Here is a 67,198-nt window from a genome sequence, read left to right on the forward strand (position 1 = left end):
GGCTGTGATTTCCCTTTACTGTGCATGTCTGCCTTGGGAATTCATATTTGTTGCGTGAGACAGATCTTGTCTGTTGGGAAATTCCTCATCCTGGTCAGGCCGCTGGAGCTGTGCAGTGTCCCCAGGTGGCCTCAGGTGTGGCTGTGGTGTCTGTACAGCTGCTGAAACAGAGCTAGTGCTGGTGTGGTCATAGGGAACAGCAGAGGGAGCAGGAGCTTTCCTACAAATCCTCTCTAAAGTTTTTTCCCAAAACTTCTGCAGAAGCTCTTCTGTTAATTTGGCCCTGGAGTGCTCATCTGCCTCCCTGCCTCTGGAAGTGTCTTGTAGACATAGGTGTTCCTCTTGGCTAGCTCTTCAGAGGGACTAAAGAGGGGATGTTTCCCAAATTGAAAACTGTCTAAGCCTGTGTGACACGTGTGTCTCCATCCATCATGATGACATGATTATTTTGTTGGCTCTTGCCAAACTTTGGCATTTCCTGCCAACATCTAACTAGTGATCACACACGGTATTCTGGACCCAGAGCAGTGACGGCTGCAGAAAGGGAATGTCCCGTGGGTGGAAGAGCTGCTGGAGAACTGCCATGAGCATCCTTAGAAGTACAGCATGGCCAAGCCTGCCATGACCCCACACTGCAGCAGTTACAGGAACAACTTGTTGCTCAGAAATGAGGCATTCTCAAACACATGGGGCTTTTCCAAGGAATAGGAAAGGGCAGGGAGCAGAGCCCATTTTCAGGAGGGCTGACCACTTCTCCAAGATACCAGGAAAATTAATCTCTCTGAAAGCTATGTTGCTCCTTCTATCCTGTTTGACAGCTTTTCTCAAGCAGGATGGTTCTTGATAGTGATCAGATTCTGGAACACATAAAGCTGCTGTCGGCAGAGTGGGGTTGCACCAGAAGAGGTGGCTCTGGTTGCTCTCCCAGCTGCCAGGACTCAAGAGGTGTCCATACAGGCACTGCCATCTCCATCTCCACAAAGTGTTTGTGAGATCTGATGTGGCCAATGGAAGGCAAAACCCCTCCATGCAGGACCTGAAGGAGTATCAGGAAACTATGCTGGGGGGAGATTTAGGTTGGATAATAGGAAAAGATTCTTCCCCCCAGAAGTGGTGGGGCATTGAATGGGTTCCTGAGGGAATGGTCACAGCCCCAAGTCTGCCAGAGCTCCAGCAGCATTTGGACAATTCTCTCAGGCACAGGGTGGGATTGTTGGGGTGTTTGTGCAAGGCCAGGAGTTGGGCTGGATGACCCCTGTGGGTTCCTTTCAGCTTGTGGTATTGTGTGATTCTATGATTCTGTGATACATGGGAGGGCAGACACCCATCGGTGACAGTGATAAGCCTGGAAAGCAGTGTGGAGGTGTGGCTGCTACCAGCAACAAGGGCAGTCATCACCTATCACTGGCAGCTCCCAGCTCCTTCAAATTCCCTGTGTGTGACTCACACTCCAACAGCAATCCCACAGCATTTCCAGGCAGTTCAGTTCAGTAGCCAGGACACTCGGGGGGTTCCACCTCTTCCTTCTGAGGCTTTTGTGGGGATCTCAAGTGAGCTGTGAGACCCTGCATAAAGGAATCACAGATCACAGCAAATGTCCTGGTTGGAAATGAGAAGAAAAAGTACATGTAGGGATTGCATGTTTTCCTGCATCTTCTGCAAAGCTATTAAACAGGTTCTTAAAGGCTCATTATATAAAACACTGACTTGAAGCTGGAAAGGAAATGTGAGGCTGCTGCGCAGTGCAGACCTGACTGAAGATACTTCAGATATGAGCCCAAGTCTGCAAAGAGCTTTTTGGACACCCCAGGAATTAGGGGGTGAGGTGGGGCCTCATGGCCACAGGGAGATCTGACCCCTGCTCTGGAACACTGAAAGTCCTGTTAGTGACACTGCAGGGTCGTGAGCAGGATGTGGACGTGCCATGGATTGTAGGTGTTCCTGTGCAGCCTGGAGAGGCCACGTGGTCCCAGGCCTCAGGGGTTCTGTTCTCTCCATGCACTTCACAAGCCTAAATGCATTATTTAACTGCTCTCTTTTTAAAAGACTGGGACAGAGGTTTGCCTGAGATTATTATTGCTCCTACTTGCAGAATTAAACTGTGGATTAAAATAGATTTTATTTAATTAACTTGAATGAAATAAATGTTTGTGTCTGATTCAGTCTCAGGAGAGGTGTCAGATCAGTCAGCGCCAGTAAAGCTGACTGACCTGTGCTTTTTCCAGCAGGATGAGCACAAAAATCTCTCTGTGGCATCTAGAGAAGATTCCTTAATCTCCTTAGCCTGTCTCGGGGACAGGCTTGGCTGCCAACAGTGCAGCAATGCAGGGCTGTGGCTGGGATTGCAGAGCTGGTTGGAATCATGCTTGGGTGTTTCCATGTTGCAGTGGAAGTGAGAGCAGCCTGGGATTCGGTGAACAAAAGTACCACAAAGTCCTGGATATTGCTGTTCCTTGAGTCCTGCTGCTGTCCTCACTGACACACAGCCCAAGTGCCCAGATCCTGAGTTTGCTCATACCAGCTGGCCTGTGGACAGCTGCAGGCAGAAAACCCAAGAATTCCAAGGATTGCTCCGTCTGCCTCCAAGTGCTTGCGTATCCAGCTCTGAAATCCTCATGCATCACCTGTGTCCTGGCTGGCTGTGGGTGGGATGGCAACTAAGTGCTGAGAGAGAGAGACAGAGGGAAGTGCAGCGGGGTGATCTGCCTAACGTGCTTATCCCACATTTTTTTCTGCTAAGTGTGTGCCCATTGATCCCAATAAATGCATCCCTCAGCCCTTCCCTTATCTGGAAGTGTGGCAATCAGGAGGGAAGGGAGCCCAGTGCCACCAGTCTCCTCTCACCACAAAAGGCCATCATCACAAACAAGGGTTCACTTCCAGTGTGTTCCACAGAATCATGAAATCATTAAGGCTGGAAAAGCCCTCTGACTTCCAGTCCAACCATTAACCTGGCACCACCACGTCCACCACTGGCTCATATCGGGAACAGGGTGTCCAGCAGGCCCAGGGTTGTGCCTGTCCCCTGTGCTGGCACTGCTGAGGCTTCTCGAGTGCTGTGTCCAGTTCTGGGTCCCCCAGATCAGGAATGACATTGAGGGGTTGGAGTGTGTCCAGGGAAGGGAACAGAACTGAGGATGTGTCTGGAGCCCCAGGAGCAGCTGAGGGAGCTGGGAAAGGGGCTCAGCCTGGAGAAAAGGAGGCTCAGGGGGGACCTTCTGGCTCTGCACAGCTCCCTGACAGGAGGGGACAGCTGGGGGTGGTTGGGCTCTGCTCCCAGGGAACAGGGACAAGACAAGGGGGAATGGCCTCAAGCTGTGCCAGGGGAGGCTCAGGTTGGACATCAGGAGGAATTTCTTTACTGTAAGGGTGGGCAGGCCTTGGCAGGGGCTGCCCAGGGAGGTTTGGAGCCCCCATCCCTGGAGGTATCCAAGGAATGCCTGGACATACCACTCAGAGCTGTGGGCTGGTGACAAGGTGGGGATCAGTTGGACTCGATGATCTTGGAGGTGTTTTCCAACTAAAATGATTCTGTGATTTTGTAAATTATATCCCTAAGTGTCCCATCCACACACCTGAACCCCCCCCTTTTTGCAGCAGCACCCAAACACCCATGCAACCAAACATGGAACAGCCAACCCCCATCCTGCAGTCGTTTCTGTTGCCAAATAAGGTGGAAACACACAGAAAAACACTGGGAAACACTGCATTAATCCCTTTTTTTTTTTTGGACTAACTACGCTGTTTCTCCAGACCTTTTTATTCCAGCTCTCCCATTTAACCACCTGCTGCTGTTACACCCCTGAAGATACAAACTGGAGGTTTTTCTGCACCACATCATATGGTGTGGTGCACACCCAAGAACATACACAAACCCAGCAGTCCAGGAGAGGACTTTGACTGTAAAAACGAGTCCTGAACCACTTGAGTCCCAAGGCTGGTTCAAAGGTGAGTGTTAGTTTTCTTATTTGCCCCATGGGATAAGAGGAGGAACTATAGTGCTTTATTAGTCATTCTTGAGATAGTCATTAACTCTTATTTGTACAAAACATATTTTTCAAGGGCTGAACTATCACCTGTTGGAATGGTTAGGATCTGACTGAGGAGAGAGGGGGGCCAAGGAGGCAGATGGGGAGCTGTCAGGGATGGGTGAGAGGGCATAAATTATATATTTATTATAGAAAATATAGATATATTTTATTTATGCACACTTCATGCATATATATACAGGGGTATATGGGGATATATGTGTAAAGTCAGATATAAAATTATACACTCATGTATTATTCAAATAGAAGGAGTAGGTTTAGATATTAGGAAAGAAAAAAGGCTCCCTGTGAGGGTGGTGAGGCCTCAGAGAAGCAACGCTGGACATCTTCAAGGCCGGGTTGGACAGGGCTTGGAGCAACCTGGGATAGTGGAAGATGTCCCTGCCCATGGCAGGGGTTTGGAATGAGATGGGTTTTTCCCATCCAGCCCAAAACCATTCCACGATTCCATGGTGATCCTTTCACATAAATATACACCCACAAAGGCGTAGCTCTGTGTACAAAACGTTCTCTAATAAGATATAATTGAAGGACTAATAGGATTTACCCGTAAATACGAATAACCACCTTACCCCGCGCCCCTTGCGGCAGCGGCGCTCGGGCGGGCGGGGCGCGGCGGGGCCCGGGGGCTGCGGCGAGGCCCGGGGCGGGTCGGGGAGCGGAGGGGAGGAGGCGAATCCATGTCCGGAGCTGCGGAGCCGCCCCGGCCGGGCGGGGCCTGAGCCCGCCGGTCCCTCCCCTGCAGCCGCGGCGCGGCCCGGCCCGGCCCGGCATGAGGCTGAGCCGGGCGGCCGTGCTGGCACAGGCCAAGGCGGCCGCGCTCGACGGCGTCCGCCGCCTCAACTGCTGGTGGGCCTGGGGACAGGGACTGAGGGGGGGACAGGCAGGGGTGAGGAAGGAGGACAGGCTCGGATGAGGCTGGGAGGACAGTGATGGAGGAAGGACGGGGATGGAGAGGGGATAGGCAGGCCTGGGGGCACAGGCAGGGATCAGGAGAGGGGACGGGCGGGGATGGGTGAGGGGTGACAGGCCAGGATGGGGAGGGGCAGGCAGGGATGGAGATGGGGACATAGGCAGAGGTGGGGAGGGGGTTCAGAAAGGGCTGGGGAGGGGAGTCAAGGATTCAGGAAGAGGGCAGGAAGGGAGGGAGGGAGCTGGGTGTCAGGGATGGGGAGGGACAGGGCTGGGTAAGGGCAGGCAGAGCCGGGAACAGGCAGCGCTGGTGGAGGGGGTCAGGTAGGGCTGGGTGAGGAAGAACAGGCAGGGCTGGGCAAGAGGAGGCACAACAGGGCCCATGACAGACTGTGCTGGAGCAGTTTGGTGGGGCCGGGCTGGGTGGGGGGTGCAGGGGGACACTCAGCCCTGCTGTGCTCTCCCTGACCCCCCTCTCCTCTCGCAGGGGCAGCCACCTGACGGATGTAAGTACTGGAGGAGCCAGAGGAGCCTGGGCCCACAGCCGGAGAGGGAACACCGTGGAGGCGATGGGGCTGCCAGGGCACTGGGGAGGGCCTGGCTTCGGGCTGGCCTGGTGTCTGTGAGCTGCAGGGCTTTTCAGGGTTGATTAGCATCTCACACCATGAAAAAAAAAAAAGTGATTGCTGCTGTTTCCACATTGGAAAATTTCTCTCCAAGGCCCAGCAGAGAGTGGTGTCTCAGAGAGTGGGACCCTGAGTCCTACGTCTCTGGTGATTTTAGATGAGGTTCTGTCACTAGGGGAGGGCTGGCAGAGGTTGGAGAGAGCCTTTCCTGCCTGTAGAGGCTGCAGAGTTGCTGGAGCAGAAGAAAAATGTGACACTGGCTGGTATCTGCACTTCCTCTCCTGAGCAGAGGCTGGAGGAGCTGCTGACGCTGCACTCACTGTGTCAGAAAATTTCTGGTGTTGTTAAGCTCGGGTTAGACTGAAGCAAACCCAAATTCGTGATGGTGCTTTTTGTGATTTCAGTTTGGTTTATTTATATTTTCCCCCATGAGTGCAAACTCATGTTTGCATGAATGTTGATTCTGTCTCTTCCTGCCCAGATATCCATATGCCGGGATTTGCCCAACATCGAGGTGATCACGTTCAGGTGAATGCCAGTTTTGCAGCTTTGGAGAGGGCAGGGAAATCACCTTTTCCTGGGGAAGGTTTCTTCTCACATTACTAGGGTTGTGTGTGTGAGCTGCCTGGCTCTTCATGCCCCACTTCTCAAGCATTAGAGATACCGAAATGATTATTCCTCAGCAGCTCCTCTGCACTACTCCCTGTACTCCTTGAGAAAATATTCTCTCTTTTGACAAGTGATAAAACCCCTTAGGATTGTTGATCCTAATTCTATTCCATAGTTTCGACAGGGATCTTCTTGGCCCCTGTATGTGGTCTGTTTCCAAAATGCTTGTTGGAATATTTTGTGGATCTCTCAGAGCTTTCCCTTTCCATAATACACTCAACTTTCACCTATCCTGGGGATCCCATGGAACCAGTGCTCTGCGAATTCAAGCTTTTTATTTTGGGAATCTTACATAGGTTCTCCTTGGGTGGGTCGGAGGAGCTGCTACAGAAAAGGGGGCAGGTTTTGGGGGGAGAAGAGGCTCTTTGTTATCCTCAGCAGGGTGGAACAACAGCTCTTTCAATTGTTCCCTCTGCTGACAAAAGATAAAATGCCACAAACCATGGGCTGAGCATCCCTTGCTGTGCGGTGCTGGGGTGAGGCTGTTGTAGGAAAGGGGACTGGGAAGTGCTGTGCTCCCTCCTGGATGGGGCAGCGAGGGCGGGATGGGCTCTGACCGTGTCTCCACAGCGTGAACGGCATCTCAGACCTCGAGCCGCTGCACCAGTGCCAGAACCTGAGCGAGCTCTACCTGAGGAAGAACAACATCACGAGCCTGGATGAGCTGTTCTACCTGAAGACGCTGCCGCGGCTGCGGGTGCTGTGGCTGGCGGAGAACCCCTGCTGCGGGCCCGACCCCCACCGCTACCGCATGACCGTGCTGCGCAACCTGCCCAGCCTGCAGAAGCTCGACAACCAGGGTGGGCTTTGGTCACCTGCAAACAGCCCCAGGCCAGGGCCACCTGGGAAATGGGGATGTGTTGGCTCCTCTTGAAGGCAGCCTTTGAGTTTTCCTAGAGTCAGGAGGTGTTAGGGGTTGACTTGAATCCAGTGCTTCTAAGCTGTTTTCTCTCTTTGTCTTCCCTTTCCATTTCTCTTCCCCTTTCCCATCTGCCTCCTCTTCCTCCTTCTCCTTTTTCTTTCTCCATCCCTATTCCCATCCACATCTGCATCACCTATCCCTTTCCCTTTCGCCCTTTCCCTTTCCCCTTCCTTTCTCTATCCCTTCCCTACGGTAGCACTACTGAGTGCCTATTATAGCTCAGACACTACCGCTAATTAGTGGTTTTTAGAGCTCTCTCTTTGCTGTGGCCAGACAAAGTTTCTATAACTGGATCTGCTGCTGTAGAAAAGCTTCCCTGTTTTTTTTTTTTCCATCCACTAGCAGCAGTTTGGTGGCTTTTGGAGCCTTCTCCATAGACAAGAAATAGCAAAACATGTTTGCATCCCTCCCTGATACCCTTCTCACTTTGGGAGGCTGTTGATTGCTTCCAGCATTCTCCTGCCCAGGTTTCACTGCAGGAGGAGGGTGAAAGCAAAATGCCAGACAGTTTTTGGACCAAACCCCTTGGCAACAGCTCTGCAGCAGCAGAACTTGCCCCGCTAGAGATGCCATCCCCCTGGGCTGCTGCAGCTCATAGCAACAGGCATTTGTTGTGGCCTTTGCAGCTGTGACAGAGGAAGAGCTGTCGCAGGCCCTGGTGGATGGTGTGGAGATCACGGCCCCGCCAGCGCGGAGGAGTGTGGAGAACGGCTGGTCCGAGTCCACCGCATCCAGCGCCACCGGATCCACGACGGAGCCCGAGAGTGAGCTGCTCACCTGCAGCCTGGAGGAGACAAAGTGAGGGCTGGGGAGCTGCCAGCATTTCTGGGCTGAACTCATGTGTGGCAGGAGAGGATCCTGACATTCCAGGGGCCAGGCCCACAGCCAGTGCAGGTTCCCCTTGTTCTGGTTACTGCAGTGGAGCTGTGCAGGATCAGTGGCGCTGCTGGGGCTGGTTCCGTGTCTGCCAAACAGGCTCTGCTGTGGGGGGTGACTCAAGCTCATCAGCTGCATGGATGGATCCTCTCTGATCTGGGAGCTCTAGTCCATTCCCTGGGGTGCTCCAGCTGGATACCCCTTGCATAGCCATGCATATGTGATGAGGAAGGATTGGCCTGGCAGAGGAAGGTTCTCCCACCAGGTCATAATAACATAATAATATTTGCTTTTCCTCCCTTTGTTTTAGCAAAACTCAGGAGGAGCTTGATATGAAGCTTGTTCCCAGGGATAGATATTCCTCCTTTTCCCCTCAAGAGACAGATTGCAGCCACAAGAGAGTGAGTATCATTTAAAGACCAAATTGCTTTTCCTTTTGTGTGGGGCTGAGCCCCAGCATTGAAAGATGTGGAGAACCTTGGATGTCCCCAGAGGAGGGGAACAGAGCTGAAGCCAGGACTGAAACAAATGTCTAGGAGCAGCTGAGGGTTCTGGGTTTGTTTGGTTTGGGGAGAAGGAGGCCAAGGGGTGACCTCATGCCCCTCTGCAGCTTCCTGAGGAGGGGATGTGGGGAGGGGGATTCTGAGTTCTTCTACCTGGGATCCAGCAATAGGAGTGGGAATGGTTCAAAGTTGTGCCAGGGGAGGCTCAGACTGGACATTAGGAAGTGTTTCTTTAGCAAGAGCAGGGTCAAACCTTGGGAAGGGGCTGCTGAACAGGAAGCTTAGGTGATTCTGCAGCCCCCTCCATCATGTAGCCTTGGATGAACCTGGATTTTGGAGGTTGAGCTGGGAATTGCAGAGTGCTGGATTTGGTGTTGTTGCATCAATCAGCGGAGCAAGATCTAACCCGCACTGCCTCACTCAGCCATAGCTGTCTAGAGCAGCACCACAGGCTCTGACCATTAAAAAGAGGGGAAGTGGCCCCCCATTGCAGCTGGAAAGGTTCAGGTTGGATGTTGGGCAAAAGATTCTCCCTAGAAGGACAGTTATTTAGGCTGTGGAATCTCTCCCTGGAGTTCTTCAGGACATGATTTGACAGAGCCATGGCCTGGTGTTGGCAGTGGTCCTGTGGTGGTGGCAGGGCTGGGGACCTTCAAGGGTCCTTTGCAGAGAGCACCAGCTCTCATTCCTTAGAGCAGAGGCCTCCTGTCCTTTCCCATCCTACACATGCTGGAGAGCGAGGGCAGCTGCTCCTGAATGTGCTTTTCCTTACAGAAGCCAGGCTGGAGCGTGGATGGGAGCCAGAGGCATGTGGGCAGCCAGCACAGGACTGGGTGGATGGGTTTGTCCTGCATTCCAGCCCCGTCACGTGCCACATGCAGCCTCCTGTCTGCGTTTGCCCTGAGGGCTTGGTGGTTAGACCCGGTCCTGTGGCTGCAGGTGGCTGTTCCAAACTGCTGCCAGTGGTGGTGGTGGTGGTGGAGGAGTTCTTAGAAAGTGCAGGGAAAATCGAGTGTCCATGTCCTGGCTGGCTGGTATACAGCAGTGTCTGCCTTATCCCTACAGAACAATGTCCTGAGTGCCATCCTGCTTCTCATGAAGGAACTGGATGCAGAGGGGCTGGAGATCATCCAGCAGACGGTGGTGAGGAGGCTCCAGGCCTTCCAGAAGAAGGAGCTGCAGGAGGAGTGACAACACCCATCCCCATTCCAACCTCCCTTGGAGCCCCAGTCCCGCGGTGCTGTCCTGCCCACACATCCCTGGCTGCAGCCAAAGCCTCGGTGCTCCCCATTCTGCTTCCCATGTGAGGGCATGGGGGATGGAATGCTCCTTCTCTGGAGATTTCCTGCTTGTGCAGCAGGCTCTGACACTGTATCCTGTGTGGCTGGGGCTCTTGGATGGGAGCTGCAGGCAAATCAGCAGAGCAGAAGGGAACAGGGCTGCAGCCAGAGGTGCTGTGTGATCTGAGGGGGAGCAGAGCCTGCTGATGGCTGGGGAGGTCTCTGCCCCTCAGCAAGCCTGGGGGTGCACAGCACCTCTGAGGGCAGTTTGTACCACAAAGATTTGGTTTGGTGGAATCTGACGGGGAGACATTGCCTGAGATGGTCACCAAGAACTGTCTGGTGCAGGTGGTGAAGGTCAATGTCCAGGTACTAATTTACTTTCCAGCTCCTGGCTGGCTTCCTTGCTGGTGCACACAACCCAAAGGAAAGCTCAGAGCAGCCTAGGTGAACCAGAAATGACTCCCACATCTGAATGCTCAGCTGTCCTCTTACCCCAACATTCCCTGCAGGCATTAGAGCAGCTTAAGGAAACATCCCAGTTAAAAGGGCCTGAGCATTCTGCCTGCTTTGCACAGGCATCAGGGGGATGGGTCTTGCTCTTTAACTGATAAAACTGCATTTACCAAGTTTTATAGAGTTGTTAAGTACAAACTACACTGTTGTGACATACCAAATAAACCAAATTATCCCTCAAGGCTGTGTAAGTGGTGGCTGGAGTTCAGCAAAGGCCTGGCTGGGGGCACTGCTCCATTACCTCTGGTTCAGGGAGTGCATTGTGAGCCCTGTGGAGCAGGAGGAGGGCTGGGAGCCCTGCGCCTTCCCGCTTCACTGCGCTTCTGAAACGGTGAGCCTGCTCCCAGCGCTGCTTTCCAGGGGCACTGGGCTGTCTTGCAACCTCCTGGCAACCACAGCAAAGGCAGGGAGCAGGAGAGGTGGTGAGAAAAGCTCAGTGCAGAGCCACCTGGGTAGGACAGTGGCCCTGAAATATGGGACACGAGCCCTCTGTGCCTCCCAGCGCTGCACTGGCCTTTCCATGGCCCCCCTGTCCCTGTTTGTGCCGTCTCCAGGCTGTGCTACCAGGAAGGAATGCTCCTCAGGGATGGTGACAGCCCTGTGTCCACAAGCCTGACCTTGGTGGGAAGGGACACAGTTTGACCCTCGTCACTCAGAGGGAGATCTGCTGATGCCTTTAACTCCTTGAAAGACCTTTGTTCATGCCTTCTGTGTTAAACCCAGCTGCAATTGTGTGATTTATGATGTCCCAGACTTCCTTTGACAGTCAGGGCCTGGGAGACTCACCCTGCTGAGTGCAAGTCTTCTCCCAGGCCCCTGGCCTGTCCATGTCAAGGAACAGGGGAGTTGTTGGGGTGAGCTGGACCCCCAGCTTTTCTGGGGTGTGAGTGATCAAAGGAAGCATCCATCAGGACTTGGTCATGGTGGAGCAATCACTGTGCCCTTGAGGCCATGCTGACACAATTCCTGGAGAAGCTGGGTTGCTCACTGCCTACGTGCTGTGCTCGTCATCCTTGGCTGTTGCCGGTGCTGCCCTCAGAGCTCCCAATTGCTCCTTGCAGCATCCCAGCAAACCCCAGCGGGAGCTCAGCCCCTCCAGAGCCCCAGCATCCTGCCTTCCGCTGCAGGATGCTCCTGGAGGCTTGCTCTGCCCTGTTTTCAGGGTAGGCTGGATGTGCTGGGAAGTCTGGGAGCACAGTCACGTCCCCTCCTGCTCATCCTCAGAATGCAGTGGCTGTGCATGTCTGTTTTTTTCACAGGAATTGGACCCTCCAGGTATTTTTTTTGGTGGAAATGAGGTGTGAGGGCTGCAGTGACTCCTGTCCCTCAACTTGCAGCTGCTCTGAGCCTGGGGACACCCCTGTCCCCATTCATACCCTAAACATGTCTGCTGCAGGGCTGTGCTGCCGACAGATTTTCCACATGACCTGCTGTCACCCTGCCCTGCCTCAGCCAGGAATATCGAGCAGTGAATGCAGATAATTCCCAGCTGTGGAAAATGCTAGCAGCTGTACTGAACCACTTCCCTTCAAACCATCGTCAGAGACTCTGAGAGGCTGGTGGTGAGGCAGGTGTGAGGTCCATGGCTGAGGGAGGCGGGGAGAGAGTGGGCTGGGGCTCCCCCAAAGTGGAATGGCACATGAGAAGAGTGGAAGAGCCCATTTCCCACCCAGGAAATGGAGCTCCAGGAGAAGCCAGGTCTCTGCCTGGGGTTCCCAGAGCAGATACTCATTCAGGAGCAGCAATGCTGCCTCCATCAGCAAGGTCTGCTACTTATGGGTCCATGGAGGAGACAAAAGTTACCATCTTCCACCAGAGCTGAAAATGTGTTCAATTAGGGGAAAAGTGCTGAAATCATGGAATCCCAGAATGGTTTTTACAGGTGAGGGACCTCTAAGCCCATCTCACTCCACTCCCTGCCATGGGCAAGGGACACTTTCCACTAAACCAGGTCGCTCCAAGCCCCATCCAACCCTTGGACACTTTCAGGGATGGGGCAGCCACGGCTGCTCTGGGCAACCTGTGCCAGGGCCTCATCTCCCTCAGAGCTGGTAATTTCTTGCCAATATCCTGTCTAACCCTGCAGCAGTGGAAAGCCATCCCCCCTTGGCCTGTCACTCCAGGACCTAGTCCAAAGTCCTCCGTCTTCCTTGTTGGCCCCTTCAGGCACTGCAAGGCCACACTGAGCTCACCCCAAAGCTTCTCTCCAGGCTGAACAATCCCAACTCTCCCAGCCTTTCCTCCCAGCAGAGCTGCTCCATCCCTCTGCCCATCCTGGTGCCCCCTCTGGACTCTCTCCAGCAGCTCCACGTCCTCCCTGTGCTGGGCCCCAGGGCTGGGGCAGCTCTGCAGGTGGGGTCTCACCTGAGCACAGGGGCACAGGGGCAGAATCCCAATCCCTTTCCTGCTGCCCACGCTGGGGATCAGCCCAGCACTGGGGGGTTTCTGGGCTGGGGCATGGCCAGCCCTCACCACCTGCACCCCCAAGTCCTTCTCCCAGGGCTGCTCCATCTGCTCATCCCCAGCCTGGACTGATCCCGAGAGTTGCCCTGACCCAGGGGCAGCGCCAGCACTTGGTGGTGTTAAACCTCAGGAGATTCCCATGGGTCACTTCGGGAGCTTGTCCAGGGCCCTCTGGATGGCCCTGCCCTTCAGCAGTGTCACCTCAGCCTGGTGTCACCTGCAGAGCTGCTGAGGGTGTCTCGAACCCTCTGTCTGTGTCAGTGATGCAGATCTGAACTGTCCCTGCTCCCAGTACGGACCCCTGGGACACCACTGGTCACTGATGGCCACTCGGAGCCACTGCCCCTCTGGATGTGACCATCCAGCCAGTTCCCTATCTAGCTAAGAGTCCATCCATGGAATCCAGCTCTCCAACACAGAGAGGAGGATGTTGGGTGGGATTGTGTCCAGGCTTCATAGAAATCCAGATAAATGTCATCCCTAACCTTTCCCTTTGTCCGCTGAGGGAGTCACCCCATCGGAGAAGGCCAGGAGGCAAGTCAGGGGTAGCTTTCACTTGGGGACAGCCCCATGGGGAGGACAAAATAACAGCATGTTTGACCCCAAAAAGTGTGATGCATACTGGTGCTGCCCTGCAGGCTGGAGCCATCAGCCCCCAGAGGGAAGTGGTCTGGGAAAGGGCTCCCTGTGACCGTCTGGCGCAGCCTGAACAGTCGGAGCTCGGCCAGGCCGGCACACTTGGCCAGCACTCTGAGAAATTGCCTCATAAACAATCACAGCGTCACCCCAAAGCACTTGGGTGTTTCTCTTGACAGTGGGAACCAAGTGATTTTTCTCTGGAATGGCAAAGCGATTGCACAAAGATGCTGACCTTGCACCCACCACGACCTGAGCAGGGAGAAGCCGCCTGAGGTCCCACGCTCCCAGGCTTTGAAGATGCACAAAACCAGGAAACCTCTTGGTCCAGCATTAACCCAGCTTGGGAAAACCATCAGGCTTTTCTTGTCCCCCCACCCTGCCTATGTCCTGCCACCTGTCCCCCCAACAATGACCACTCCAGGAGGCAGGTTTGGCTCCAGCAGGTTTTATTTCTAAAGAGCAGCGCCACGGTCGGTGCAGGATCCGGGGGTCACGGAGCAGCGGTGAGGTGACGGACATGGCACCCACAGCCACGCGGTGACAGTCGCAGCCAAGCGTCATGCAAGGGGACAGGTGCTCGCCAGGACCCCTGTGCTCAGCCCTCGAGACCCCCACGGGGGATGGAGCTTCACCGGGGCTCAGAGCACCCAGAAGCGCCTGGGACCAGCTCCGACCCACTCCGGGATGGCTCCGCATCCTCCTCACTCCCCTTCCGCACGTGGGGCAGGCGACTACAAGAAGCAGCAGTTGGCTCAGGCGGTCAAGCCGCTAAATAAGGACTCAAAATACCCCATCATTAAATAATAATAAACTATTAAGGGAAGATTGAGGGTCTGGGCTGTGCGGCCGGGCTCAAGCAATTCTTCTGCATCCGCACAGGGACCAGAACCCGCAGCAATGATTCGGGGCGGGATTGTGCCATTCTGGGAGCCAGCACCAGGCTCTGCCTGCTGTAAGGAGTTGATGGCAAAGCTACAGGGCTATTGAGAACAGAGGGGACACAGTGCTCCCCCCCAGCAGCACGTGGGCACAGAGAGGACACAGCGGGGGCTATGGGTCAGGCTGGTGGGACTAGAAGCCCTTCTCGATGCTGAGGGTGCGACGGGTGACGTGCTCCATCTGCCCCGAGATGTACTCAGTGAGGCTGATCTGGTAGTTGGCGAGCATCTTCAGCATCAGCCGTAGGTTCAGCCACCACTGCTCCTGGGGCAGCCTGTGCCTGTGCAGGGGGACACAGCTCTAGAGAAAACACCCCAGGAAGGTTCCCCTGGGAGCCAGTGAACCGCTGGGGTGTGGGGACTTACTCAAAATCCGTGACTTTCTTGAGCTCCGTCACAGGGCTAAAGGCCACAACCTTCTTCCGCAGCCCGATCACACAGGCAGTGTCTCCAGAGTTGGCAAACACACGCCCTGGGAGGGGGACACTGCTGACCTTGGCCACCTCACTGGGGGCCAAGCCTGGGAGCCTGGAGCAGCAGCCACCACCTTCCCCCACCCCCCATGGGAACCCCAGCCCTCGGCTCACCCTTGCTGTAGACTTGCTGCAGCTTCTCTGACATCCACAGCACCGCCTTCACTCCCAGCTTGGTCCCGTAGTTCCGGTCAAAGGGGGTTGGGGCTCCCCCCTGGGGACAAAGAAATGGAGATGTCAGGTCTTGCCCAGCTCTCAGGGCCAGCAAGGCCCATGTCACCCTGTCCCCTGTACCTCTGTACCTGCTGGAGGTGGCCCAGGACATTGATCCTGCAGTCAAAGATGCCTTTGCCCTCGGAGGAGTAAAGGTTGTAGAGGAACTCGGTGGTATAGTGCTCATGGCACTTCTCATTGCTGGGGGGCAGAGGGAAGGGCTTGGTAGGCTGCTCCTTCTGCTGGCATTCCCAGGGGCCCCCCTTTGTTTCCCATAACACCTTTTTTGAGCCGTTTTGTTCTCCCTGAGGCCCAGAGCCCTGGCCTGTGTCCCCAGGAGGACCCTGGGGCTGGGGTGGGGACAGCAGCGGAGGCACCTAGTGTCCCCACAGCCAGGCACGTGCCCATTGTGCTCACCGTCCCCAGGACCCCTCTCTGGCCGTGGGAAGGGCTCAACTCCAGCCTTGCTCCCTGCCCTGGGGCTGGGGTTTGCAGTGACTGTTCCCAGGAGCCCCCAACTCACCGCAGCACCAGCCCTCTCTGGATATCTGTCTTCATTTTGTCGGTCAAGTGCTCCACGTTGGCCTGCAAGATGAACACAGAGATGCCGGCAGCCATCCCACAGCCATCCACTCCTGACATCAACCCAGTGTCTGCAGGGCATGGCCATGTCCTCAACGCTCTAACGTCCCCAATCTTCCTTCTCATTTTAGCCAGAGAGCCGCTCCTGCCTGCTCACCTTTAAGTCATGGATAGTGAAGGGGTCTTCATAGACGTAGGCAGCGTCGGCGCCCACGGCGATGCCGGTGACTGTGGACAGGTACCCGCAGTAGCCCCCCATGGTCTCCACGATGAACACGCGGCGCTTGGTGCCCGAGGCCGACTGCTTGATGCGGTCGCAGCTCTGTGCCCAAAGAAGGGGACGTCATAGCAGGGAGGGCCACCTTTGCTCCCCTGGCCCGGGGCACTCCAGGCCACAATGAAGGTGGTGGAGCACGGTGTCCCCATGAGCTGTCCCCGTCCGTGTCCCTCACCTCCATGGCGGCGTTGACGGCCGTGTCGGAGCCCAGGCTGAAGTCGGTGCCGGGCACGTTGTTGCTGATGGTGGCGGGGATGACGCACATGACGATGCAGAGCTCCTCGTACTGCCCGCGTGCCTCCACCAGCTGCAGCACCCCCTCGTACGCCTGCAGGCAGCCGAGGGATTGGGAAATGCTGACCCTGCAGCCAGATCCACATCCCAGAAAGATTCCCCCAGCCACCCTGGCCCCCACTGAGCCAAGGATTCCGCCGCACCTCGAAGCCCCCAATGACCAGCAGCCCCTGGATGTTGAATTTGCGCACGTTCTCCACGATCTTCTCCATGCAGGTCTTGGGCAGCGTCCTGTGGTGGGCAGGGGGGGCAGACGGTGGGGTGAGGATGGCGGGGACATCCCTCCCCTATGTCCCTGTCCCCAGGGCTGTACTCACCTCTTGGTGCCCAGCATGGAGCCACCACGGCCCAGCCATCCTGCCACGTCGTGCCAGCCCACCTCACGGACCTGCATTAGGGGTGAGGTTAGGGGAGGGAAGAGCCCCCCTCCCCCAGGCCCAACCCTGTGGATGCTAAATGCAAAAGCAAGCAGGGAACAAAGCTTGTGTGAAACTAAGTCACACAGGCTTCTCATTCTGGCCTGAGGAAGCATAAGAAAAAATACAAACAGTCCTTGGTAAAGGACAACAATCTCTGCAGGTGGTGTTTAGGAAAACAGTCAAGGGGTGGTGTCCCACTTAACCAATACTGGTGATGTGTTGCTTTAATGACCAATGAGAGTTTTACCTCTCGGACCTTCTCAAACATGTGTATAAGAGAAGATTAAGAATAATAAACTTTGCTCTCTTGGACAACACAGCTAAGGGAGTCAGTGTCGTACTGCTTCGCTGTTCCTAATACAGTGCGACATACCCATGCTCCAGGACATCCCAGGCTCACCGTGCCCCTTACCTGCCCCTTGGCCAGGCCCTCGAAGCCGTCGCTCACCACGTAGATGGTGTGTCCCTGGCAGATGCCGATGCGCACAGCTGAGCGCACGGCAGCGTTCATGCCGGCGGCCGGCGCTCCCACGTTCAGAATGGCCATGCTGAAGGGGCTCTGTGGGGACAGGGATGGGAACAGCACATCCCTGCGTGTCCCCAAGGTGGGGATGATGTACCCTGCTGCTCCCCTCACCCCTCACCTTCTCCTGAGCTGGCTTCTGGTGCGCCAGCAGCTTGTAGATGTTCCAGTTGTTCTCAAAGCTCCTGCAAGGACACAGTGATGTGTCCCCAAGGCACGTCTGGGAGAAGGAGGAGTGCCCCTGGGGTGTGACTGGGGACACCCTTCTGGCTGCAGGAGCCAATGGCTTCCCCACAAGGAGAAGACCTTATCCAAGAGGGATGTCTCCCCCAGTCCTGGTCCCTGCTCCTCACCTTCCCCGAAGCTGGATGGCCTCCTCAAACCTCTTCTCATCCATGGCCTTCTGCACATCTTTTGTCTTGGGCCAGGAGAAAGATGCAGCACCATGACACCCACGTTCACAGGGAGGGGAATGGGACCCCCACCCAAATTCCCTGGTACTCACCACTTGGACACACTCCATGAGTGGCAGCCGCACCGACTGGTTCCCAGAGAGGCTGACCACGCAGGCTGGGGTGTCTGGCGTGGCCTCCAGCAGCGCCATCACCGCCTCCATCCCCATCTTGCTGCTCTGCAAAGGGACAGGGACACCTGTGACACTGGGGCCACCAGCGTCAGCTGGGTGGGATGCTCAGGCATGCTCCCACAGGCTTGGAAATCATGTGGCTGCTTATTAACTGCTGGAAAGCCGATGGTTTTATTTAAAATCCATGGAATTTGGAGTAAATGAGGCAAAATGGGTGCACATTTTGCACAGCGCAGCAGGGCTGAGCCCATCCGAGCCTCACCCCAGCTGGCAAACCTTTTCCATTGGGCAGAGGGATGGCAGGAGAGGGGTTCCCCCTCCCTGTGTCCTACCCTGGACCTACCAGCACGCGGTCAAAGGCAGACGGGGTTCCTCCGCGCTGCACGTGGCCGAGGACGGTGACCCGCGTGTCGAAGCCCAGGCGTTGCACCACCAGCTGTGGGGAAGAGGGGACATCATGTTGGGGACCCACCGGTGTCCGTGGGTGCCAGGGTGGTGCCGGGGCAGTCGCTTACGTCCTTCACATAGTTAGAGGAGATGGGTTTGCCGCTGCGGTCGATGGCGCCCTCGGCGATGATGATGATGTTGAGCCGCGAGCCCCGGCTGCGTGTCTGGCATGAGGGGAGGACAAACGGCCACCACGGCTCAGCCAAAACTGAGCCAAAACTCACCGTGGGCTGTGCGTGAGCGCCCTCCCCTTCCCGCCATCTGTGCTGCCCCGGGGGTGGCTCAGGTCACGGGCAGCTGAGCCCCCAAGCCAGCGCTGCCCCTGGCATGCGAGGGCTGGATTTGCGCTCGGCTGAGCGCCCCGGCTCACAGGGACAACGGCGGCAGCTCCCGAAGCTTCACGGGGGCCGGGCACCGGCTGCAGGGCTCAGCCCGGGCCCCTGCGGGGACTCTTGGGGGGAACAGGGGATGGGATGGTAGGAACGCCCCCCTCACCTCCCCGAGCCTTTCGCACATGAGGTCCTCCCAGCCATCCTCCGGAGGGGATTCAGGGATGAAGAGCCAGTCGGCACCTGAGGCCAAGCCGGACACCAGCGCCAGGTACCTGGGGCGACACGGCAGTGGCAGCACTGGCCCTGAAATGCGGCATCCCATCCCACCGATGGGCTTCCCCACCCACAGGGGCTTACCCGCAGTGGCGACCCATCACCTCCAGCACGAACGTCCGCTGGTGGCTGCAAGGGTGGGAAGAGAGGAGGGTGGGTGCGATGGCCAGGGCGGGGCAGCCCCCAGCCCCATCCCGCTCACCTCTGTGCCGTGGTGGTGATGGCATCAATGACCTCCATGATGCGGTGCAGTGCCGAGTCGGTGCCGATGGTCATGTCGGTGCCGCAGAAGTCGTTGTCGATGGAGCCCACCAGCCCCACAATGTTCAGCCGGCAGTTCTTCTTCGCCACCTCCTCGCTGATCTGCCCTGGGGCGGGTCACGGCCACCACACCGGTTATTTCGGGGCACTCATGTCCCCACCATCACGGGGCTGGAGCCCAGCCCTCCTTGGGGTCACGGCAGCGGGGTGACCCTCTGGACCTCAGGGTCGGAAGGGGCTCACCCACCATCTCGGACCAGCTCCTCCAGCAGCCCAGCCCACTCGGAGCGGAAGATGTCAGCGCCGGTGAGGCTGCCGTCGCCGCCGATGACGCACAGGTTGGTGATGCCGTGCTCCACCAGGTTGCGGGCGGCCCGGAGCCGACCCGCCCGCGTGGTGAAGGCCTTGCAGCGGGCGCTGCCGATCACCGTCCCACCCTGGGGACACAACGGGGCTCATCACACACATCTGGGGTAATGGGATCTGGGGTCCTGTGGCCCCATGGTGACCCTCACCAGCTGGATGATGTTGGAGACGCTGAGCCAGTTGGCTTGTTTGATGTTGTCACCGCCCTCCACCAGCCCCTCGTAGCCCTGTGGAGAAGCAGAGGGTGATGAAAGATACCCGGGCACGGGGGGGGGGTGAATCCCCCCGGCCATGACGGGGACCAGGACGAGCCCCAACCTCATAGATGAGGAAGACCTTGGCTCCCACGTATATCCCCATGCGGGTGACAGCGCGGACAGCGGCGTTCATACCTGGAAAAGTGATATGTGAGCTGGAGTATTCCCATGGGATCCTGCGTCCCACAGGGGATGGGATCCTATAGGTGACCCTGAGGTGTCCCCTTGAGTGGGCGGGGAGCCACGTGGGTTGAGACCGGGAAAACTGCGCACAGCTGGGCCCGCCAACGAGGAACTGCCCGGGAGGGAGTCGCTTATCCCGGGGGGACGGACGGGGACGAACACACCTCCTCCGTGGAGCTCCCCGCCTGGGGCCCCTGCCCTCCCACGGCCCGAGGGGGACGGGGAAGCGGCGCGGGCGGGAGCGCACGGGAGGGGGTCCCCATCCGCCCGGCCCGGGGAGGAGCGCGCCCCGCGGGCTCCGGTCCCGGGCGGTCACGGACACGGACACGGACACGGACACGGACACGGACACGGACACGGACACGGACACGGACACGCACACGCGGGGCGGCCGCGGGCCCGGCCCGAGCCCCCCGCCCCGCCGGGCGCACCTTGCGCGTCTCCTCCGCTGGTGAGGACAGCGATGGCCATCCCGGCCCCCGCCATCCGCAGCCGCTCCAGCTCCGCCGCCGCCATCGCTGCGCTCCCGGCACCGGCGCCGCCGCCGCGGACACGCCCCGGGACACGCACGGACCGGGACACGCCCCGGGACACGCCCCGGGACACGCACGGACCGGGGACACGCCCCGGGACACGCCCCGGGACACGCCCCGAGCGGGGGACACGCCCCGGGACACGCCCCGAGCGGGGGACACGCCCCGGGACACGCCCCTCCCGCCGCCGCGGAGCGACAGACGGGGTGACGGGTCGCGTCGTGTCGCGACATGGTGCCCCATATCGTGCCGGACAGTGGGCACACGCCCCGCCATCCCGGACCGCGCCATCCTGCGTGAGGTCCTCCCAGAGTCCTGAAGGAATTGGCTGATGGAGCTGCCCAGCCGCTCACCAGGATGTTGGAAAGGTCCTGGCTGTCCGGTCAAGTCCCAGGTGACTGGAAAAAAACGGAGTCCTTGTCCTCATCTTTAAAAAGGGTGGAAAGGAGGAGCCTGGGGAGCGGAGCCCGTCAGCCTCCCCTCTGTGCCTGGGAGGATCCTGGGCCAGACCCTCCTGGAAGCTCTGCTGAGGCAGGGGGAGGACAGGAGGTGAATCGGGACAGCCGGCACCAAGGGCAAGTCCTGCCAGACCAACCCAGGGACTTTCTCCGATGGGGTGACTCCCTCAGCGGACAAAGGGAAAGGTTAGGGATGACATTTATCTGGATTTCTATGAAGCCTGGACACAATCCCACCCAACATCCTCCTCTCTGTGTTGGAGAGCTGGATTCCATGGATGGACTCTTAGCTAGATAGGGAACTGGCTGGATGGTCACATCCAGAGGGGCAGTGGCTCCGAGTGGCCATCAGTGACCAGTGGTGTCCCAGGGGTCCGTACTGGGAGCAGGGACAGTTCAGATCTGCATCACTGACACAGACAGAGGGTTCGAGACACCCTCAGCAGCTCTGCAGGTGACACCAGGCTGAGGTGACACTGCTGAAGGGCAGGGCCATCCAGAGGGCCCTGGACAAGCTCCCGAAGTGACCCATGGGAATCTCCTGAGGTTTAACACCACCAAGTGCTGGCGCTGCCCCTGGGTCAGGGCAACTCTCGGGATCAGTCCAGGCTGGGGATGAGCAGATGGAGCAGCCCTGGGAGAAGGACTTGGGGGTGCAGGTGGTGAGGGCTGGCCATGCCCCAGCCCAGAAACCCCCCAGTGCTGGGCTGATCCCCAGCGTGGGCAGCAGGAAAGGGATTGGGATTCTGCCCCTGTGCCCCTGTGCTCAGGTGAGACCCCACCTGCAGAGCTGCCCCAGCCCTGGGGCCCAGCACAGGGAGGACGTGGAGCTGCTGGAGAGAGTCCAGAGGGGGCACCAGGATGGGCAGAGGGATGGAGCAGCTCTGCTGGGAGGAAAGGCTGGGAGAGTTGGGATTGTTCAGCCTGGAGAGAAGCTTTGGGGTGAGCTCAGTGTGGCCTTGCAGTGCCTGAAGGAGCAAACAAGGAAGATGGAGAGAGAATATTCCCAAGGGGAAGTCCCCTCGAAGAGGGGAATGGCTTCAAACTGGTTAGATGGGATACTGGGAAGAAATTCTTCCCTGTGAGGGAGGTGAGGCTCTGGCACAGGGTGCCCAGAGAAGCTGTGGCTGCCCCTGGATCCCTGGAAGTGTCCAAGGCCAGGTTGGACAGGGCTTGGAGCAACGAGGGGTAGTGGAAGGTGTCCCTGCCCATGGCAGGGGGTAGAATGAGATGGGCTTTCAGGTCCCTTCCCACCCAGGGCATTCTATGACCATATTCTGTGCCACCACAGGCTGTGCCATGCTCTGCCAATGAGACGAGCTGGAGCTTTTACTAGAAATTTCACATTTTAAAATTTTTAATTTATAATTATTTTAGTTGTAATTAAAAAACAAACCTATGGAGGAATCCCTGGCATGGATTTCTCATCCCCACGACCCAGCTCAGTACCCAGAGTGTCACCTCTCTCCAGGGAGGGGGTTCCTGTTGCTGGATGCCCTCTTGGCACCAGGTGGGTACAGTGCGGTGCTGGGAGGCTGCTCCAGTACTCCCCATTCCATGGGAATGGTCCCCATCACCGTGCTCCCCTGGTCTCCCACATTCCCCAGGGGAGTGGGACAGGGCCCTGCCCAGCCAAGGGATGCGGAAACCGAGTAAGATTCTGGCAGCTCGCCCAATTCCATCTATGCCGAGTGGAGCTTGGAGCCTCATCCTGCATCCTCAGGCGCCGCGGGGCCCGGCATATCCGGCAGGGAAGGGGTGCGGGTGCCTCGGGTTAAGGAAATGGGAGAGACCTGGCCGGAGTCCCGCTCTCCTCCTCCCACAGCCCCACCTCCCCGGCCCTCTTAACATCCCCCGGGCCGGCCGTGGGGCCAGCAGCGCGTCCCCAGCGCCGTGCCCGTCCCCACCATGCTGCGGCTGCTGCTGCTCTGCGGGGCCCTGCGCTGCGGGGCGGAGCAGGCGGGTAAGGCAGGGACACGCCTGGGGACGCCGGGCTTGCCCTGGGGGCACACGGGGCTCACGGGGCGCTGGGTGATGTCCCACGTCTCCCGCAGCCCCGCTCGCTTTCACCATGCTCCAGCTGACCCGAGTCTACATGGGCAATTCCATGTTCCGGGGGAACGCCAGCCTGAATGGGCAGCTCAGCCATCTCCTGGAGGAGAATAATGTCACCCAGGTGCTCCCGCTGGAGCCTCCGGACGCCTGGGCCCGGCGGCAGGACATGGTGATCGCCTACCTGAAGAACTTCAGGCAGCTGGTGCAGCTCTTCAACATGGAGAGACCCACCAAATGTGAGTGGTACCCGGGGGACGGGGGTGGGTGCCCCGGGGAAGGGGAGCCTCTTCCGTGCTGCCAGGGCCCGGGGGTGGCTCTCCAAGGACAGGTGGGAGAAAGGATGGGGACACGGCCATGTGCAAAACCTCGCTGTGGGCAAAGGGAGCCCTTCTGTGGAGCTGGGAATTTCTTACCCGAAGCACACCCTGGGAACGTGATAAAGCTCAACCTGTTGCTGCTCCTCCGGAAAAGGGCTGGGGGCTGCAGCCTGTGGGGTGGTGAGGTGTAGGAACCCTGTCTGTGCTCTGCCTGCATCCCACCTGTATCCCACTTGCACCCTGCTTGCATCCCATCCACTCCCTGCCTGCATCCCACAGTTTGTGCAATCTGTGGGACGCTGCTGGCGATGGTTTTGTGCTCCTGCCCGCTCCGCCCCACAAGCCGTGTCGCCTCTGCTGCTCCTGCCCGGGGTGTGCTTTCCTTTCCTTTCCTTGGTTACCCTCAAACCGGTTATTGCCCCAGGCCCACATTGCTGTACCCTTGGGGAGCCCGGTGTCACCACGGGGTCTCTGGCATGACCCACCCCAGCCCTCCCGGTGTCCCTGTCCCAGCGTCTCGCTCCATCCGTGACAGCCACGAGCAGCTCTGCGCCCAAGACCTCCCTCTCTGTAAAACCGGACCTATGCTGTGATAAGAGAGGGAAAATAATCCTGGCTGCTGGAAAAGTCACTGCCGTGCTCAAACCGAGGGGGAGCAGAGCTGTGGGTGGGTTGGGTGGCACAAGGCCGCTGGTGAGGGCCACGGGATCCTGAGGGTGGGAGCATGGTGACCCTGTCCCCTCCCTGTCTCTGCAGTCACCCAGCACCTGCGCTGCCTCCTCGGCTGCCGCCTCTACCCCAACGGCACAGCCCAGAGCTTCTACGAGGTGTCCCTCAACAGGACGGCGTTCCTCAGCTTCCATGTCCCCAACGCCACCTGGGAGCGGCGCTGGCCCGGTGAGCTCCCGGTGGCCACCTTCGCCCAGGAACAGCTGATGAAATACCCCATAACCACCCAGGACCTGCAGTATTTCCTCAACACCACCTGTGTCAGCATCCTGCAGGCTCAGAGCACCAGGGCAGGTTCGTGGTGGGGCCGGGGCTGGGGACAGGGGCACGGTGGCATGGCCCAGTCATCACCTCCATCCCTCTCGCCTCTTGCAGGAAAAGTCAGCGGCCGATCGCGCACTCCGCTGGTCCTGGGGCTGGTCCTGGGAAGCCTCGCCCTGCTGGGCACGGCCCTGGGCATCTTCCTGTGCACGGGAGGGAGCTGCTAGTGTGGGCAGCTGTCCCATGTCACCCCGTGGACTCAGGGGACTGACCCATCATCTTTCCGTGCATCCATCACCACCCTCTGGAGGCAAGGGACAGAACCATCATCTCCCTGTGGAGTCAAGGGATGGATCCATCGTCTTCCCAAGGATCCAGCAACTCTCCATGGATCCATCATCACACTGGGGAGGCAGGGGCTGGATCCATCGTCCCTGCATAGAGACAGAGGATGGATCCGTCATCCCCCCGTGGAGGCGGGGACCGAGCCCATCCCTCACAAGGGGTGCGTGTCCCCAGTGCCACAGCCTTTGCTCCCCGAGGACACCGGTGGCTTCCCAGTCCTGTCCTAGCTGGACTGACCCCCCCAGCAGCCCCCAGCCCTGTGGATGGTCTTCACACTGGGCAATGCACTGAGAATCCACACAGAAACACAGGGCATAATGGAGGGGAGGGGCATGGGGGGAAAGCAGGAGGAGAAACAGCCATGGAATTGTTAAAAGGATGGTGTTAAACCCTCATTTATCCTTGTTCCAGTGGGGATGGAGGGAGGATGTCACAGCTGTAATAAAACCACCCATCACCTCCCACCACACCTTTGGCTGCTCTTGTTCCCCTTGGCAGCACCGATGTGGGGCTGTGGATCCATCCTGGCTGCTGCTGCTGGCTGAGCTTGTTGGTATTGCCAGCCACTGTGCCAGACCTTGGGTTGTGTGCTAAGTTTTCCAGGTCTCTGGAAAGATGGTGGTGGTATTTGCAGGAGGGTGTTGCACCTCCTGAGCTCATTTCAACCTTCTCCCAGCTTTGGTTTGACTCAATTAAGTAATTTTCTCAATGTTTTTCATTTCCTTGCTCAGTGTGAGATGCTGAGGTCAAGCACACACAGCTGTGAGGGGACAGTTTTCCTTTTCCACAATCCAAATCTGAGCTCAAAACTCCATTTTGACTGTTTAAACTTTGATTGTGTTGATAAGAAACTTGGCCACGTTTCCCTTTCACCCAAAAGGGGATTTTGAGCTCTCCTGCACATCTCCACTGCTCTGGAGGCAGGAAGGGCTGGGGATGAGCCAGGAGCTGCCTGGGGACAGCACAGGAGAGAGGCTTTCCTGGATGAGCTTCCAGCTCTTTCCTTTCTAAACACCCTGTGACCAAGACAGGGTGGGATGAGGGAAGATGGGAAAAGAGGTGAGGGACAGCAGGGATGTGAAGATGACCCATGGGGTTGTCCTGATGGAGGGATGGGGGAGGAGGTCTCCAAAGCCCACACCTCATCACCCTGGCTCCCAGCCACCCCTGAGCAGCCCCCACCTCCCCTGGGCTCCTGGGGCAGAGGCTGGGGTGCTCCCCACCCTTGGCACGCTCCGAGAGGCTGGAGAATCCAAAACAACATGGATGAGGTATGGCAACGTCATTGCTCGGCCCTTGGAGCAGCGCCCTTGGCAGGAGCTGTGCTGCGGGCCGAGCGCTCCGTGTCCCTGCCGCCGGCATCCAGGGACACCGGGGCAGCGCTGAAGGTCACACGTGCTGCAATTGCTGCCCTCAAAGGGATTCAGTCCATTCCAGCTGGGAAAAACCGCTGCATTCCCAGCTCTGCTTGGAGTTTTGGACTCAGGGCATCTCTGCTACCTGCAGATGTTGCACCGTGGCCCCCAAAGAGTGATTCCCATTCCCAGTCCCCTCTCCCTGGGCTGCAGCTCCTTGCTCTGTCTGGGATGGCTGAGCGTGGATGCTGTGGGATCCCCACGGCTGTGAGGGAGCAGGGATGGCACCCAGGACACCCCCAGATGGCAAACACTGGCGGGGAGGCCTGGAACAGCTTTTTGTTCCAGAAATGTGTCATCTTTTAGACAGATGGGCAAGTCTGATCTTCTCCATGCAGCTCTGGGAAAGCCTTTTCCTTGCCCCCGAGCCCCCCATGTGTGTCTGGAGAATGCTCCAGAATGGAGCTGACTCTGTTGCTGCTCTTGAATTTCCACAGGGGACTGGGCAGTGGGGATCCCCCAAAAGTGCAGAACCCTGAGGAACAGCCTCGTCTCCATTGGTGTCCGTGGGCAATGCACCCAAACCTGGCACCTCCATCCCAAGGCACCTCCCTGGTGGTGACCAGCATCAGTGTCCAACCTGGACGTGGTGGCCAGCAGCAGAGGGGTTATGGTGGCAGCATCCACCTCCAACACATCGTAGCCCCAACATTTCTCTTTCTCACCCCAAACACCACAATTTGTTGCCCCAACATTTCCCTTCCTCACTCCAAAATCCTCAAGTGCCTCATGGCAGGGCCACTGAGGTCTGGCTGGGTGTGAGAGCTGGGAACAGTGGCCCGGCTGCCTCAGAGCTGGGCTCCTGCTCCATCACCACTCCAACACAGAGCAGCTTCCTGGCAGCCAGCAGCCACGTGCATGGCTTATCCTTTCCCAAATTTGGCCGCTCTTCCGCCCCCAGATCACAGCTTGGGACAGGCGCCAGTGCGTATTCCATCAGTGAGGGGTGGTTTCAATTTTCTCCTTGGAGGACTTTTGGGCTCTGCAGGAGGGAGAATGAACCCGCAGGGAAACCTCTGGCAGCTTTAACCAGCTCCCAGAGTGACCCATCCCTGTTATCTGCAGGATTGCTGGGCAAGGCTTTGTTTTCCATGCGTGGTTTCCATCAGCCCGTTCTGCTGTCGCTGTCTTGGATAAGGGCTCAGATAAGACGCCCAAGCCTTGATTCTTGTTCCAGTGAGGCAATGCCCATGTGCCAGGGACCAGCTCTTCCCTTTGCCCCATCCCATGGATGGGGTGGGCAGGTCACCTCGTTTCCTTTTGGACATCAGCTCCCTCTGCAAGATTGGTATCTCCATCCATGTCCTTTGGGAACTACAGTGCCCCAGGACAAAGGGCTGGATGGCTCCAGGAGCTGCCCAAAACCAGCAATGGGCTCTGGTGCCTGCTGGGGTGGGAAAGGGAAAAAAAGCGGGGCTGATGGGATCCATCTGGAAGGAAGCGGGATTATCCCTGTAAACACCTTTTACGCACTCGGAGCCTGCACTGCTGTCATTGTGGCTTTCCAGGACTAAACAAACCCCATCCTTCCAAATTCTCAGAGGTCACAGTCATAGATGTTTTAATTCCTGACTTTGGGACACCCTTGTTAACCCCAGGGGCTGCACTAGGGTGAGTGGATCTGCTTTCTAGCAGCCTCCTGCTCCCACATGGAAGCGAGCAGCTCCCTGGAAAAGCCTCCCAGCACAGGGAAGAGCCGTGATGGCCACTCCCTCCTCGCAGGGTGTTCGGTGGTGCCCAGTGCTGCCCTCTTCTTCCCGCTCACCTCCCAGGTCAGCTGGAGGAAACAGGAGGAGAGAGCTGGCTGCTGGCCAGGAGGAGGGATATGTGGCAGGTGGGATGCAGGCAGAGGGTACCACCCATCCCACACCTCTGCCCTGCTCCAGAGGGCTGCCCTCTCCCTGGGGACCGCTCAGGAGCAAGCCAGGCTGCTCCACCAGCTCCTGCAGTGCAGGTGAGCAGGGATGGGGGCTCCTAGCTGGGAATCACAGGAACGATTCCAGCAGGGAATCATCGCTCCACCTTCCCAGCTGGAGGCCCCCACTCCAAACCCACGTGTCCTCAGAGCAAACTTCTCCTGGCATCAGCCCCTTCTCCCTTCTTCCTCCACTGCCCAGCCCTGGAGCAGAAAGGTTCAGAGAGAGACAAAGACATGAAAAACCAAGATTTTTCTTTGGAAAAACCCAAGGTTCCTTGCACTGCGCTTTCAGAGAAGTTTCCCTGAAAAAACAGCTGTTTGGGAACATTTTCACCCACTTCCCAGAGTTGGGAGCAGCCTTCAGTGTGACTGAAGCCATTGGGAGCAAAGCCCTCCTCCCAACACTCCCACACCAAGGGCTGAAACTCCTTGGAGCAGCCCCGAAACTTCACCATCCGGTCTGGGATGGGGAATGTGGCTCTAGGTGCAGCCAGCCCAGGCTGTAGAGGGACAGAAGACATGGACAAGGCTGCAGGACAGGATGGAAACATGGATCTGAGCCCTGTATTCCCTCCCATCATCAACCTGCTATGGAATCCTCATCCATCTGCTCCTTCCCCTCCCCTGGGATGGGAGGGATCCAGCCAAAGGGTGGGAACACAGCGCTGATGGAGGCAATGACATCTAAAAGCCAGCCTGTGGTGAGGCCCTGAAGGAACACACACATCCCCTGCAGGTGCTGGAAATCATTCCCTTCAGGAATAAACCAGGACCCCGTTTTAGCCAGGCCTTCCCAAAGCAGCATGGACTTCTAGGAGTGCATTCCAAGGACAAGTGTTTTCCTAGAAGAATTGAACAACATGCCCTCATCAGAACCCTCACAATCCTCACTGTTCCAAGGATTTATGTTAAAAGAGGCACAGGAAATCTGTGTTTATTTGTTCCCGGTTTGGGAATGCTGTTGCTTAGAAAGGACTGGAAATTCAAGCTGTGCATTACAGAATTCCCAGCCTGGAGGTTCAGCCAGCATCCTTGCCTGGTGCCACACCAAGATGAACACTTAAATCTCATGGGAAGCATTTCTGTGGATAAAGGAGTCCATGTGTGCCATGACTTGCTCCCACCAGCTCCATGTCACTGGAGAAGGGGACAGAAGATGTCAAGGACACTGAGCACCCTGTGCACCCCCAATTCTTGGAGGACAAATATTCCATGATTCCAAAAAAAGCACACTGCGAGTGGGCCAGAACCAAAACCACTGGGAAAGCACTGCTGTTGCTGATGGGCAAAAGCATGGAAGCTCTGGAAGCTTTGTCTGGAGGTAGGAAAAGTGTTGGACACTGGCTCTGAACACACCCCACACCACGGGGGAAAGGGTGGAAGGAAACAGGGATTGTTGGTTGGAATTTGGGGCTTTTTTTTCCTGTTTTTCCCCTTGCTGGTGAGCAAGCCAGGGCTCTGCAGCCATTGTTGTGTTCTCCAAAGAGTCTGGCCCCACAATGCAATTAAAACAAACCACAGGAAGGAAAGGAATTAGCAGGGAAAGGAAAAGCAGCAGCAGGAACAAAATAAACCCGCTGGCTGCTGCTGGGGGTGCAGGTAGGAGAGGTTACGCCTTGCCCTGGGGACGAACTTGGAGCTTAGGGGTGAAATCTTGGCTTTTTGGATTTATTGCTACAGGTGAGCATGGCTGCAAGGGGCTGGAATAACAGCAAACAGCCCCATGCACAGGGATATGGGAAGGAATTCCTTCAAAATCTGAGGTTTCCTGGAAACTTGAACTAAGAGGGAGCAGAGGCAGCACTTGAAAAAGACTGGGCATCATGGGCAGAGGAAGCAGCCTCAGCTGGGGTTACCATTTTATCCTTATGGATTCTGAGGAGAAGCAGAGACCAAGGGTTTGGCATTGTGGGTTTGTCTCAGCTGCTCCCCAAGCCCCTGCTGTGCTCTGCCAAGGCAAACGTACACAGGATCCAACAGGAAATCTTCCCGGGGCTGCTGCTTCCCCTGCGTCACTCCCACTGGTTGGAAGCACTGGAGCTGCAGGGGTGGGTGGGACTTGCTGGACCAAGGGCAGCATGGACACAGGGGCTGTGCCCACCTCGAGCTGCTTCCTGCTCCCAAGGAAGGAAAACAGGGAATAAACCCAAAACAAATCCACCTTGAGGCTGCATCTGCTGCAGCAAACACTTCCCAGGAGGCAAACCACAGCCCATCCACTTCCCAAATAGGGAATGGGGTAGGGAGAAGCTGGAAGGATCCCACTTTAGAGCCCCCAAGATCCCTGAAGGAACTGGAAGGAGTGTGGAGCCAGGTGGCATTGGCCTCTTCTGCCAGGGAACAAGTGACAGGACAAGAGGAAACAGCCTCAAGTTGCTCCTGGGAGGTTTAGATTGGATATGACAGAAAATTCCTTCCCTAAAAGGGTGGTCAAGCACTGGCAGTGGTGGCCTGGGCAGTGCTGGGGCAATGGTTGGACTTGACCTCAGAGGGCTTTTCCAGCCTTACTGATTCCATGATTTCTGCTGCTGCCTGGCACAAGGAAACCCAGGTCTGTCCCAGAAACACATCACCAGGCAGGTTTTGCCATTCCAACTCCAACACTTTATTCCCATCAACCTCACCCGTCCTCACGGAGGACAGAGCGCAGGAGGGGAGGGAGCTTTTCCAGACTGGTTCCACGTGGGGGCAACGAGGGACAACCAAGGCCATGAGGAGCCATTCCCAAATTCCACCATGGCCAAGGAGTCTTTGCTAATCTGGTGCAACTTCAAATTTCAAACCAGGCGTTGACTCTTGGGACTTGGTAGTTAAGAGAGCCCACAGAGGCATCGAGAGACTCTTTTCCCAAACAATTGTGGGGCCTAACACAGCCCCCAGTGCACTCCCAACAGCACCAGTATTCCTGCCCCAAAACTAGACTCTGAACCAATACCACACTCTGGACTCAGAGGGGAAGGGGAGGAAGGGCTGGGATTAAAAATATCACCCCAAAACAACAGGAATTTAGAAGAAATTTACACGAAGGATGTAAAAAGCAGGAGCAGCTATGAAAATATGTTGAGATGGCCAAGAAAAGTCACATCAAAATATATTTAAAAACCAGAAATTCCAATCCGTGTGGAATTTAAAACTTCTTTCCCCAGCTATGTTTTCCTGCTCAAGGAATCTCTGTTGTTCCAGGACGTGGAACATGATAGGCAGCACCAGTTATGTCCTGAAAAAGTATTTCCCCAAACTCTGAGCACTTCCATAATTTACAAACCAAAGATGAGCTAAACCTCAACCATTGCCCCCCTCCCTCTTCCCTCTTCTACAGTGGGCAGGAGAAAAGACTGCAAACAAATCTGACTTTGCATTTCCAGGGAAGTCCAATTTTTCCACACATCAATATCCCTGCAATCCGTTGTAGACCTTCTGCACTGATCCTTGTTTCAACAGCTGCTTGAGACCTGCAAGAGAAGGAAGAGTGTCACACACAGAGCACAGCAAAGACAGCGGGATGACTTTTCCAATGCTCCTACCCAATTCCTAAAATCCCGTACACTAAACGTTCCAAGGAACTGGCAGTTCAAGGATCTGTCGGTATCAAATTCTTACCAAACAGGCTAAAAGAGTGAGTCAGCCCTTAAATCCATAATAGCTCATCTCCTGGGGTCGGCACGACAGGGAAGAACTGGCAGGTCTCCACTGCTGCTTAAAGGGCAAGTCCACACGGAGCAGAGGAAGCAGAGTGGCAAGGGTGGATGTGTCACTGTTTTTCCAGAGATTAGAGAGGGAGTCCCCTCTGATTAACTCAGCCTGGTCACTCATTGCCCTGGAGCCCCTCAGGACACAGCTCAGAGCAGCCTCAAAAACCACCGAGCCAAAACAGAACCCAAAACAGAACCCAAACCAGAGGGAAACTCCCAACATTGTGGGTGACCTTCAAATAACTAAAGGAAGGACACTGAGGGGCTGGAGCGTGTCCAGGGAAGGGAACTGAGTTGGGGAAGGGGCTGGAGCACCAGGAGAGGCTGAGGGAGCTGGGGGAGCTCAGCCTGGAGAAAAGGAGGCTCAGGGGGGACCTTCTGGCTCTGCACAATTCCCTGACAGGAGAGGGCAGCTGGGTGGGGGTCAGGCTCTGCTCAGGGGAACACAGGACAGAATGAGAGGAAATGGCTTCAGGTTGCCCCAGGGGAGATTTAGATTGACTATCAGTAATGAAACCAACCAATTTACTTGTACAGAAAAAATTCCAACCTTTCAGGCATGCAAATCCTTCAGGAAATCCTGCTAAAAAACAGTTTGTCTCCCTGCAACCCTTGTCCTGCTTGTCTATCCTTAAACCTTTTTGGCTACACATTCTACTGTCCTTGAAAACCAGTGATGGGATGCATAAGGGTAACAGTAGCTGTGTTAAAATACTGGAAAACTGTCCTGGAAGTAGTAACTGGAAACAGGACATCTCTCTGCCAGGCAAGAACTTCTCATGCTCCTTTCCTGATGGCCAGAGATTCCTGAACTCTTTTCAGGAACACCAGGACAAAGCAAACCCCTGTCCAGGAGCTGCTCATTATTAGGAACAGATCATTCTCCAAGGCAAATTCACTTCCTCTCCGACATCCAGAGGGGGCTCCAAGTCACTTCCCAGCTGGTGGGTGAGAGGATGTGGCCCCTGGATGTGTTATTCTTAGAAAGGAAGGGCATAGCTGGAGAAAGGTGTGCTCCAGGAACATTGAAATAATTGGGATTACCACCATCCCACACCTCACTTCCCAGCAGCTCCCACATCCCTGGCAGCAGCCTCAATAGAACATCCTCAGTAGTGCAGAATATTTCAACATGTACCTGAAGTTTAGTCAGGAATTCCAACTAGGAATCCTAACAATTAGTGCTACTGCACTTCAGGTACTTTTTACTGGAGCCTGAAGTCAATTTTTCCTTTGAAATGTTGCTGATACCAACAAGAAGTGACAGGTTACAGCACAGAGCAGCTCTGATCAACAGTGATCAAGTCCCACTGCAGGAAAGAAGGGATGTTATTGCTGAGACTCCAAAGCTTGGGGTGGTGCTCTCAGAGCCAGAGTATCTTCTGACAGCCCCAGGAGCCAGGCATGTGGTCAGGAGATAAGAAATGAGGACCACTGCCAACAATAAGGAAAAAAGGGATGTTTTGAATTCTGAAGCCTACAGTTTTCCATTGAATGTGTACACTGAACTGCTGCCACGCACAGGAATAGACCTATTCCCTCATAAAACTCCAGAAATCATGGATGTTTGGAGATACCCACCACACAGATAAGGCATCTGACTGCCAACCCAGTCACCTTCCCCTGGGAAATGTGGAATTGCTTTAGGAGGGAAAGAAACACCCAAGGCCCTGTGTCTGAACACACCCATGCCAGTGCCATCATCTCTCTGCTCCCGGATATCCGCAGAGGTGTGTGAGCAATTCTGTCAAAAACATGGAGGTTTCTGTCACTGCTCCTTGCCCAGTGTCCTCTAAACTGCCAAGAGCAACAGATGGAATAACCTCACATCTGTTTCAGAGCTGCTGTTGCCTGATGAAGCTTCTGGAAGGGCAGCAGAGCCTGGACTGAGACTCCACAGTGATGTGATCATTGTGCCCTGCACAACACTCTTGGAACAAGAAGGAAAGCACAGGGATAAAACTACGAACCAGGATCGTTCTCATAGCCCATAGTACAGACCTCCCAGCCCAAACAGCTGCAGGAAGAGCCTTGGGACATCTGGAGCTGCAACCACCAACTGGACTGCACAGGGCAGCTGGCACAGTGTGGCCAAGGCGGCAGTAAGTGCCAAGGGTGGAATAAAACCCACCCAGCACTTGGCTTTCCACTGAAAACTTGAGGAGTCCAGGAAATCCAGTAAAATATATGAATCCACTTCAGAAGAAGCTCTGGAAGAAGTTCTGGGGATGGGGATCTCCTGAACAGCTGCACTAGTACATACCAGGAATATCTTCATCCCATGGCAAAGGATGAGGTCCTTGATTCCTACTCTGACATGGAGCAGCAGAACCACAGAGGCTGCTGGAGCAAAGAATTCCCTGCTAGGAGTATGGGATTTACCCTCCTGGCAATTTTAGGATTCCTACATGGTTCATCAGGTTTCCATTTGAGCACTGAAGCTGAGCAGCAGATCTGTCCTGGGGGGAGTAGGGTGGAAGGAGCTGTGGGGAGGAACAACCTTTCTCCTGACACACTGTGACATTCCTCATCCTTGGATCAGGGATTTCCACAAGTCTTGCCTCCAAGAAAGTAGCAGCCGGGGCTGGAAACCCCTTGTGATCCCATTCCAGCCGAGGCAAAGCAGAGAGAGGCTGAGCCCAGCAAGGCTGTGGGGTCAGACAGATGGGCAGCACCAAAACAAAGCACCTGCAAACTTGCCAAGAGCTGCATTCCAGCAGCAGCACATCCCAACCTCGGCCACAACCACAGCAGCCAAGCTTCCTCACTTCCAGGGGAAGTGGGAGTCAATTACAGGCCATCAGCCAACAGTGTTATGTTGGACAAGGGGCACAGGGACATCTGGAGCTGCAGACTCCTCCTGACTGCTCCAGCCCCTGGATGAGCTGTGCCAGGTTCAGGGCTCTGGACACGCACCTTCCCGCTGCTCAGGTGTCAGCTGCTCCTTGGGGAACTCCACGTCAAAGGTGATTATTAGGGAGCCTTTGATGTTGTTGTTATCAAAGTTTGGAAGACCTTCTCCCTTCTTCCACAGCTTGGCACCAGGTTTTGTGGTTTTATCCCGGGCAATGTGAACCTGGGGAGAAAAGGAATTTTAGAACATTATTAGTGCTAGAGGATCAGGATCCCAGGATCATTGAGGTTGGGAGAGACTTCCAAGATCATTGAGTTCAAGCCATGACTGATCCCCTCCTTGTCAACCAGAACAGAGCGCTGAGGGCCACATCCAGATGTTCCTTGGACACCTCCAGGGATGGGGACTTCACCACCTCCCTGGACACTCCATACTGTGTGTGTGCACCCCAATACTCCAACACTCTTTCCAACCCACTGGAAAGCTCCAACTGGCACTGATTCCTTGCCAAAACCAGTGATATCCAGTGGGTCCAGGCAGTTTTACTGGACACATGCCAGAACTGGGTTAGCCTGGAAGTGAGGCACACACTGTGCACCCCTTGTAGAGAGGGCCCATCATGGGAATTGGCCTGGAATGCTCCACCAGAGGGAATACTGTGGATAACCAGACCCTGAGCAAGCCAACCCTCAGCATGGAGCTGCAGGTGAATTTGGGATGCACACAACACCCTAGGCCTCACCTTGTGCCCATCCAAATGGGCAATATCCATCTCAAAGCCTGTCAGTGCCTCGACCAGCGAGATTGTCACGTTTGTGTACAAGTCATCTCCTCTCCTTTCAAACACTGGGTGCCTGTGGAAATAAGAGGCATTGAACTTTTCTCCTTCCCCGGAGGGGAAACACATCCTTGAGTTTCTTTCCTTCTATTTGGGAGCTAGGAGAAATCACAAATAGGAAGGGAAGTGGGGAGTGAATCAAATTTAGCCTCATTTTCCTGTGTAAGATATGCACTGATAAGTGTCTTTTCTATTTCTAGGGCAGTGAGTGGCGAGGTGTGGCAAGAAGTCCTGACTCACACAGCAATTTTCTTAGTAGTGCATTTCCTTACAATAGCAAGACTGCGTGCTAGGAAAAAGGAGATATTTATTCTGAATCACACATGGTGAATTCAAGCCAAAAAAAATTAAGGTACTTTGATAATTCCACTTTTAACAGCTTCAAGTCCAGCTCCTCCAGCACCATGAAGGCTGAGCATCCTGCACAGCCCTGAGTGCCAGGCTTGCACCTGCCCTGCTGAAAGGCAAGCTCCATCTGGCCAAGCAAGAGCCTAACTAGGCCAGAGACTTACTTAAGAACTTTTATTCGGAAGCGCAAATCTCCTGGCTCCCCATCCACGTGGGGCTCACCTGTGGGGGAGAAAGAAAAGCTTTGTTTAAAGGAAATGTGTTAGGAAGAAATGGAAAGACAAGCAGGATATTACAGACTTGCAGCTCACAAGTCAAAGGGAAAAAAAAACAAGTAATTGATCTTTAGATGATCAGAATTCTGCTTAAACATATCCTAAAGAGCTTAGGGCTTTCTGATGGTTGCCTCAGCAAGGTCACACCTCTATTGTTCTGGGAGACCTCTGCATATTAATGATGTCCTTCAGTCACTGAAGGGCAGAGGGGATCCCTTCACAGGCTCAAGCCTGGAACAGGTGCTCCTGCTCAAGTGTTATGGGAAACATCAGCTTCAGAGCTGGTTTTGTTCATGTCCCCACTCCCAGCTAAGGGAGTGGAACTGTGCTATCCAGACATAGGAATGTGCTCCTGGATTCCAGCATGTGAAGAGGAACAGCAATTCCAACCACATGGGGGGCTTGGGCAGTGCCAGTGCCAGAGAACCATGGCAGAGGAGCAGCTCAGAGCTGAGCACACACTCACCTTCCCCGATGAAGGGATACTCCATGCCATCCCTCACCCCTGGCTCTATCTCCACTTCCAGCGTCCGCTCCTCATTCACCAGCCTGAAAATGGGAAGAGCCACCCAGCACTCAGTTTTCAACTTTTTTTATTCTAACTTCATCTCAATTTTTAATTTGTGCCACTGGGGTAAGGAGAACACCCCCACAAAGCTCACACATGCTCTCCTTGCTCACATCTAAACCTAGAGGGCCTGAGCTGCCTTTCTGGTGAGCTGAGACTCAGGGAGTAGAGAAGGTGAAGCTGAAAGCTCCCAAATACACAGTCAGCATCAGGGTGTGTGACTACAGCATGGCATTCCAAATCCAGTTGTTCCCAGCTGTGTGCTTCCCGTTCAGATTTAGCTGTGGAACTTCCACTGCAGTGTGACTGTGCAAGGAATAAAAGGCTGGAAGAGGAAACTGGGAAGCTCTACATCCAGCAGGTAAGAATAAAGAGTGGCTCCCTGGCTATGAGAACCCCGTGTTAAGCCCTCCCAAAGTCACCGGGTCTTCCTGGGAATACAGGTGTGTCCCCCCCACCTAGTGGTGAGTTTTGGAATAAACATCCCTATATCGCTACATAAAATCACGGAATTTATGATTTTGTGGAGCAGGAAAGAGCACCAAACTCACTTGACGTTGGGACATTCATCACAAACAACTTCCTGAGTCATCTGGAAGCGCCCAGGCCCCAGCTGGGTGGTTCTCATCTCCTGCCTGCAGTTGCATTTCCGTTTGCCAGGCGCCTGTCTTGCCACTGGCTTGTTCCTGACAACCTGCAGGGAAGAGGGAGAGGTTGATGTCAGCGTTCCTGGGTCTCCACAAGGGTCTGGATTTCTCTGAACAGAGAATGTTTTGGTTGGAAGGGACCTCAAAGATCACCTTATTCCAGCCCCATGCCATGGGCAGGGACACGTTGTTGTGTGGTGCTGCCATAATAGCTCCAAATGTGGCCTCAGCAAAACACTGACAGTTTCACCTTGTGATCACACGTTAAACACCAGAAAAGTTCTCTCTGACATCCCTATTGCTATTCCTCTTCATTTTCCACACCTTTCCATAGAGGAAAGGTAACACTAGGATGGAACACCCCATGCTTTGGTTATGACACTTCCTTGTCCCACACAACAGGAAAATTATCTGGAGTTCCCTCAACAGCCACAACACAAAATCAACCAATGGAAAGACAACATGCAGACAGGAGGGATTGTCAGCACCAGAGACAGAGCTTGCTGGAAAGAAGGTAATAATTTCCCACACACTCTTCAAACTTATATAATCTGGAAACTTGCAATGACATGTTTGGCCATAGAAGGAGACTGAAAAATCCTCAATGTGGTTTTGCAAGAACTGCAAAGTGAATTTGAAGCTTATGAACAACCCCTCAAATATCCCTAAGTTCTACACAGGGACAAGTTACATCTCTTCCAACTGGGCTGCTGCACTAATCAAGCTGAGCTGGCGACTGACAGCCAATAAATCAGTATTATCACACTTCATGGAGACACTGCCAGTTGCAAAAGGTGAATAAATGTGTAGTTTCTTCAGTAAATTACAGGAAACAGCACCACAACATCCTCCACTGCCAGACACAGAAATGGAGAATCTATTTCAGCTGCTAATTTTTGAGAGAAGATATTCTGAGCTCTGGTCAGGCACCTCAAACCTGGGAACACCTGTAAACACTAAGATAAGTAAACTTACTTCTACAAAGTTTCCTGAATACACCTCCTCCAGTGTGACCTCCAGGTCCACGATGATGTCACTTCCTCGGGGAATATTCCTGTCTTGCTGCCGAGGGTTTCCTCCAAACATGAATCCAAAGTCCCCAAAGAAGCTGGAGTTAAGCACATTGATTAGGTCAGGAAGGAATTCTGGGAAAATGCTTCTACTCCACTAAAAACAGCCTCCTAGCAGTCCTAAAGCTTCAGAGTAAACCCAGGAACATCTTTTTGCTCCTGCGGAACACAACTAAAGCCTTCAAACAAAGCAGCCACTTTGGGAGAGTTTTCTGCACTAAAGAAAACAAAATTTGGAACAAAAAACTCAAAATCTGAGCTCTCCACGCTGCACTGCTGCTCAGCTGCCACCACCAAAAGGTGTAAATTCCGAGTAGTGCTGCAAGTCACTGCTAGCAGGTTGGTTTTCTGTAGTTTGAGGACAAGAGGGATGAGGAGAACTCCTTAGGAACCCTGCATATTGTCCCTCAGAACAGAGCAGAGCAGCAGTGCAAGTCCTCACCCAGGATTACAGGAGCTGAGCAACTTCTGGAATTATTTCAGGAAATTTATCCAAAGGAGCAGAAAATCAGGTTCTGTCCAAGCAATGTGCAAGTACCTTTGGTTTTTAATTCTCCAAATTCCACAGGTGCAGTGCAAGTAACCACAGCATTGCTTTGCAGAGGGAAAAGTGTCCCCAAAGTGATATGCGACAACAGGTTAAACCCCAACCACACACAGATAATCTGAGAAAGTTTCCACACGTTTGAAGCAGGTGCTGCACCTGAAAAATCACCCACAGTACCCAGAGGTGCCAATGAGGGAAGTCTCTACTCATTCCTGCTTGCAGCAATGACTGGGCCACACCAAAACTGGAAACTGCATGTGGGATACCCACAGTAAATGTATTTCTTCAAATTCTCAACTCTCAGCGACTCTGGGCCAGGTAAAGACCCCATCAAAAGGGTGCTTGAGCATCACAGAATCAGAGAGGCAGCTGTAGGACAGCCCAAAGGGATTAAACCTCCTTACTGGGAGAAGATGTCTCCGTGGGAGCTCTGGTGCCCATCCTTCAGGCCCTCCTCACCATAGGCATCGTACTGCTTCCTCTTCTCCTCGTCTGACAGCACCTGGAAAAGGCAGCAATGTAGGAAAGGCTCATCTGGAGCTGAGGAGAGGTGTTAAACAAGGCTCTGAGGGTCCCCAGCACTTTTCATTGGGGACACTACAGGAGACCTGCTTGGTGTGCTGTCTAGAAAAGTTAAGATCATAACAAGCACATTTTGTTCATCAAAAAAAGCAGAAGAACCTGGAAAGCATAAACATGGATTTTATGTAAAATATCAAAAAATAATCAGAAAGAATAACTCAAATCCTACAAAGTAGGACATACTGAGACAAATAATCACATACCACCATCCCTGTGTCTCAGCCATGACTTTTAAGACTTCTAAGCATCAATTTTATTTCCTAAGTTTTGATCTTTGCTCTTTCCTGCCTCAGAGATCCAGAAGTCTCTGGTCACATTTCATCTTCCTTGCCCTTCCTCCCCCACTGATCATATTTGGAAAAGCCAGAGTTGGCAGGTTGGCTTTCAGAAGGCTGAACAGGAGTGGGAACAGATGGAGAAGCAACTCAACAGGTAGAAAAGCAGCTAAAACATGAAAACCAGCTGAATTTGGGGTGTTTGGAGAAGCTGTGGCTGCCCCACCCCTGGAAGTGTCCAAGGCCAGGCTGGATGGGACTTGGAGCCACCTGGTCCAGTGGGAGGTGTCCCTGCCCATAGCAGGGGGTGAGACTGGATGAGCTTTAAGGTCCCTCCCAACTCAAACCATCCTGGGATTCTGTGCAATTATAACCACTGATAAATGCTAGCAACAGGGAAAAAATTGGCACTGACTTCACTACTTTCACCCAGCGGGTAAAGGTTCAGTTCTCCCTTTGCCACTTGAGATTCCTATGGAAACTCCTCCCAAATCCATCCTGAGACTCATGACTCTTTGTAGAAGAGTCTTAGCTCCCTCTCCTGGGATCAGTCTCCCTCCTAGCTGGAACAGCTGAATACAGCTCTGGGCTGGAATCACTGAGCCTGTGAAAATGAAGCGACTGAGCAGGTTCACTAACCTACTTTCCCCTCAATTTCTTGGGAAAGCTTTGCCATAATCAGCTACCCAGATCCTGAGCAGCACTGCTGTTAACAGAGGCTTTATGGTAAGAAAAATTCTGGTTTATAAGGGACACCCAATTCTGGCTCCATTTTGCCCTAAACAACCAAATCAACTCACTGTATCCCACAGCTCATTCAGCAGAAGGATCTCCAAGGTGTCCTGGCTAAACACAGATAAAGACTTTGCAGGGAGGGCATCAAAAGCTTCCTCCAAACCTCACACACATCAATACTAGATTTCTGATTTGATTTTACAAGCATTTTTTTCACTCAGCTTTTAAATAGAAAGAATAATCTCAACTGCTGGCAAAGATTTAACTCAACTGGAACTCAAGGAAAAGGCAGAGAAATCCTTTGGCAGCAGAAAGTGCCAACAAGATCCCAGCTCACAGAAGCAGCACCAAGCTCCCAGCTCCACATGCATCAATCCTGAGGTGCTGCAAGTGATAGGAGATTACATTTATCCAAAAGAAATTTCTTTATATTAGTTTTCCCTGTGATAATTAAGCCAGTTTATTTAAGTCTGAACTAAAAAGGGGTCTGAGAAAAAAGTGAACAGTTTTCTTTCTCACACAGAGAAATAAATGCCAGCTGGTTCTTCACTTCTGAGGAATATTTGCATATCTGAAGAGCACCAGGGATAGAAGCAGGAGCCAGGCCACAATCCCTTTCCTCTGCAGCTAGGTTCTTCCCAAACGACCCCAACCTCCCACCCACAGAGCAAGGCACTGCCAGGAACCCTTGCTAATGGAATTTTTCAGCACCATCTTCCTCTGGGTCTCTCTGCTGCACAGGGGGAGCAGGAGCAGATGGAGTCCAACTGTGACAGAAGGAGGACAAAAAGGACAGAAAACATGGAGGAAACAACCTGCATTCCATCACTCTGTATGTACACCCAAGGAAAGAAGGCTTTGACTTCAGACCTTTGGGCAATACAATAATCTACATTTGATTTATTTAATGAACAGTGCTATTAGTGTGAGGGATCATTTACATGCCACAACATCATCATGGAATAACAGGAATCCTCCTGTGACCCACAATTATTTTTCTCACTTAATATCCTCTAAACCCAAGGCCAGCACCTTTCACTTCCCATCAGCTCAGACTAATCCCAGCCAGGCCCTAAAACCCTTGGAGCTGCTGCACCTTCACTTCTCCCTTAAGGAACTGGGAATAAATTCCAAGCAACTTTAACCTGGTGCCTTGGCTTCCTCCTGGCTTAGAGAGCTGAAGTGTTGGATTGTCCTCTGGCAGGAGCAGCTCTCCAAGCAACCTGGTATGCTCTGGATCTTTGTTTTTTGTTTGGGAGAGTATCTGGAATTGGATGTATTAACAGGGGCAGGATGGAATTTGATGTAGTAATAGGGGGAAGTTGATGAGAAGGAAAGAAGGGAATTTGATGTGGAAGGTGTCCCTGACCACGACAAAGGGACGGAATGAGATCATCCTTAAGTCCCTTCCAACCTAAATCACCCTGAGATTCTGTAATAATAAAAGGTGAATTCAGTATATTAACAAGGGGAAGATGGAATTTCACACGGTAACAGGTGAAGGATGGATTCCAGCTGCACCTTATGGAAGAGCCTTTACATTCCCTAAAAACCTCCTTTCCCGTACCCTGAATGCTACAGAATGAATCCTCACGAGTCTCAGTGGCCACGCTCCAGCCTGTTTTACTACGAGCCCCATGCACCCTTCCCAGCCCGGGGAGGACATTCCCGGCTCCCAACCTCACCTCGTAGGCAGCGCCCAGGTCCTGGAACTTCTCCTGCGCCCGGGGGTCGTCGGGGTTCCTGTCGGGATGGAGCTGCAGCGCCAGTTTGCGATAGGCCTTCTTGATGTCCTTGATGGAGGCGCCGCGGGACACCCCCAGGATCTTGTAGAAGTCTCGCCTGCCGTGGGGGGAGAGAGAAGGTGAGGGAAGGGGAACGGGGAGATGGTGAAGGAGAACGGGAATGAGAGGGAGAGGGGAATAGGAGAAGGAGGGCACGGGAGGGAGACAGGAAGAGAAAGGGGCAAGGGGAAAGAGGTGAGAGGAAATAGGAGAGAGGAAAGCGGTGAGGGGAAGGGAGCGGGGTCCCGTCAGCGCCGCGGCCGCCGACCCTGAGTAGGGGGAAGGCCCGGTGCTGAGGCGAAGCCCCCAGGCCCGTGGGCCCGGCCCGGCGCACTCACCCCGCGGCGGCCTCCCCGCAGAGGCAGAGCAGGAGGAGGCAGAGGCGGCCGATCCATGCGGGGGCCATGGCGGGCCCGGCCCTGCCGGCTGAGGGGGGGCGGCGGGAGCGGCGCGTCCGGGCGGCTCCGTAGCGCCCCGGCCCCGGCGGCCGCCGCCAGCCAATGGGGGCTCGGGGTGTCCCCCACTAGCCAATCCGAGCACGCCGCCGCTTGCAGCCGGCCAATGGGCTGCTCACACTTCACCGCCGCCGGCCAATCGCCTGCCGGAGCGTCGCCTCCGAGAGCGCCGGCCACGCCCCGCCACCCCTCCAGGGTGACTTCCTCCAGAATAGCCAATCAGCGAGCGCATTGCTTTTTCCCGCCCCGGCGCTGGCAGTCGCAGCCAATGGGAAGCGGCTCCCGGCTGGAGGCGGGGCCGTCTCTATGGTGCCCGCGGCGGAACCCGGAAGCGGCGGTGGCCATGGCGGGGTCGGTGCGGCTGTGGGTTCGTACGGAGCCGTTCCTGGTGGGAGCGCTCCCGGCCCCGCCGCCCGCTCGCCTCACCCCGCACTACCTTCGCAAGGCGGCTGCCTACGCCCGCGCGCGGGCGGACCAGGGCTGCTTCCCGCGGCTGCGCTGGCCCTGCTGGCGGCACATCGCCTGCGGGAAGCTGCAGCTCAGCCGCGAGATCGCCTGGCTCTACTTCGAGCTCTTCCGCGGCCTCCTCGGGCCCGCCCCACCGCTCCGCCTGCGCTGGGCCGAGGCCGAGGCGGCCTGCGCCAGCGCCGAGGAGCTGGAGCGGGAGCGGAGCAAGGCAAGAGCCCGGAGCCGGCCTGGGGCAGGGGGAGCCCCGACCCCGCCTGAAGGGGAGCCCGGCCCAGCCTGACTCTTGTCTGTCTCTCCCGTGCTCTCCAGCTCTCCGTGGACACTCTGCAGTTCCTGCTCTTCCTTTACGTGCAGCAGCTCCACAACGTTTCCCTGCGGCGATCTCTGCTCGGGGACGAGTGGCCCAGCGCCAGGACCAAGTCTCCCAGCCTGAGTGGGAAATCGGCCGGCGGGAATAAGGTACTCGTGCCTGTGAGATTCTCCGCATGCAGGAGCTTCTTGTCCGTGGCAAGCTGCCTGGAGGGGGCTTGGAAAGGCGCTGGTTTGCTCCTGGGAGGGTTTCAGCTGTAGTAAAGCGTGAGCAAGGGTCTAGCTGCAGAATTCTAAAGTTGTGATCTCTATAGTTTATGAAATTTTTTTTTTTAAATTTTCCATGAGACTTTTCTGGAGTATGAAGCTGACTGAATATTCCCTAAAAGTCTCGACAAGTCTTCTTTTAAGAAGCAACACCCTTTTTTTTGCTTTATTAGCCAAGCAGGAAGCTCTCCTTATGCTCATATTGCCTTTCCTGTGATCCAGTGTGGAGTTTTAGATCCCAGGAGGTTTCCTGGCATCACATTCTGTTTCTGAGAGGGGAGTTCGTTGTTCAGCTGAAGATCAACCACGTGGAAACGCTGTTTTCTTTTAAAATACTTCTGGGTATTTAGGAAGGAGTGAGTTGGATGTGTCCCATGGGCAGCTCTGTGTGGGTGAATGGATTACAATTTGCAACCCTGTGTAATGCCATGCAAACCTCTGGAATTCTGGCTCAGAATGCTGCTGTGAGCAGGATGAGCTGGTGAAAAGTAGCTTGAGGCAAGCTGGAATCATTGAAAATAGGAGCTGGGTAACTTGGTCCTGAAACATTGAACAGAAGTGGTGAGGACAAGGCATAATCACAGTCGTGTGTTCCTTCAGCAAAACTCAGCTTTATGAAGCTCTGCCAGAATTCCAGTCTCCTGATTTTTTTTGACTGGAGAATTTGATATAAGGATTCTTTCAGAGGGTTTGGTTTATTGGTGCATTTGCTGTGGAGGAATGGCTGTCAGCTTTTTATCCTGGAAGGTGGCACTGAATCCTGGCTGCAGGTCTGGCCCAGCTGCAGGGATTTTCCAGTGGAGCAGCTCCAAGACCTTGAGTGTCAGTTATTGATTTATTTCCTCCCTTCTAATGCCAGCAGCAGTGGCCTGGATTTGTGTAGGATTGTAGAAAAGCCTGGTGCTGCTCTCTTAGAAGGAAATATTTGGTACTTGAGCTGGAATGAAATGTTTTGAGTTTTTGTGGGGAGGTGTCTTTCCAGCTTTGGAAGAGCAGAGCAGCAGGAATGAGCACTGTGTCTGACTGGGTTTCCTTCTTCTGGAAGGATTCTAAGCAAGGACTTGTATGATGATGTCCATGGAGCTTCTGAGCCCGGAGAACTCACCCCCTTGTGTGTTTTCCTTCCCCTCCAGAACTGGAACGACCAGGAGCACCTTGCCTTTGTGCAGAGCCACCTCTTGGATATGTTGGAGCTGCTGCTGGAGCCAGAGCAGCTCTCAGCCTCTTCCCACTCCAGCTGCAGCAGCCTGGTGTCCTTTGAAGCCGTGTGTGCCCTCAGCTTCCTGCTCGAGGGCACCGTCAGCAATTCCGGCAGCATCCGGCCCCTCCACGAGCTGGCCCTCAGGCAGCCCTGCCACGGCCACAATGGATATTCCAAGGTGTCCAGAGCCTTCTCCCTGCCCAAGCTGGAGAGCTGGCTGCGCTCCTCCCTCACTGCTAATCCCTTGGGAATGACTGTCTGCCTCAAGGCTGGGAAGAAGCTCGCCTGGGCACAGCAAGGTGGGAAAAACTGCTGGGAAGCTGTTCTTAGAAAGACAGAAATGGGGGCAAAAGAGAAATATATAGAAATATACAGAAATATGGCAGATAGAAATATGGAAAAGTAGGAACAGAAGTATATGGAAATACACAAATATACAGAAATACAAAGTGTAGAGAAATCGAAATACAGAAATGTAGAAAATTAGAAATACAGAAAAATAAATATAGGTAAATAGTATAAATAAAATTTAGGGGAAAAAAAAGAAGCAGAAATGGGAACTCAGCTCCTGTTGCTGGCCAGGGGTCTGGCAGTGGGGTGGGATCTGGTCTAGGTTTCCTTGTCTCCAATCCAGCCCCTCTCCTTCAGAGACATGGCAGTGGAGCAAAGGCACTTTCCCCCTTAGGATAAGGAATTCAACTCGGTGTTTTGTTTCCCTGACTGCAGGATCCCAAGAGGAGCAGTGGGTTAGGGAGGATGGGGAAGGACTTAAGGATTGTGTCCTAGAGGGATCATTTCCCTTTCTAAAACACACAATTCCTGCTTAAAACTTGCTCTCAGGATCTTCCTGTTAAGCTGAGTCTTGTGTTCAGGAACACGCTCGTGGAACTGAAGATTCTTTGCTTGGTGCTGGCTGGAGCTTGTGGGAGGCCTTGGCTACTCCTAAGTAATTTTGAAGTGGTTTTGATCCTTCAGTGTCTGTCAGTTTCTGAAATTTCTGGTGCCTCGTGCTGTTGGCCTGCCCAGGGAGCATCAGGGATGGTGTGACTGGTATGGGAAGTACCATCCTTGAACTTCAGGGCTCACAATTTTCCTAAAGAATTGCTGGACCCAGAACTTCTGTGGGCTTTGTTTTGCAGTGGAAGGAACAACCAGGAGAGCCAGGATTGCCTGCAGCTCCCGGGTGGTGCCGGAGGTGTCCCCCATGGTGATCATGAGCCAGGTGTACAGGCAGACCCTGGCCAAGAGCTCGGACACTCTGGTGGGGGCTCACGTCAGAATCCATCGCTGCAACGAGTCCTTCATTTACCTCCTGTCCCCTCTGCGGTGAGTTTGGGTTCTCCTGGGACACAGCTGCACTCCTGGCTGACCATGAGTGTGTCCTGGGGGCCAGGCCAATGGGATCCTGGGGGGCATTAGGAAGAGCATTCCCAGTAGGTCAGGGAGTGATCCTGCCCCTCTGTGTGAGGCACAGCTGGGGTGCTGTGTTCAGGTCTGGGTTCCTCAGGAGGGACAAGGAGCTCCTGAGAGGGTCCAGTGGATGGTACAGAGATGGTGAAGGGACTGAAGCATCTTCCTGACAAGGCAAGGCTGGGGGAGCTGGGCCTGGTTAGTCTGGAGAAGACCAGACTGAGATGGGATCCCATCAGTCCATGCAGAGATCTCCAGGGGGTGCGAGAGGGTGGTGCCAGGCTTTGCTCAGAGGTGCCAGTAACGGGACAAGGAGCAATGGCCATAAACTAAAACAAGTTTCACCTCAACATGAGGAAGAACTTCTTTCCATTGAGGCTGGCAGAGCACTGCAACAGCTGCCCAGGGAGGATGTGGAGTCTCCCTCTCTGAAGGCATTCCAAACCCACCTGCTCATGTTCCTGTGTCACCTCCTGCAGGTGACCCTGCCTTGGGCTGGATGGAGGTTCCTTCCAGCCCTAATGGTTCTGTATTTCTTTGGCAGATCTGTGACCATCGAGAAGTGCCGGAATAGCACCTTTGTCCTGGGCCCCGTGGAGACGTCAGTCCACGTCCAGAGCTGTGACAACATCAAGGTCATCGTGGTTTGCCATCGCTTGTCCCTTTCGTCCACCACTGGCTGTACCTTCCACACTCTCACACCCACACAGCCCCTCATCCTCTCAGGGAACCAGGCAATCAGCTTTGCCCCTTTCCACACCCATTATCCCATGCTGGAAGACCACATGGCTCAGGTGGGCTTGGCCACTCTGCCAAACTACTGGGACAGCCCCATGCTGGTGTGCAGGGACAGCGGTGACGCGAGCGTCTTCCGGCTCCTGCCCCCCTCAGACTTCTACACCTTTGTGATTCCCTTTGAGATGGAAGGAGACACCACAGAGACCCCAGGGGGGCTCCCCCAGGAGTATCAGGAGGTGCTGAGCCAGCGGGAGCAGAAGGTCCAGGTGTGGCAGCGCATGGTGAAGGAGGCAGAGCTGACCAGGTGAGTGCCTCCCAGGAAGGGCAGAGCTTGGCCACATGGACAGAGGGTTGTTTGGTGGGATTCCACAGAAATCCCTGAAGGATGGGTTGGGTTTTGTAAGCCATGTCTTGCAGACCAGTCCTAGAGCATTAGTAATTAGCAATCCTGGGATTCTGCTTGGTAAGGTTTGAAGAGTAATGCTCACAGACATAGCTCAGAGTTGTAGAATCCCAAAATGCTTTGGGTTGGAAGGGACCTTAAAGCTCATCCTGTTCCACTCCCTGCCGTTGGAATGCCTTCCACTATCCTGGGTAGCTCCAAGCCCTGTCCAGCCTGGCCTTGGACAGTTCAGGGATGGGGCAGCCACAGCTTCTCTAGGCAACCTGTGCCAGGGTCTCACCTCCCTCACAGGGAACAATTCCTTCCCAATGTCCCATCCATCCCTGCCCACTGGCAGTGGGAAGCTATTCCCCTATATGCTGTCATTCCAGTCCTTTGCCTCAAGTCTCTCTCCAGCTCTCCTGGAGCTCCTTTAGGCCCTGGAAGGGGCTCTCAGGTCTCCCTGGAGCCTTCTTCTCTCCAGGTGAATACCCCCAGCTCTCCCAGCCTGGCTCCAGAGCAGAGAGGCTTCAGCCCCTGGAACACCTCTGTGGCATCCTCTGGATTCCAGCAGTGGCACATCCTTGCTATGCTGGGTATCCCAGAGCTGAAGGCAGCTCTGCAGGTGGGGCCTCACCAAATGGAGTGAAGGGGGACAGTGCTGCTCCCTTGCCCATGCTGCTCCTAAGGAGGTGCTTTCTCAAGGTTGCATTTTCCCAGCTTGTGAGACTCCAGGAAAAGCATTCCTGGATATTGCCGAGGTGAGGGATCCACCCTGGCAGTGGATTGGGCCAGGGCTGGGTGTGCAGCCTGAGCTGCCTGGGGTCCCTCTTAGCCCAACCTTCACCTTGGGATTGAAGCTGTAAATGACTGTCCCAGCCCTTCTTGAGGTGAGCTGGGAATGTGCACGTGGATCTTTGCAGCAGATGACATTGTGGGCAGTAGCTTTTAAATTCCCCTGGAGCACAGAATGGGGAAAAAATCCCCATTTCAAACATATGTTGTTCTCCCAGGGCTGCTGCTTCCCACCACAGTTTTGGGAAGGGGTTTGACCTGTCAGGACCTTCCTGTGAAAGAAGTGGAGAAAATAGGGATGATGTGCTTAGATTTGCCATCGTCTGCTGCAGTCGCAGGAGGCAAGAGCTCGCTGCTTATTCCATAAAAAGGGGGGGGAATTGGCAAGTTTAGAAGCTTGTTGAAAAGAAACTGGGCAGCTGACAGTGTAAAATGTCTGTTGTCTCCTGCAGGCAGGGAGGCAGGAAGGGAGACAAGTAGGAAGCTTACAGCAAACAGGATATCAGGCTTGTAGAAAGAAAAAAGCTGCTGTGCTCAAGCAGGGAGGTGAAAGAGAGTGTTAGAAATAAGAAGACATCTTTCAAGAAGTTGAAGTTGTCTGATTGAGGAAAGTGGGGCAAAAAAAGAATGTAAATCCTGCCAGGCTGAAAGTAAAACCCCCGTAAGACAGGACCAAGAAGACAGCTTGAGGAACAACTTGCAAAAGCATAAAATCCTGTTTATTCATTTTTCTAGCGTATCAGACACAAAGTCTTTCAGGGTCAGTAGCAGATCAAGGTAGAGAAAAAGCTCTTGAAGAAGATAAATCCACAAGGGAAAAAAGAAGTGTCTGTCTTTGTGTTCACTGGGGAGGAATTTGGGTTAGTTTGTGTCCCAGAACCCTGCTTTTTGGGGAATGGCTCAAATGGAAGAGAACATACAGACAGCAGCCTTAACTTGAAAAAAGGATGTGGATATACGGAGCTTGTCTGAGGCTGAGTAGAATGGCCTGAATTGGAAGAGACCTTAAAAATCCAACCAGATTCTACCCCCTGCCATGGGCAGGGACACCTTCCACTACCCCTGGTTGCTCCAAGCCCCATCCAACCTGGTCTTGGGCACTTCCAGGGATCCAGGGGCAGCCACAGCTTCTCTGGGCTCCCTGTGCCAGGGCCTCACCTCCCTCACAGGGAAGAATTCCTTTCCAGTATCATATCTCACCCTGCCCTCTGTCAGTAGAAAGCCATTCCCTCTTGTGCTGTCACTTCAGGCTCTTGGAAAGGGTTTCTCTCCATGTTGTAGCTCCTTCAGGCACTGGAAGGCCACAGTGATTTCACCCCAAAGCTTCTCTTCTCCAGGCTGAACAATTCCAAATCTCCCAGCATTTCCTTAGAGGAGGGATGCTCCATCTCTCTGATCACCTTCATGGTCTCCTCTGGAGCCAGTTTCCTGCTTTTCCCAGTACAGGATGGGGTCAACACATCAAATTAGGAATGGGTTCAAAACAAACCCACATAAAATCTCCAGAATACTGAAAAATGTTCATTTTTCATTGGTGTTCAGAAATGAATTGTGGTAACTCCTTGAAAAAGTCTATCAGGAGCTACTCCACACCCGTGCCACCTTTGGCTTAAGAAATTCCAGATGTGAGCTGATCCCAGAGGACTGGGATGCTCTTCTGGAGATGCTTTTGAGCATCTGACCAGTGCCAGTTAGCCTGAGCTGAATGGCCCACCCTGTTACTGCTGGACTTACCAAAAACACCCCAAAAGTTCATAATGAGCAACAGGAATGATGTGAGGTGTGTTTATAGGAGCATTTTTTCCCTGATCTCCATCCTCTCTGGTGCTGTCAGAACAGAATTTTGTGTCCTTAGTGCTTAATAACTGGTTGCTAATTTTAATTTTCTCCCCTTTCAGACAGTTTTTCAGCCTGAGGGGAAAGTGGAGGCAGCCCTGGAGCAGGGTGGTTGTGATGGTGGGATGGGGAATTTTGTATGACTTCTCCAGCTCCACCAGGTTCTGCTTTTGGGGTTCACTATCATCACATTCACTAGGTAAAAACCTTTTCTGGTTGTCTCTGCATGGTTCAGGAACCAAGCCTGGCTCTTCCTGATACATCTGGAGGCTTGTTTGGATAGTAAAGACGTGGTAGAAGTATAATACTGTAAATAAATGTGATTTTTCCAAATTTCCCTGCTGATGTTTCTGTTTCAGGGATCAGAGGAAACAGTTCCAGACATTGGTAGAAAACAAATTCTATGAGTGGCTGGTTGAGACGGGGAACCGGCAGCAGCTGGACAGCCTGGTCCCTCCTGCAGTCAGCTCCAAGCAGGCAGCAGGATAACATTCCTGGGCAGGACAACATTCCTGGGCAGCAGAAGGAAAGGGAGGTGGGTAAAAGGCTTCCTTCTCTTGCTTCTTCTCTCCTCCCAGCAATCTTCCCATGTTTGTGTGCACAGCCCAGGCAGAGGTAGAAAAAGCAGGGGTCCCTTGAGTGACTTCTCTCAAGAGTCTGGCACTTGGCTTTAGTTCTTACTTTTCCTGTCAAACCCCATTTTCAGCTGAAATCTGTGTCCTCAGCACTGCCTTGCTGTCAAGTTTGATTTGTTGGAGGCATTTGTAAGGCAGATGGGCATATTGCACATAGTGTGATAAAAAACTGATTGGAATAGCTGCTCTTTCAAGGAAACTCTGTGTATTGATATCTGCCCATCTCACTTCTTGCTAAAGAGAGTTGAGTGATACTTTGGGTTGTTCTTTTGATGAGAGTTTGGGTAATTCTTACACTGAGACTGGATAATTCTCACTTACTCTTCCCAAGCAGAAGTGGTTTAGGAGCTGGAGACCTGCCCTAATTGTGTTCTTCTGCCACACCATGTTTCAAACCATTTCATTAGAAAATGGTTTTATTTTTAACTTAGCCTTTGAATTCATTTTTCTTTGCTGGTGTTAGAAGTAAAATTGTCTCCTTTTATTTTGTTCCAGAGCTCTGGGAACAGTCAGTGGTCCACCCAGCCTATTACTCATTAAGACTTTGTGGCCGTTCCACCTGCACCCAGTGGATCCAACACCCAGCCCTGGTGTGGATTGGACTGCCTGGCTGCTGTAGGGTTCCTGAGCACTGCTGCCTTCTCAGGAATGTGCTGTAGCCATCCTGTGGGTGACTGAGAGGTGCCTGGCACTGGGGGAAGATGAAGTGTGCCTTGTTTCAAGGCTGTCCCTGCAGTTAGTGTCCATGGTGAGCAGGTGTCCAGCACACCAGGTTTCCTGGGACAAAGCTGGATGCAGGCCCTGGGCATCACCTGCATCCTCATGGTACAAACCAGCTGTGTTGTTTTTATAAATGTGAAAAAGAAATGTTTAAACTTTTTATGAACTAAATCCAACAGGTTTGTTTTTTTTTTTTTATATGAAGACGGCATTTTTGTGAAGGTGAATTTTTGTATATGGTTGCATTGTTTTGACAAATGTCAATAAACCAGTGTTGTTGGGTTACCTGGCACATGTCCTAGGGAAGGGGTCTTACCTGTACAGTCGGTCTTAGAGGGACACAGCATCTTTTACCTTAATGAAATGTGAGAAAGAGAGAGAAACTGCTAATTTATGAGGAAAGTGGGGCAAAAAAAGAATGTAAGTCCTGCCAGGCTGAAAGTAAAACTCCTGTAAAATTCAGCCATGGAGCTGAAAGGTTTTGAAGTCTGCCCTGGCACATGGTTTTGGTACAAGCCCTGTTCCTATCTCATAATTTTCATAAAGATTATCAGCTTGGATAAGCACCATTCTTCTGTGCTGGTGGGATGTGTTTTGGGAAGATGTGCTCGTAGCTGAGCACTTAAATAAGCTTGGAAAATAGGCAAAGGCATTGCATGGGTGAGTGGAGGCAGCAGCTGGTGGTGCCTTGGGAAGAGCTATCCAAGCTGAGAGGGAGGGGAAGTCACAGTACTCTGGAGTGCACAGCCTCAGAATTCCTCTGAAAGTCTCTCTTGGCTCCTGGGCCGGCAGGTGAGGTGAGTTTATTATATTTATTTATGTGAGATGAGTTTATTGTATTTAACCAACCTTTAAAGGAGGGATGTGTGAAGAGCCCACAGCTTTGAGCTGTGAACTTGCTGGTAAAACCCAGCTCGTGCTTGAATGCTGATCTTCAGGAATTAAAAACGAAATCAATCCAAGTGGCCTCGCTGAGAGCAACAGCTCTGGGTGATTCAAGGCTCCTAAAATGGGAAGAGGAGCAGCTGCTGAATATGTGTGCCCTGGGCTGTCCCATCTGCCTGCATTTACAGAGCTGCTGTTGCGAGAGTGCTTGTCCTGACAGATTTGAAAGAGGTGCTGCGTGTTTCGGGCACTGCTGTGCCAAATTCATGTCCCTTTGTCTCCCTAAGCCTTTGGGCTGGGGCACTGAATAGCTGCAGAGGTGGTTTTTCATAATGCCCTGGCGGGGGCGGGGGGGTGGCTGTGGAAACCAGTGATCCTCGGCCTCCCCCGTCTGAGGGCTGGAGTGTGGCCGAAGGGAAAACTCCTCTGCTTCAACCTCAGGTGCTGGGCTGAGAGTTGGGAGTTGAATTTGTGGCACTTGCAGAGACAAACAGAAATCTGGGCATCGTTTTGATGTGTGAGATAACTCAGTTTGTGGGGAGGTGGCCACACATCCTTCTTTCCTTCTATGTCAAGAGGTGTTTGGAGCATTGTGGCTCCAGCTGAGGGTGTCCCAGGAAAATCTGCAGCCTCTGCTGCACAGATGTTTCCATTGAGAGCTTTCAGTGCAGAGCTGGTCTTTGCGAGCCCCTGGTGTCTGCTCTGAGCCCTTGTTTATCGTTTTTTAATTGCACCCTTCACTTGAGTGGAACACGCCCTGATGAGTATCCTTACAAATGGGGTGGGTGTCTAAGAGATAACGATTCCTTCTTGTTTAACAAGTTTGGAAGGGAGGGAGCAACCACATTACCACCTGTCCTCCTGGACTTGGCAGAGGGCTGCATGTTTTGAGTGCATTTGGCAGAGTTTTGGTGTTCTGACTCAGCAAATGGTAACAAAGGGAGGATGGCGAAGCCTTCCTTTATTCCATAATCCTGTTTGCTTTTCTGGAAATCGGCTATAGCCTCAGAATCACTGACTCAATTTTTGGATCCTATTCTCATGACAAAGCGGCTGTCTGGTTTAAAACAAGCCCATTATAAAAAGGGCACCTCGGATCCTGGCTGTTTGTAACAGCTGCTGACGTTCCTCCGGCACAGGGGAGCTTGGCTGGAACGGAAAATGTCCAGAGCTGGAACCAAGGTAAGATTTTTTGCAGTGTATTCATGATTTTGGCTAAAAGCACAGAATTTTGTGGGGATGAGTTGTGGAGAAACTTTGTTTTCTTTGTTCTGCTGACAGCTTCCCCCTCTGTCAGCGTGTGGGCAGGGGGAGATGCTTGAAATCCCCCCTGACGTGGAGGGAAGCTGGAGCTGAGCCCTCCCAAGTATTTTACCAGATTTTGGCTGGTTCCTCTAGGTGTGGCTCTGCCAGAGGATGGAGTCAAGTGCAGTGACTGGCGAGGAGGCATTTTGAAATGGTTCTAAATCAGCAGGATCTGATACCTTGTAAATTGGGGGTGGAGGGGGGCTGTGCCAGCTGGGAATCACTGCGCTTGCAGAGCAGAGTCTCATGGAAAGCTCCCTCGGAGCCTTGGGAGAGCCTGACTCCAGCACCAGCAGAGCTGCCACATCCCTTTTCCATGGTGGAGCAGAGGGTGTGCTGTGACAGAAGGACTCCTGGATGATGGCCATGGCGCTGAAGGGAATAGTGTTCCCTAAGGGCTGCACACCAGCCTTGGGATTCGGTGCAATCAGCAGGGATGAACTGAAATTGGAGAAGGAGGTAGGTTGGGAAGCTCAGCTTCAGCTGGAGTGACATCTTGGGTGAGGAATCCAGCTCCTCAGGCTTGGGTTTAACAGAGCTGAGCTGGCTGCTCCCACAGAACTTGTACTGGGTCTGGGACTGGGCAGGGAGAAACAGCTGGGAAAGGAAATGAGGGTGAGGGCTTGGGCCGGTGTCCCCTATGGAATGTCAAACACTGTTAGGAGGCTGCAGGAAGAGCTTCATCTGAATTTAGATTTGGGCTGGATTCCTTTTAGCCTGTGGGGGCTGTGAGACCCACGGGGCTTTGGGAGCACAGTGGGTTTGGAGGCACTGGGCAATGCCATGGAATGTCTTGGCTTTTCCGTGTCCTTCAGCTCTGTGGCTCTCAGGGGTTGGGCTGGCGGTCTGGGAAGCCAAGGAGAGTGTGCTGGTGGCTCCCAGATCCTGAGGTGCAAACTTTCTGTACCTGAGTCTAAAAAAGGTGCTGGGGAATTGCAGCTGCTCCATCCTTGAGTCTCCTGTCAGCTTGGAAAGCCTTGAGCACATTCTGCCTTTTCCCTGTTGAAAGCCGTGTCCCCTTGGAGTGTACCATGGGGAATTAATGGAATAGGGGCAGCAAGATGGCCAGGAAGAGTTATCTCCTATTTCTGTACATTGTGCTCTTGTTTAGCACATTCCAGGAAAGGGCAAAGTAGGGAATTAAACACCTTTTCTCACAACCCCAGCGAGTGGTCTGCTCTGGAAAAGGATCAGTGCTGACAAAGGAAACACTACTGGATATATTTTATGAGTTTTCTTCTAGCTAAGCTACTGTTGAAAAGAAATATGTAATAACTCAGGTGATGTGACCAAAGTGAGAGTTTTACATTCCTGCAAGGAAGATCTGCTCTGGCAAACCTGGTATGTGTCTGGTAACCCCAGAAAAGGCAAGGTTAGGGCAGGGAGAGATTAACAGGGGAGTGCTGGGAGCAGAGCTCCTGGAATGTTTGGCTGAAGGAAGGCAGTTTCCCTTCGAGTGAGAGGGGACAGAAACAAAGCTGGAAATCTGGAATCTGTAATTATTCTAGGGTGAGAACATCAACCAGCTCTGTTGGTGGCTGGATCCATGCAGGAAAGCTGGGAAACGAAGGTCTGAAGTGAGCTGAGGGTGTGTCAGAAGGGCCGTGCCAGAGAACGGGTGGGCAGGATCCCTTAAATTCTGAGATTAAACCAAGGAACGGCACTTTGGTTGGACACAGTTCTGTAGGAACAGCCATATCCTTAAAGTGCCTTTGGATTTCTTTGGCTTTGTGGCTTTGTAAGTACAGGGAAAATGCCCCCCTGGAAATATCAGGAAGCTTTGCCAGGCTCCAGTTTGGTTGTGCTAGGCTGGGTGGGGAAGGAACATCACTGAATCCCAGGATGTTGTGGGTTGGAAGGGACCTTAAAGCCCATCCAGTTCCACCCCCTTCCATGGGCAGGGACACCTTCCACTATCTCAGGTTGCTCCAAGACCCATCCAACCTGGCCTTGAACTCGTCCAGGTTCCCTCTGCCCAGAAAGCAGAGCCACATTGGGCAGAGCTCGTCATCAACTATGTTGGACACTCAGCACATGGACAGGAGTGGGCCAGGATCAGAGCTTGGAGACGTGTGTTGGAGAGAGGGATCAGCCATCCCAGTAGAGGATAATGCTGAACCAGGAGTAAATGAATCCCTGCAGAGGGTTTTCCAGGGATGCTGTGGCTTCTTTGGATCGCTGGCTTCAAGAAGAGGGTGACTGCCAAACCCAGTGAACAGAGCTTTTGGTGCTGCCTTTGGGTGAGGCTAGCAGCTTTTTTGGGTGATACCTTTAGGGACAGTGGTCAACAAGCAGGATCTGGAAAAGGCAGCGGGTTGTGGCTGGGAAGACTTGGCCAGCGTGATTAACTGCCCAAGGGTGGGAAAACAGGAGCTGGACATTTCAGTGCTCTCCTTTCACAGCTTTTATTCACTGCTGGAAAGGTCAGAGTGATTCCCAGCTCTCCATTGAAGGTGGGAAGAACTTGCTCAGGATGTTAAGGGACGGGTTGTTTTGTGTGTACCAACTGCTTTGTGATGGCAGATAAGTCCTTGAAATTAACAGGAAAATAATATTATCCTAATAAATGTCCAGTAACAGGTCACAAAATCAAGAGCATGACTCCTCTGGCATGATCAGTCTGACTCCCCAGATCCCTTGGTCAGGCTGGTAGGACCTGCTGACCAACCAGCTCCAGGAGCACTCCAGCTAATTTAATTTTTAGCACAAAACAAATGATTAAAAATAAAAAGTGAGCAAGTTGTCCTGGATTTGGGTTGAAACCCTGACAATGAATGATTTTTTAAGAGCAAGAAGGTTACATCGATAGCAGTAGCCAAAGCACTGTAGATGAAGTACAGCAGGTGTGGATGTATCTTAATACTCCAACCACAGAAAAAAAAACATGGAAAAAATGGATTGTGGAACATTGCATGTTGGGTGTGGCCAGAAGGATTCTCTCTAGACCATCTGGTGCCACAAACAAGCAAAAGATAAGCGTGATGGTTTGGGAATCCTCTTGAAGAAGAGCAACATTTGATGAGTAATTGTCACTTGGGAGGATCTAAAAATGGAGCTGGAGAAAGGACTGGTCTGGTCTAGGATTGGCAATATTTCCATGAAGGGATTTTTGGGGAAAACTGGATCTCCTCTCCAGGGCTGGCTGGGTAGGTAACGCCTCAAGTAGGAGGAGTGGGATTCGGTCATCAGGTCCCAAGATCATTTCAAGCCAGGTTGTGATCAAGGATAGAGTGCTCCAGGATAAAGTGCTTTGGGGTCAGCAGCATGGCTATAGAGCAGCTCTTGGGAAAGAAATGTGGGGATGGACTGTGAATTTGTCAGAGGTTTCGTGGACTTGTAGCAACCAAAGCAGAACAAGCTAACTGCAAATACAATCCTTGGATGTCCATAAAACTGCTACCCACCATGCACATGGAATGCTCCCTTAGTTTCTTCTAGCATGGGCAAAGCTTGTGTGATGTCCAGCTTTGGGCAGTGGGTTTTGAGAAAGGAAGTTTTGCACTGTTCAAGTGGGAGCAAGGATGGGCTGGAAGACATGACCTGGGAGGAGAGAGACTTCTCCACTCCCTTATCAGTAAAGATCTCCCTGCAAATGCTTGGTGAGCCAATAAAAAGGAAATCATGGGATCATTAAGGCTGGAAAAGCTCTCTAAAGGCATCAAGTCCAACTGCTAACCCAGGGCTGCTGGACCCACCCATGTCCCCAGGATCCTGCTTTGTACATTCCATTGACTTCTCACAGCTCTCCAGCCATAATTTATTAACTCTTGAAGAGAAGGTGGGAGGGAATTGTTTTGATAGTGTTTTGCTGGAAAAAGGACAGGGACTTCTCTGTGGGAGTGTTGGGTTGGACTGGGACAGAACAAAGGTTTGGGAAGGGCAGAACACTGGTGGCAGCTGGAGGCATTGGGGCCAGAGAGGTGAATTAGTCTGACTGACTGCAGCTGGTCCCGTTCCATTGCTGGGCTTGATGATTTCTGATATCTCGAGCACTCTGCTTACAGACATTTCCTGCCGTGATGTGGCTGGAATATGGAGATGTGCTGGATGAGGCACCTCCCCACTCTCCCCCCTCTGCTCATTCCAGGTCACCTTCTATGAAGACAAGAACTTCCTCGGCCGTTACTACGAGTGTGACAGCGACTGCCCCGATTTCCACACCTACCTGAGCCGCTGCAACTCCATCCGTGTGGATGGAGGCACCTGGGTGGCCTACGAGAGGCCCAACTATGCTGGGAACATGTATGTGCTGACCCATGGGGAGTATCCCGACTACCACCACTGGATGGGCCTCAACGACCGCCTGGGCTCCTGCAAATACATCCAGATCGTAGGTGTCACCCCTTCCCAGGGGATACTGCCATTTCCACCCGTCGTGGAAAGGGTTTCACGTGAGGAAACGTGGTGCCCATCTTCCTGGGGAAGCACACAGGAGGTGGCTGCAGGGGATTTGCTCCCACGGGCCCGCTCTGGGAGTAGCAAGGTGTTTGGTGGGGGGAGAAGGTGAATCTCTCCCACTCTGGATTGCAGTGGGAAAAGGCAGATCCCTTTGAGTGTGGGTGAGTTTCCACAGGAACAGCAGTGTAGTTTCATCAGCATGTTCCTTTAGGGCTTTCAGTGTCCAGGCAGGTTGCTCCAAAGTTTGCCTCTTGCCTTTTCCCTGGTGTGTAACCAACTGATCCAACAGGTTCAAGGCCTGTGACAATGGAATGTAGATTTTGCAGGAACATTTGGAATGAAGGGCAGTTTCTTCTCTAGCAAGCCAAGACTCTCTTCTGATACAGGAAACTGAATCCATGTCACCAAACCCCTCTGGACATGGGGAGACCAAGCCCAGCAGCAGCCCTGGAGTGCCCAGAAATGGGAGAGATGCCTGGAGCCCTCCTGGGTCATGCTTGGAGCAGCCTGGTGCCTCCTGGTATTAGGAGAGCACAGCAGGTGTGCTCATCCCCTCCTAACTGATGATGGGGAGAAAGGAAAGAAGGAATGATCCTTTTGGGAAGCCTATGGGGTGGAGGAGCATCCTTTAAAACTGGGATTGTGGGTGAAGTGTGGATTGGTGCTGCTGAGGTTCTGCCAGTAGTGGGGCAGACACAGGTGATCTGTGGGTTGCTGACTTGGAGCACAGCCATGAATTCCCACCGCATGGAGCAGATCTCACAACTGAGAACGGGTTTTGCTTTTCTGCCTGGGAGTCTAACGCCCCTCTGAGCCTGTTCTGGCTTTGAGCTGGATCTAAATCCCTTTTCATGGGGCGGGGAGAATTTCCAGCCCATTCAGAGCACTGATCTGGTTTATGACACGGAGCTAAAACACGTGCGAGATGCGAGAGCAGCACAGCTTCCTCCACCAGGGTGAAATGTGGGAGCCTTATCCTGCATATCCACCTGGTACCTGGCTTTCCCTCCTGCCCTGAGGAGACCTCGAGACCCCGCAGAGCTCGGCTGGGGCTGGCAAGGAGGGAGTGGGCTGAGGAGGTGGGGGAAGAGGTGTCCAGGCTGCTGCAAGATTAGACGCTGCAGCGGTGCCTTCGGGCAAGGAACACTTCCAATCCCGGTGGGAACCAGTGCTGCCTCCACAGCAACATGGCCCCATCGGGGTCAGCAGCTCATTAAACTCCTCTCTGCCTGGAGGAGAGGGGACTGGAGGGGGTCTGGCTCTCTGATGCTCACGTGGAACACTGAGAGGGGTTCAAGGCCACCCGGGATAGCGAGACCAGCACTGTTGACTCAGCCTTATCCCTGGAGCTGCTCTGCATGTGATGCTCTGTTAAAATTCACCCCATCTGCTTCTCCCTGTGCTTTTGGAGGCTGATGTGAGATTTCAGCCCTGTTCTGGTGTGCTGGGGGTGGTTGGTACCTGATTTTGAGTCATGCCCCCATGTCAGAGCTGGGACATGTCAGTGTCCCATCTGATGCTCCGCTTGCCAATGAAGTCACCCAGAGAAGCTGTGGCTGCCCCATCCCTGGAAGTGTCCAAGGCCAGCTTGGATGGGGCTTGGAGGAACCTGGGATAGTGGGAGGTGTGCCCACCCACGGCAGGGAGGTAGAACTGTGTGATCTTTAAATCCCTTCCCAAACCATTGCATGACTCTATGATTTTCTCTCCCTTTTTAATTTTTCCTAGCCGAGCGGAGGCCGAGGCCACATCCAGGTGTTCGAGAAGGGAGATTTTGGCGGGCAGATGTTCGAAGCCACCGAAGACTGCCCCTCCATCATGGAGGAGTGGCACATGCGTGAGGTGCACGCCTGCAGGGTGCTGGAGGGCGTCTGGGTGTTCTACGAGCATCCCAACTACCGGGGCCGGCAGTACGTGCTGCCCAAGGGGGAGTACCGCAAGCCTGTGGAGTGGGGAGCGGCCAGCCCTGCCGTCCAGTCCTTCCGCAGCATCTCCGAGTGAGCCAGCCCCGTGAGCGGGCTGCACACCCCCCCAATAAAGCAACTGAGTCGCTCAGCTCCGCGTGGTCTTGCTTATTCCCGGGATTTGTGTGCGATGTGTCCTGTCTCGGGGGAGCTGGGGTGGAGCGGAGCCCTCTCTGAGCGAAACACCCCCTCACCAGTCCCGACCGCCTCATTGCCACCCCCTTCCACACCCCCTGCCCTCCGTCCCACTGCTCCTTTAGGAAAAAGCCATCCCGATTCTGGCAGCCCAGTGTGTCAGGTACAGGATGTCCTCTCTCGGTGCGAGCCAAGGGATTCTGCTGCTTAAACGGGCTGGGAAGCAGGAGAGCAGGCTGGATGTGGATAGAGGCAGTGAGTGCCTCTGGGAGCCACCCTGGCATTGGGAGGTGGCTGCTGAGTGATCCCGAGGGGAAGGAAGAGCTCCCTGGGCACCTGAGGTGTGCAGGGAGCAGAGGGGGCTCCCAGTTAGCCCAGTTTGCCACCAGGAAGGTCTCATTTTGCCCGGTGCTGGCAGAGGAGAGGCAGGTGCCAGGCACAGCCTCTAGGCAGGAATACCTGATGGCTGGGCACCCTTGCCCTGGCAGCCCCGGGGGCCTGCAGCCCGTTTGTACACGGAACCAAGGGGCTTTGGGGCAATGACGCTGGAGGTGGGAGCAGAGCCCTCCCAGCCGTGTTCTGCAGTCTCCTCCCGTTGATGTATGAGGTTATTATGGAGCAGGGAGCCAAGGGTGAGTGATGCTCATCAAGCCACGGGGCTGCCACCTCCCAGGAAAGCTGCTGCTGGTGGGGAATGGGAAGGAGCTGCCAAAAGGGGCAGCCCCAGCCCCCTGGACTTCCCCCAGCACAAAGACGAGCTGAAGAGTCGCCTTCCCCTTCTTCCTCCTCTCCCTGCTGTCACCCCTCTCCCTTAATCCCCTCCCTATTCCAGCCTTTCCCTGCAAAGGGTGATGCATCTTCACCCACTTCCATCCCTCCTCCCCTCCTCTCCATCACAGATCAGCAGGATGCAGATGATCCAGAACCACAGTTAGGTTTCACTGTATTCTTCCCCATAAAATTTCTCCAGGACCAACCAGCCCTCAGCTCCAGCTCCCCTTTCCCCGCCTGGCTCCTGATAAAGCTCTCCAAGGGCAGCAGCTTGAGCACAGCTTGGCTCCTGCATTTTTTTTGACAATGAGCCTGTTGCTGTTCCTGTTGTGGATGGAAAATCTCCTGTAAGTGGGTGAGCTCCACCCAGTGCATTTCCAGCCTTTTCCCACCCTGATTTTGGGGAATGCCCCTCTCTCTCCATCCCACATGCCCTACACTGGGTGGGTTTGGGATGCTCCAGCTTTGTGGCTGCTGGTGTGCATCCACCCAGCAGCACTGGAGGAGCCAGACCTGGATCTGGTTTGCCCTTAAGGTAATGTTTTCTCATGTCCTTCCCTTTCACTGCTGATTTCCCCACTTTTAAAACCCAATTATCCCAGGTCTTCCCCCCTTCTCCTTGTCCTCCAGGCTCTTGCCCTTGGGTGAACGTTGTGTCCTCAACATTTGCAACTGACACAAATAACAATAAACTGGTGCTTGGGTGTTTTTTTTTATCATCAGTTTTTATTTTATTGTTATTCCAGATGACTTTTTTCATTTTTCCCTTGCCACAGCAGCACACGGAGCAGGGCGCCTGTGGAGATGAGCGGGGAGCGCAGCAATCCAAGCCCAGCCGTGCTGATGCTGGTTTTTCCTTGACAGCTAATTTCCATTTCCCAGTATCAGGGGGTCTGCTCCAGTAATTGGCATGCAGATTGTGTCCGGTGGGCCTGTTAGACACGAGCAAAGGCTCTGCTGCTTGGAATAAGCCAACCCCAGGCTGATGGATGGGGTGTAAGGAAGTCATGGGGAGAGAGAATATCCAGATGCCCTCGTGCACACACCTAAATTTCCCATTCCATGCCCTCCCCCCATCCCTACTTTCTTTATCCAGCAAACTCTAATCTATCATACTTCATTGAGACAAACACTGCTCCATTTCTCTCTTTCCCTTTTTTCCCTCTAAGGGAAGTGTGATGGAACCTGCTCCTGGATTTAATGAGAAGATGGTGTGGCATAGCAGGAATTAAAGTGGTGCCATGCTTCATTAGCAGCTGGGGATCACATGGAACAGGCCCAGATGTTAATTACACTTTGGGAATTAATTGGTATAAGGCATTCTTCTCCTCCATCATCCGTAATCCGGTGGGTGTCTGAGGACTTCTAGAAGCAGAGATATCCAGGCAGGTGTCTGTCTGTCTGTCTGTCTGTCTGTCCCGCCTCCTCAGCCTGCCTGGCACTGCCTGTGACTGAGGGCTGCTGGCTGGCCTGGAAATTTTGAAATCACCTGCATTTCCGTCCCCTTGGTGCCCAAGGACCTGCTGTAATTTTCCCCTCTTTTCCTTCCTGTGTCACTCTCATCCAAAATTTTTCTCCAGCTGCTGGGGAAAGCAGGTCTGGATGGGATGGGGCAGTGGTGGGAGGTGGCACTGTGTTGGAGGAGGAAAGAACATCCCCCCTCAGAGCTGGTCATCCCCAAGTGGATTCCAGGACATCCTGGTCCTTTCTCCTGCTCCTTGACCTGTTCTTGCTGGCCCATCCCTTCCATCCAGCTCTGGAGGCAGACAGGGGAGCTTCAGTCTGCCCCCAGAGCACCTCTGCTGCTGAAACCTCCCCAGTTCTCCAAGGCAAATGATCTTCAGTTTCTTCCCTTTTTCACCTTGGATTCAGGCTGATGAAATGCAAAAGCTGCTGAAAAGCTGAGGGAGGGGCTGCAGAAATTATATGCTTGGAAATTAAGAATATTCCTCTGAATGCTGCCAATTTGTTCCTTTCCTGAGCTGGCTGGTGGTGGCCCAGCGTGGGGCACGGATGTCACTGCGATGGAGCAGCACATCTGTGGGATGTGGCCTGGAATTTGCTGCACAGCCCAAGGTGGGACACTCAAACTCAGCTCTGCCCCTGCAGATTGCTCCCAGGCCCCTGACAGTGGGACACATCCAGCCCAGGTTTCCATTTTTCCTCTGGCCCAAATCTGGGCAGGGAGAGATGGAGCTGGTTCCTATCTGTCACACACAGAGGTTCTGGAGACTCCATCAGTGTCTGGCCACTGTCACACACGTCCTGTCACCCAGAGGTGCCGGGCTGGCTGTGTCTGAGAGTGTGGCAGTGGGAAGGAGATGCCTCTCCAGGATGTGTGCACGGGCTCGAGGGATGCTGGCACCCCAAATGGGGCTCTGAGCTTCCCCTAGAATTGCAGAGGGAAAGGAGAGGAGGGGCAGGAGAGGAGAGAAAGAGGAGGAGGGCGCTCCCCAGGGCGCCATCCCTCCCTTTGCCAGAGCCCAGCAGAGGGCAATAGAAGCAAATGGAAGAGACGAGACCTTGCGAGGGATGTGCAACACGAGCAGATTCCAAGGCAGAGGGACCTGGAAGCGGAGGGATGTGCAGGAGGATGTACAGGCAGAGGGATGTGCCAGAGCTGGGAACGGTGCACCCGGGGCGCTGTGCAGGGAGCGGGGCTGGGGGGGCGCTGAAGGAGGTCGGAGCAAAACAGAGCGATTTAAGGTTATTTTGGTAGGAGTTAAAGCAAACGGATGATTTCCTAATTCCTAAATTCATCACTTTGGGGTTGGACGGAGAAGGAAAGGGAAATATTTAACACTTTTGTTTAAACCTTCTGGATTTTAGGTCAGTTTTTATGAAAAACGCTGCATGGCTGATCACACCCAGCGGATGATGCTGGGAGGAAAGGCTCTGAGAATTCCCAGCCCCAATTATATTCCACCCGGGTAATTGTGTGACTGAGCCCAGCTCAGTTTCTGCATCTCTTGGAAATCGAATTCCACACGTGCCTGGAGCCTTCTTTTGGTTCTACACGAGCCTTGGCAGGAGGGATGTGCTGGGCTGGGGCTGGCACTGCCCACGGGCTCCCTTCCTCCCTGCAGAGGGAAAACCACGGTAGGGGAGAGTTGGGAACCTGATCCCCTTCCACATTCCTGCTGCTGGACCAGCTGGGACAGAGCTTGGGCAGGAGCCTCCTCTCCTGCTCTGTTACTATTTACTGCAAGTCATTTGCCTATGGATTTTAAGCTTTTTAATTTTTATTTTTTTTTCCCCAAACCCTTTGGAGTCACACAGGGACGTTTTACAAGGAAAGCATTCCATGGCAGGAGCGTGATCCCACTGCTGCCCTCACAGCCGGGACAGGGCATCTGCAGAGGCACAGCGGGGAAGTCTCTCCTGGCAGATTCCCGCTTGTGACCTTGTCTTTTTTTTAATTTCAATTATTTCAAATAATATAAAATATCATTATATAATATTAGTATATATAATTTTTATATATATTTATGTATTATATATTATATATTATTAAAATATAAAATAAATTGAAAATATTTCAAAAGGAAGGGAGGCCGGAATCCCTGTGTCTGGGAGCTGCAGGTGGCCGGGAACAGGCAGGATCCTGTGTGGATGCAGGATGCCCGGACACCCCGGGCAGCAGCTCCCGGGGGAGTTATTTGGGCAGAGCCCCACCACGGTGCTGCTGCTGCTGCTGCGGGGCGCGACCTTAGGAAAAAAGGCTGTTTTTTTTGAGAGCCTGGCGTAGGCTTTTTGTTGAGCTTGCTGCTGCTTGGAGAGAGGCACCACAGGGCTTAGAGGAGAAGGAGGAAGGGTCGTCCCCACCTTCCTCTGCGGAGCCCCACAGCCGCCTCATTAAAGCCGTCCTTGGCGAGAGGAGCGATCTGCCCATCTCAGCGCTGTTATCTCCCGATCTGCCTCCTCTCCTGCCACGCTTCCAGCTGCTCCTTATCTCCTCTCACCTTCCCGGAGAGCCAGCCTGCTGGGGGCAGGGCCGGCTGCCCAGACTCCCCACCTGTGATCTCCCCGGCTCTTATCAGGCTCCCTGAGTCCCGATCGAGCCCCTGTCTCAAAGTCAAAGGGATTTTGTGGCCGGGCGAGCGCGCCCAAGGTCGGGCGGTGGCGGGGAGGCTGCGGGGGGACCCCGCTCTCCCCCTGCGCCCCGCTAGAGCCCATTCCCCAGGTACCGCTTCTCCCCATTTATTCTCCAACATTATCAATTACATTTGGATTATTATTCCTCATTGAAGCCCAAGTGAGCCGCAGACAGCTATTTCCTAATGGGGAAACGTTACAGGCAACTTATTAACGAACAATGCGTCATTAAGGGGGGAGAGCTTCAAAGGATCCTAAATGCATTTCAAAGGACACAATGCGGAGGAGCGGATCCTGCCGCCGCATATCTGGGGGACATGGGCGAAATTTGTGACAAGGAATAGACCGGGCCCAATGTAATTAACTAATTCTCGATCAAAGGGGTTTTAGAACTGAATGGTCAGGGAATTCAATTATGGGTTTCCTAATGAACCACTCTGTGCCAAGGCAAGGGGATGTTTTTTTGCTTCTGGAAAAGCAGGGCTGAGGATCAGGGCTAGGATTTCTAGGGAGATTTGGGAGGGAAGCAACAGAGAGCTCCTCCCGGCTGGATTTGGGGCGGGGTGACAGAGATCATCGAGTCATGGAATCCCAGAATGGTTTGGGTTGGAAGGGACCTTAAAGCTCATCTCATTCCAACGTGTCATGGGCAGGGACACCCTCCACTAGGCCGGGTTGCTGTGAGCTCCCTCTGCCACCATCCAGGCTCCCTTTGATGGCCGTCTGTCCTGGACATGTCCCTGTGGTGGGACACATTCTCCCTCTGCGTTTGGGCAGATCCTCGGCTCTTCGGAGCCAGAGCTGCTGGAAGGGACTGTGGGATGCAGCAGGACGGCCGTGCCAGGGCTGGCATCTCCTGATCCCCTCCCTGGAAAACCTGGGCAAGGAACATTTCCTCCTCTGCTGCCTGAATCCAGCCTCGGGCAAAAATAGCATGGTTTTCTGCTCATGAAAGGAGCATCTTCTAGTCCTCCACTAGTTTTCTCTTATTATAGAAAGTTGATTTGCTCACTTTACAAAGGGAAATGTATTATGAATTTTCCCTTCATTCTCCTCCTTTTTTTTGCCCCGTTTAACAACCGATTTGTGTGTTGCATGAAAGTTACACAGTTCTTTAGATGCGTTTGCTATTTTATTTTCTTTCATTCAAAAATATGTCAGTAATCTTTTTGTTAACATGAAAGATAAAGGATTAGTAATGCAAGATGCAGTTTTCTTGTAACCTTCTTGAAAGCAGACTATAGTTTCTTATCTGGCTCTAACATTCATTTTCCTGAAATGAAAAAAAAAAAAAAAAAGAAAAAGGACTTCTTAAAATGAAATAAACTATATTCGATTCAGACGAGCAGCGCCAGCAAAGGAATTTATTGCAGCTGGCAGAATGGAGCAGCTGCACTGAAGTCGTTCTGCCGCAGCACTGGGGACCTTCCCAAGGAACAGTGCACACGGATCATTGGGCGCCTGGGAAATGCTGCAGTGAAGAGAAACCACTGTAGGATCATGGAATCATGGAAAGGTTTAGCTTGGAAAAAGCCAGTAAGATCACTGAGTCCCCCATCACTTCCCAGGCCACCTTTAATCCATGTCCCCAAGTGCCACATCCACATGGCTTTTAAATCCCTCCAGGGATGGGGACTCCAGCACTGCCCTGGGCAGCAGTGCCAAGGCTGGACAGCCCTTTCCAAAAAGAATCTTTCCCAATATCCAACCTGAACCTCCCCTGATTCAACTTGAAACTATTTCTTCTCGTCCTACCAAGAACAAACCTTGTGTTGACACCATGACATCTCCCAAGGTGTGCCTGTCCAGCTGACTTTGGCAGCCACCACGTTTACCTTGGGGACATCCAGGATGTCCCAAGCTGGAGACGGGCCACCATTTCCTGGGCTTGGTGCTCTCTGCAGACGCACAGAAAAGCTGCCAGAGAAGCTGTGGCTGCCCCATCTCTGGAAGTGCCCATGACCATGTTGGATGGGACTTGGAGCAACCTGGGATAGTGGGAGGTGTGCCTGCCCGTGGCAGGGGATGGAACTGGATGATCTCTGAATCCCTCCCAACCCAAACAGTTCTGTGACTGTGATTCCACGGTCTCCCACTCGTGGCTCACGAGCAAACAGGGATTTGCAGGACTTCCAGCTCCTGGGAATTTATTTGAGCAATGCTGGGTCTCCAGGAGGTCCCACCTTGCATAACCCTACCACCAGCCTGACAGCTCCTCAGGGGTTAAATCCTTTCATAAACTGCTGGATTTCTGTGGCAATCAGCTAATGGGTACTCAGCATCTAAACAAGGTATTTTTCCCCC

The 67,198-nt window shown here is 53.8% G+C and overlaps 6 protein-coding genes across 6 annotated transcripts; 4 read left to right on the forward strand and 2 right to left on the reverse strand.

Annotated features, from left to right (window-relative positions):
* The first annotated feature begins 4,772 nt into the window (after positions 1-4,772).
* On the forward strand, positions 4,773-10,534 carry CFAP410 (cilia and flagella associated protein 410). The gene is made up of 7 exons (XM_005529527.3): positions 4,773-4,898; positions 5,449-5,467; positions 6,069-6,115; positions 6,827-7,056; positions 7,805-7,976; positions 8,365-8,455; positions 9,623-10,534. Exons 1-7 carry the CDS (start codon positions 4,822-4,824, stop codon positions 9,746-9,748), a joined length of 762 nt encoding a protein of 253 aa, XP_005529584.1. The 5' UTR covers positions 4,773-4,821; the 3' UTR covers positions 9,749-10,534.
* A 3,350-nt stretch (positions 10,535-13,884) lies between these two features.
* Positions 13,885-20,462, reverse strand: PFKL (phosphofructokinase, liver type). The gene is made up of 22 exons (XM_005529528.2): positions 20,311-20,462; positions 19,758-19,831; positions 19,589-19,666; positions 19,321-19,510; positions 19,015-19,180; positions 18,897-18,941; positions 18,703-18,811; positions 18,276-18,371; positions 18,104-18,196; positions 17,680-17,805; positions 17,528-17,592; positions 17,296-17,359; positions 17,064-17,210; positions 16,550-16,620; positions 16,376-16,463; positions 16,114-16,266; positions 15,819-15,983; positions 15,603-15,664; positions 15,169-15,280; positions 14,981-15,080; positions 14,760-14,865; positions 13,885-14,674 (listed from the first exon to the last, which is right to left on the reverse strand). The coding sequence occupies exons 1-22, from the start codon at positions 20,393-20,395 to the stop codon at positions 14,527-14,529; spliced, it is 2,343 nt and encodes a 780-aa protein (XP_005529585.1). The 5' UTR covers positions 20,396-20,462; the 3' UTR covers positions 13,885-14,526.
* Positions 20,463-22,706: 2,244 nt separating this feature from the next.
* On the forward strand, positions 22,707-25,044 carry PROCR (protein C receptor). The gene is made up of 4 exons (XM_005529529.3): positions 22,707-22,833; positions 22,925-23,161; positions 23,999-24,265; positions 24,347-25,044. Exons 1-4 carry the CDS (start codon positions 22,779-22,781, stop codon positions 24,457-24,459), a joined length of 672 nt encoding a protein of 223 aa, XP_005529586.1. The 5' UTR covers positions 22,707-22,778; the 3' UTR covers positions 24,460-25,044.
* Positions 25,045-30,491: 5,447 nt separating this feature from the next.
* DNAJB11 (DnaJ heat shock protein family (Hsp40) member B11) lies at positions 30,492-42,607 on the reverse strand. Its single transcript, XM_005529530.3, has 10 exons — positions 42,464-42,607; positions 42,027-42,183; positions 39,154-39,251; positions 38,108-38,240; positions 37,037-37,179; positions 36,384-36,466; positions 35,807-35,864; positions 35,199-35,310; positions 34,519-34,678; positions 30,492-31,362 (listed from the first exon to the last, which is right to left on the reverse strand). The coding sequence occupies exons 1-10, from the start codon at positions 42,529-42,531 to the stop codon at positions 31,298-31,300; spliced, it is 1,077 nt and encodes a 358-aa protein (XP_005529587.1). The 5' UTR covers positions 42,532-42,607; the 3' UTR covers positions 30,492-31,297.
* Positions 42,608-42,922: 315 nt separating this feature from the next.
* On the forward strand, positions 42,923-51,630 carry TBCCD1 (TBCC domain containing 1). Its single transcript, XM_005529531.3, has 7 exons — positions 42,923-43,256; positions 43,358-43,507; positions 44,758-45,124; positions 45,965-46,151; positions 46,780-47,277; positions 50,346-50,521; positions 51,117-51,630. Exons 1-6 carry the CDS (start codon positions 42,924-42,926, stop codon positions 50,473-50,475), a joined length of 1,665 nt encoding a protein of 554 aa, XP_005529588.2. The 5' UTR covers position 42,923; the 3' UTR covers positions 50,476-50,521; positions 51,117-51,630.
* Positions 51,631-53,283: 1,653 nt separating this feature from the next.
* On the forward strand, positions 53,284-59,984 carry CRYGS (crystallin gamma S). The gene is made up of 3 exons (XM_005529532.2): positions 53,284-53,408; positions 57,619-57,861; positions 59,658-59,984. Exons 1-3 carry the CDS (start codon positions 53,388-53,390, stop codon positions 59,928-59,930), a joined length of 537 nt encoding a protein of 178 aa, XP_005529589.1. The 5' UTR covers positions 53,284-53,387; the 3' UTR covers positions 59,931-59,984.
* Positions 59,985-67,198: the final 7,214 nt, after the last annotated feature.

This window comes from Pseudopodoces humilis, chromosome 11 (assembly GCF_049639895.1).
Source record: "Pseudopodoces humilis isolate 2021_Gansu_Grassland_sample_001 chromosome 11, ASM4963989v1, whole genome shotgun sequence".
Taxonomy (NCBI): domain Eukaryota; kingdom Metazoa; phylum Chordata; class Aves; order Passeriformes; family Paridae; genus Pseudopodoces; species Pseudopodoces humilis.

Bases quoted from the DNA above. Each gene is read 5' to 3' on its own strand.
- CFAP410 (XM_005529527.3), top strand. From the start codon at position 4,822: ATGAGGCTGAGCCGGGCGGCCGTGCTGGCACAGGCCAAGGCGGCCGCG. The intron at 7,057-7,804 runs GTGGGCTTTGGT...TGGCCTTTGCAG, and splicing joins GCAGAAGCTCGACAACCAGG to CTGTGACAGAGGAAGAGCTG. The intron at 7,977-8,364 runs GTGAGGGCTGGG...CCTTTGTTTTAG, and splicing joins TGCAGCCTGGAGGAGACAAA to CAAAACTCAGGAGGAGCTTG.
- PFKL (XM_005529528.2), bottom strand. From the start codon at position 20,395: ATGGCGGCGGCGGAGCTGGAGCGGCTGCGGATGGCGGGGGCCGGGATG. The intron at 18,812-18,896 runs GTAAGCCCCTGT...GTGTCGCCCCAG, and splicing joins GTGATGGGTCGCCACTGCGG to GTACCTGGCGCTGGTGTCCG. The intron at 15,984-16,113 runs GTGAGGGACACG...CTTTGGGCACAG, and splicing joins CCGTCAACGCCGCCATGGAG to AGCTGCGACCGCATCAAGCA.
- PROCR (XM_005529529.3), top strand. From the start codon at position 22,779: ATGCTGCGGCTGCTGCTGCTCTGCGGGGCCCTGCGCTGCGGGGCGGAG. The intron at 22,834-22,924 runs GTAAGGCAGGGA...CGTCTCCCGCAG, and splicing joins CTGCGGGGCGGAGCAGGCGG to CCCCGCTCGCTTTCACCATG. The intron at 24,266-24,346 runs GTTCGTGGTGGG...CGCCTCTTGCAG, and splicing joins GGCTCAGAGCACCAGGGCAG to GAAAAGTCAGCGGCCGATCG.
- DNAJB11 (XM_005529530.3), bottom strand. From the start codon at position 42,531: ATGGCCCCCGCATGGATCGGCCGCCTCTGCCTCCTCCTGCTCTGCCTC. The intron at 35,865-36,383 runs GTGAGTGTGTGC...TCTCCCCCACAG, and splicing joins GTATCCCTTCATCGGGGAAG to GTGAGCCCCACGTGGATGGG. The intron at 34,679-35,198 runs GTGAGGCCTAGG...TTTTCTCCCCAG, and splicing joins CCCATTTGGATGGGCACAAG to GTTCACATTGCCCGGGATAA.
- TBCCD1 (XM_005529531.3), top strand. From the start codon at position 42,924: ATGGCGGGGTCGGTGCGGCTGTGGGTTCGTACGGAGCCGTTCCTGGTG. The intron at 45,125-45,964 runs GTGGGAAAAACT...TTTGTTTTGCAG, and splicing joins GCTCGCCTGGGCACAGCAAG to TGGAAGGAACAACCAGGAGA. The intron at 47,278-50,345 runs GTGAGTGCCTCC...TTTCTGTTTCAG, and splicing joins AAGGAGGCAGAGCTGACCAG to GGATCAGAGGAAACAGTTCC.
- CRYGS (XM_005529532.2), top strand. From the start codon at position 53,388: ATGTCCAGAGCTGGAACCAAG. The intron at 53,409-57,618 runs GTAAGATTTTTT...TGCTCATTCCAG, and splicing joins TGTCCAGAGCTGGAACCAAG to GTCACCTTCTATGAAGACAA. The intron at 57,862-59,657 runs GTAGGTGTCACC...AATTTTTCCTAG, and splicing joins CCTGCAAATACATCCAGATC to CCGAGCGGAGGCCGAGGCCA.